Source organism: Lissotriton helveticus, chromosome 9 (genome assembly GCF_964261635.1).
Source record: "Lissotriton helveticus chromosome 9, aLisHel1.1, whole genome shotgun sequence".
NCBI classification, from domain to species: Eukaryota; Metazoa; Chordata; class Amphibia; order Caudata; family Salamandridae; genus Lissotriton; species Lissotriton helveticus.
The window spans coordinates 1,146,122,961-1,146,195,049 of record NC_136070.1 but is presented as its reverse complement, the minus strand read 5'-3'; positions in this window follow the sequence as shown (position 1 = coordinate 1,146,195,049).

Here is a 72,089-nt window from a genome sequence, read left to right as displayed (position 1 = left end):
GGCTCTGTTGCAGGTGTGCCGTGCTGGTGACATGAAAGGTTATTTGAAGACCCCTCACAGGCCCCATTCAGGTCAATACCTTGACACAGAAGTATACCGCTTAGTGATCGTTTACAATTTTTACCACTAAGAAATACATTCTGTTTCTGTTCACTGTAACATGTGTGTGTATAAGGTAATTTCCATGATGACTTAATGTACCCTTTACCCAACCTTTCATACTGGCCCGCTGGTATATACTCTTGGCAGTAAGTAAATTGGAAAGTTGTTATCAGAATAGTGATTATTCCGTGTATTATCCATTCAATGACAGGTCTTTCTGACATTGTCAATGGTAATCTCTCAAGTTTTTCAATGCTCAGAATCGTATAGTCTGCTCCTTTTTGTGCCAAACTGATTTGTGTATCAGTAAGGTTAAAGATAGAGAATAATGACGTTGTGTTGATTAAACGCCAGGGCACGTTGCCTGAACGCAGATTTTGCAACGTCCAGCCAAGCCTTACAATAGAACGTAATTGGGACTGACCGTGTTGTAACATTAGTAAGTCCTGCTCTATGATATCAATAGCAGAGGATACAATACTGGACAGTGAATATATTCTGGAGGACAGAGTCATTAACCGATTGTCCACAACAGAAAATGCTTTTTCCAAATTAATACGATCAATTTCTCGTATTTTTTCTGCTGTTTTAATTTGCATCACTTTCCAAGCTTCGTTGTAAGTAGCGTATATACCGGCCGCTATGAAACGTTTTTGACGCTGTTTGCGTGGTCCCAATACGAAATCACGCAAGTCAGCACCGTCTTTAAGTAAAGTCAAGTGTTGCTTAATTTCAGCCAGTGTGGATGTCTGTAGCCATTCGAGGCAGAGTTTCCCTACACTGTATGTTGTGACTATCCCTGGATGTTGTCTCTGGGAGTATCTTGGGTCTGGCCTGGTCATTTTGAACCCCTCTATTTTGTTCAGGAATCTATCTTGACAGTTATTTGTGTCTGTGGGCCAGATCAACCATTTTTTCCAATCAGGATGTGTTCTGTTTTGGTTAAAAATATGGGATACGTCTATCTCAACATCTGTAGTGCTATTACTGTCAGGTGTTGGCTTTGGAATAGACGGTTTGTTTAAGTCTTTTATCTTGGCTAGGCCAAGACAGGTTGTCTGTTGAATGGTATCATTCAAGAATATAATTTGTTCTGGGATCATGCAGGCTCTAAATAATGCTTCTAGATCTTTGACCTGCCAATCTTTGGTACCCCAGATGGTTTTTGTTTCAATGTTATTTTTCCAGAAATCAAAACCAAATGTATTCATTTTTTCATAAAATGTTTCAGAATAGATCAATTTAGTATTAGTCAGCATTGTTTTCATTCCTGTCTTATTTAACATTTTGAAATAAAACGTTTCTGCATCACTTGTGTTAAATCCTGATAAATATGGGAATTTCCCGTAAAATGTTTTTGAACTACTTTTCGGTGGAGTTGCACAATGTTCCCATTGATTATAATTAAAAACATTTCTAGGTTGAGCAGATTTATTCAAATAGTGATGTGCAAAGTGGTTGTAGCAATACATTTCTTCATAATTTGATGAACCCTGTAAATAATCATGTTCTGTAAATTTTTCTGACATTACTAAATCTGACATCATATCATTAATACTTTCAAAGTCTCAATCATCAGAGAATGTACTCGGTTTTACAAAGTCACTTAATGAAACCTTGAACTGATGTGGATATTTCAAGAGCTCGACCGGGCCATGGATTTCATAATCCGTTGTGTCCCATGTTACCCCACCGGGTATTGGATTGGCTGTGACATTCACTGATGATAGTTCTCTTTTCTCGATGTGAGATGACTTGTGTGGTTTTAGGACCAAGTTGATGTTCTGACTTGCTGTGTCCATTGTACTGTATTTTCCCTCAATGAATTTTCCCAAACAAAGAACCATGATGAGCCAAAGCAGGAGAAAAAGTACACCTAACACAATCCAAAATTCAATCCATGGAGAAATCAGGTTTCTTTGAGTTGATGAAAGAGTTCTGTTACTTTGTCTTTAAAAGATTTTGTTGTTGGCTGTTCTTCAGGCTTGCTTGGATCCTCAGAAAAGTCATCAAAATTGATGAAGTAGCCAGATGCAGTTCTGTCAATTGTTGGAATTGCTTCTGAATTTTCATTTGCTTTTGGATTTTTCTTTGTTTCATTAGCATAGTCTGAGGCTACATCGTTGTAGACTGGTGTTTCTTGACGAACTGTTGCAATTTTTGTTTCAAGAGGCACAAGTTCCATGGCATTGTTGCATAGTCCTTTTTTATTCACTGCAGGTTTATCAAATGTGATTAGTCTCTCAGTTTGAACCTCTTGTATTGTAGCAAGTTTTGGTACTCTGCTACTTCTTGGGAGTCCACCGGGCCTACTACTTATTATTGGCCACATGATTGTGGTTTTACCAGGTCGATGGATACAACTCGGTTCTCCTTTTTACCAGCAAGGGGCGGTAGTACAACTGATCTTGTTCCGCTGATAGCTAAGACAGGTACTGCTTTTCTGTAAGAAGGCCCAAATTCCTTCTTCACCGCGATCTTCTCTCTAACCAGATCCCCAATCTTTGGAATCCAGACAGGCCTTGCTGGGACAGGTGGTTTATCTTCAGTGGCTGTTGGCTGCTGTTTTAACTTTACGTTGCTCAGGTCTTTTCTTGTTTCATTTAAGTCCTGTAAAATAGCCAAACGATCTTTGATATCAAAGCATTTTTCTTCTACCACTGAAGTCTGACTATCGAGGTCCTGAATATACATTCTAGTCCCGAACAATAGTTCGTACGGACTGAAACCTTTTAGAGAATTTCTTGGCAGATTATTAAGAATAAGTTGGACACTTGTTAATTGTTGGACCCACCCATCACCCGAACCTAATACCCTTGCCGTTATAGATTGCTTTATGTCCCGGTTTTTTCTTTCCACAATCCCATTTCCCTCAGGATGGAAGGGACAAGAGTACCGCAATGCAATGCCCATGCTGGTCATGGCCTCCTTATAAGCTCGAGAGCTAAAAGCAGGACCCTGGTCAGAATGTAGCATGCCAATTGCGTATGTGCAGATATGGACTCGCAAATCTTTTATAACAGTTCTGGCGTTAGCCGAGCGCTGGTGTCCACATTTTAAGTGAATCTAGTCTTAAAAATAAATGGGACGCATTTCTCCTATTGGATTTCTGCGTATAGATAGCCTAATGCTTTCTAAAAGAAGGGTCCTGGCATTACTCCAGCTGGTTCGCCACTGCGATCTCTGTTGCAGTTTTGACAGCCCTTTGCAAATTTGTAGTTATGCAGGCTCATCCCCGGCCACCAGTATTCTGATTGTAATTCTTTCAGAGATGTCATGATCTCCTGGTGCCTTAGACCTAATCCCATATGTGCTTCTTCAATCAAGAAGATTCTCCTGTTCGTGTTTGGAATCACTCTATCCCCCACTCCAGGGATTCGAGCAAAAGGAACGGAGTTTGCATCTATTACGTATGTATAATTGAGTGGATAGTTCAGAGGTAGTGCTGCACAGTTGCCTTGTAAAGACGTTTTTACCGCCAGCATTGTTTCCCGGTCTATGTATTTTTCTGAACGCTTTTTTGTGGCTACGGAAGCCGGATTAGTTGCTTCCGCTGTGGCTGTGTCAGCCAATGAATTCCCTGCAACGTGAACGCCATCACACTGATGACTCAGTGTATGTATCACGTGAGTCTTTTGTAGTTCCTTCTGCAAAAGAACTACCTGTTCCCAAAGCTTTTTATGCTTTATTGTGGCACCTGTGTCATCTTTGTAATCGTTTTGAACCCAGTTCTGCAAGTCATTGTTGTAAGATTTGACGCAGTAATGCGAATCGCACACTATTAGTGTGGGGAATTCGCGATCGGCATTTTCAAGCGCCATCTTTAAAGATCTTATTTCAGCTCGCTGAGTTGAACAGTTTCTGAGTGATTCAGTTTTGGTAACGGTCTGAATTTACCCAAGCGCCAGCGACCTTTAACAATCGTGCATGCTGCGTTGTAGAATTTTTTCTCTACATCGTAGTGTTGTGCAAATCTATCCATGTAGATTACACATTTATATTGTTTGAGAGGTAGAATGTCGATTGGCAGAGGATATTCTTCTTTATATTCTAGATTTTCTAGTTTTTTCATGTTCGGGTCAAAATAGTATTTTACGTCTTCTGCAGCAAGAGAATTTTCCCATTCTATCCATTTTGGATCTAATGCCACGTTAGTCAAATTGCGTGGGCTTGTTAATGCCTCAACGGCTGATTCTGCTGTTAAAACAGTTATTCTTTTGCCTTGTGCTTGGGCTCTTTCTTTTGCTACAGCAGTTTGAACCGCATGTACAATGTTTTCCGTAAGACGGAATGTTTTTTCAGCTTGTGTGTACAAGTGTGATTTGTAATTTTGTTTTAGCTAACAGGCCTTCTTGCAATGACTTCAAAATTTCTGTGTGTTTTTGAGTCCAATTGATTGGTTTGAAATCAGGTTTTATTAATTCATAGAGAGGTTTAACCCTCTCTGCATAATTTAGAATATATGTTCTTCCGAAATTCTGAAAATCTAGTATTGATTGTAAGTTCTTCAGCGTTTTTGGTGCTTGGAGGACAGCGCATTTCTCTAAGAAATTGTCCGCTAGGCTTTTGCCTTCACTTGATAATTCATATCCTAAAAACAGGACTGTTAGATGGGCAATTCGTGACTTTTTAAAGTTGAATTTGTAACCCTCAGCTGCGAACCCAAGTATTATGGTGTTCACTCTTTTCAAGTGAGTGTCCAAGTCATCATCTGTGAGATAGATGTCATCGACATACGATAATGCCTCATCATCATACATTTGTAGTAACTCTGTTACCCTTGCTGAGAATAATCCTGGGTTATTCTTGAATCCCTGTGGGAGTCGACAGAAATTGGCTGTGACCCCATTATTGAGAAAGCGGTCAAATACCTGCTTTCAGGTGCAATGTTTTGACAAAAAAATCCATTAGCGATGTCTAATGTCGTTTTGTATTGTAGCAGGGTTTCTGTTCTCCCACAGAACTGTGCACAGAGGATTGGAACCTCAGCGAATTAGGGTGACCCAAAACTCACCTTAGTACCCAACAAACCCCTTACCGAGCTAGCTACAGTGTCTCATTGGTCATAATAAACTCCCAATGTTTAGACAAACCAGAATATGAGCTTACAATACCTCAGGTTACGTGGAACACATGAGCACTCTTTCGTTATACAATCATTTCAAACCAGAACGTGGAGTAAATGAGGACACGTGCACATTTGAAATATTTATTTACTAATGCCGTCTTCTCAGGCGCAGTATCTTAGATAATACAAGGAAACATATTATCAGAAGCAAAGTTATCAGCATAGTTACTAGTCCATAGAAAGCAAATAGTGACAGCATGTTAACATGCTGTAATGAATAAGGGTTAACAACACTTATTTCTCACCCTCCCTAACACACATATTATATTAATAGCTAAGAAGGTCTCTTTGGGTTTTAGCAGGGCGGGCCCATACCTCAGGATCCTAGAATGAAGAGATCACATCAGCATACACCAGCTCTCTCTGCATGCGAACAGCATCAAGTGTGTTTGTGTGCTTCAAGCAAAGCAATATAAAACCCGCCTAAAGCCCAAAGTTGGCAGAAGCTGCACTTATGTTATGTCTATGAAGGCGCGAAGATCAGACCTCATAACAATTCTGTATCGTGTTATTCCTGAAGCTTCAGCACTCTCTGTACAAACATAGTTTATTAAGCAAAGCTGATATCAGAGTAATAACATATTATTCTCATGTAAACCACAACGAACTACTAGGTTGAAAGCTAAATCAACAATTAAGTGTCGTGTGCAGAAGCAGCAAAAGGAAAAATGGCGTTTAAACATGCAATGAGCCCATGCTAACTTAACGCATTCTAAAGATATACAGTAGCTATATGACACCCCCCCATGATCCGAGGACGGATAAGATAAGATAAGATAAGGGCAACTTCAGGAAAGCAGAGTTCAAGAACTATGAACAACCTTATAATTATAAAAAACTACAGTAATCAAATCAAAATTCAAAGAATGTCAATTTCAGAATTCAACAACACTCAAGCCAATGGACTGGGAGGTGAAAAAATGCAAAAAAACTGGGGCATCATCATAAACCAATAAGGGTCATCAAGGCAAGACCGAATATGCAAAATATGCAGCAACAGCCTCCAACAGGAAATCACCGTCTTCATCCGAAAACAGTTCAGCCATCCAATTCAAAAGAGGAAAAGAACAAACGTGTTCTCCCAGTATCGGAGCCTCTATTACCATCAGAGGACAACTCGGTGGGTTTTCAAGAAAGCTCAGTGCCAAGAAATCTTGCGCTGCTGTAAAAATGTTCCATGGACCCATTAGTCCATGCATCGCTGCTAAGGCCATAATCCTGTCGCCAGTACAAACCAACTCGTGAGTAACGATGGGACTCATCAGCTGATTAAAGTCGACTTCAGGAGAAACCGGTCCGCAGAGACACAAATCAAGGGCCCAGTCAAAATCACAGCTAAGGCAATGAAACACAGGCTGGGCACAGGTGAAGTAGGAAAATCGAAACGATAATCCATATGCCGTGCTTAAAATCGCAAGCGGCAGGAGGGGCTGGGAGGCTCCTTCCACATGTGGGGCATCCATATTTAAGGAAGCAAACAACCACTAGAACGGCTGCCGCTAGTGCCAGTATAACCGGGAATCCACCAAACAAACTTGAAAAAATGGAATGGAAGAAAGCAGGGATGACTCCAAAGATTTTTTCAAATGAAGTTACAAGACCACTGCTAACAGATTTGAAAAAATGCGCCAGCCCAGTTGTGGAGGACGCGTTAAAGATAGAATGTACCATCTCGCTGAAATGCAACGGTAAATCAGTATTTAAAAGGGCCTGAACCTCAGTACGGGTATTAGCTATGTGAAGAACGAAAGTTTCCCTAGCCGAACTCAAGGCCACTTCCTTCTGGGACAATAGAGCCCTTATTCTGCTCATGCCGCTGAACTCTGCTTTCAAAGTTGGGATGCGTGGCCAGATGGAAACATCCCTATTTTCATGCGTGGGTGGGTACAGAACATTTCTGCAGCAAACTACACGTTCAGTTACGGTGACCACATAAGCTACACCTCTAAGTAACCCGCAACAATCTTCATTATTTAAAAGTAAATAACTTCCGTTTCCCAGCAAGGTAAAAGTCGGGCTGATTGCAGGAACTGGAGTCCCTTTTAAAACACAGGCTAAGTTTGGCCGGTCTTGGTTACAAGAACCGTGCAATTGTATATGCCTACACATTAGCGAATGGTCCGGTGTTTCTGTACACTCCTCCCCATTCAGATAAACCTCCTGTCCGTCTTTCAAACATCTATAAGTGAAAGGGAGGGACCAGACTTCATGGAGAAACGCACTACCTAAGGGCTCATAGCGACCTATGGCAACATATCTCATAAAATTTGTAAATTTATACAAAGCAAAAGGTAATGTTATCAAACCGTGGATAAGCCACGTTGCAGCGTTGGCTTCTGCCACAGAAAAAGGCAAGGACTCTAGTCTCTCAATATGTAACATAGAAAATGAAGCATCTCACATGGAAAGCAAGCGCTGCTTGTCAGTCAAATTAAAGGGGGGAAAGAGAGAAGAAACATTCATGTAGGTCCATGGCACCTTGCCAGATTTCAACGTTTGAAGGGTCCATGCAAATTGCATGATAGAACGCAATTGATTCTGACCATGGTACAACACAGACACTTCATCATGCACAACATCCACTACAGAAGACACAATATTATCTAAAGTGTAAATGCGGGAAGAAAGCATGTTAATACTATTATCTACCACAGCAAGCACTTTTTCTAGATTGTCTTGATCAATAGCTCTAAGGCGTGTCGCAGCCTCAATCTGTGATGTCTTCCAGATTTCATTGTAAACAGCATATATCCATCTTTTTGATCTACCACTAGCCGGGCCCTTTATGAAATCATTTAAATCTACATCATCATTCAGCTTTGCAAGATGTAATTTAACTGCAGACAATTTAGAATGTTTCAACCAATTTTGACATAATTTGCCCACAGAGTAAGTTGTGACAGAATGCTCGGTTTCAAAACGTGGATCATGTCTGACCTGTGTAAAGCCATCAGATAAACCTAGAAAACGGTGCTGGCATGAATCAGCACTTCTGTGCCACATCAGCCAACCTTTCGGATCCATACTGGATATGTTAAAGGATGAATTCAACAATAGGGTTTGCAAGTCCCTAATCGAAAACTGAGTATAATTACTCCAGCCAGAATATTCTTCTAACTCTAGGATGGTCGTAGAATTTAATTTTTTAGAAGTAGCCAATCCAAAGCACGTCGTTTTTGAAATAGAGGAATTAAAAAACAACAATTGATTCGGGATGAGACAAGCACGGTGCAAAGCCTCAGTGCCTTGTACCTGCCAGCTTTTAGAACCCCAAACTGATTTTAAGTCAATAGTTTCCTTCCATAATTCATAGCCGCCAACAGCCAGCTGATCAAGAAAGGACTTCGAATACAATAATTTGGTATCGGTAAGTCTAACCTTGGACATAGGCTTCTGTGTCATTTTTAAATAAAAGGACTCGGGATTAGACTTATTGAAGTCAGTAAAATAAGTGTACTTTTTCAAAAAAGTACTCGAACTGCCTTGTTTAGGAGCTGGGCAATGCTCCCATTGTGTATAATTTACAGTATTCCTTCTGGATGCTGTTTTATGTAAGAAGTGATTGCCAAAATGTTGAAAGCAAAACAAATCACCATAGCAGATTCTAAGTACAAATCCTCAGCATCAAAGGCAGCATAGTATTTCAAATCAGAAAACAAAGACTCTACGGCCTGAACATCCCAATCATCAGAACATATGTTTTGTTTCACTACATCCCCCATGTTAACCCTAAGCACATTGGGGACATTAACAACCTCGGTAGGGCCATGAATTTGAAACCTGACGGCATCCCACACTATCCCATCAAGGACAGGCCAAGCAGTGATGCTAACAAATGTCAAGTCTCTTCGCAACCTGTGTGCAGCATGCGATGAGGAAAGGGGGGCCAAAGTTCCATTCAGATGTCGAATGCATGTTCTTTCTTCGACATAGTGTCCATTCATAAGTCGGAAAAAATAAAACACAAACCCAATTGACATAAAGAGGTAAATTGAAAAAAGCACCAGCCAAATATATGTCCAAGGGGGAATTAAAACATGTTTTTTAAACAAGCTGGCATAAACTGCAAAACGTGAGGGTTTCTTCGAGGCATTGGAAACAGTGTCAAATGAAAATCTGGATTCTGTGGCCAAACGGGCTTGCAGGTCAGGCATGGACAAGTCAGTGGGGTAAGTATAGTCTATTTCATCAAGGTCTGTACCGGGCAAAGTACTTAATAAAGGACTGGAAATAGCAGGCAACTCGTCCACTTCAGTTTCATGATTAGAAGCAGTGGGCAAAACTGAACTTCTCACAATGGAAGGACAGGAAACCGCCGGTGTCATGCTAAGAAGAATCCGCCACTCTGTGTATCTTTACATTGTCAATTGAGATAAACCTGTTTTCCTTACGACCAGGAAATGGTGGTAAAATGACTGTTCTTGTGCCCTTCACTCCAAGTACTGGAACCGGAGCTCGATAGGAAGGACCAAATTCTTTCTTGTTATCGATCTTCTCTCGAACCAGTTCTCCAACTTTGGGTAGCCAGCCGACTACCGGGATCTGCAACGCAACATCCGACGTGGAGGGCAAATGTTCCTTTGCAAGACTGTCTCTGGTCTTTTGTAGATCCTGTAAAACATTACAATGTTCATCTACGTCAAAGGTAGCGGCGCGAGCCACGCAGTCTAGACCGTCAAGGTCAGGGACGTACATCTTGATGCCAAAGAGCATTTCGTATGGGGTCCGCCCACCCAGAGACCTTCTAGGGAGATTATTAAGAGCACGCTGCACACCATAGAGGTGGGCTAGCCAGTTTCTGCCAGTGCCTATAACTCGAGCTGTCAAAGATTGCTTGAAATCACGGTTCATTCGCTCCACTACACTATTACCCTCAGGTCTGTAGGGAGACGAAAACTTGACTTGGACCCCCATCGAAGTCATGGCATCCTTATACGCCTTAGAGGCGAAAGCCGGACCCTGATCCGAATGGAAGGTACCACAGGCAAAAATCCCTACAAAGATGCGCAAATCTCTAATGACAGTCCGTGAATCAGCGCTGCGATGGGGCCAGAACCACACAAAGCGTGTGCATGAATCAACTGCTACTAAGATGTACTTATACGCAGTATCAGAGGAAAAAGGACCGCAGTGATCTAAATAAACACAACCTAGCGGTTTATTAGAAATGTACAACTGTGTCTGTGGCGGACGCGCAGCAGTCGAAGGTTTAATCTGCTGACAAATGTCACAAAGAAGGACATAATCACGCGTCTGTTTGTACAGTCCCCGCCACCAGAAACGTTGTTGTAATTGAGTTACAGTGGCCGAGACGCCCGCATGCGCAAACGCCACACCTTCATGAGCCGCTGTAATCAAGTAAGCCCTGCGATACGAGTTGGGAATCAAACGTTCCCCAACATCAGGAATTTTCACAAAAGGAACCTTTTCGGGACTTAAGTGGTATGTGTACTTCGAAGGGAACCCCGTAGGATGTTTACCTCCCTTCTCAGTGGCAGCAACAGCCGCCAAGATGTCACTATCAATCGTATTTTTGGACCGAGTAACTGCTGCAACCAAGTATGTAGACACCGCTGATTTCGCTGCTTCATCAGCAAGCGAGTTACCGACAGCGTGGACTCCAACACGCTGGTGGCCAAGAGTATGAATTACAAAAACGAGCGGCAACGTAGCCTTAAGCTCCGCCACTCGAACCCAGATCATCTTATGTTTTATTGTGCTACCCTTGGAATCACGAAAGTCGTTCTGAATCCAAAAGAACAAGTTTTCATTGTAAGACTGGACACAGTAGAAAGAATCACTTACAATAAGAGTAGTAACACTAGGATCAGCGTACTCCAACGCTGGTAAGAGAGCACAAAGCTCTGCCAATTGTGCGGTGCAATCTCCCAGTGGCAGCGTGTGCACTTCCCTGGATATGAACTCATCGTTCAACATAGCACCGACCACAATGGCGCATGCGGAAACGTAGGCATGTTTAGAGCCATGCGCAACCTGTGCTGAACCATCAGTGTAAATGATGCAATGGAAGTCCTCCAAAGGTCGCATAGCTAGAGGAGCAGGATGAACAAACTCATACTGCAAGTACTCTTGCGACCGCAACGAGGCGTCAAAAATAAACGTGACATCCGTGGACGTCAAGGACGCAGCCCACTGAATCCACCGAGGGTGCAAAGCTTTTGAATTTGGTACGCTGGCTTTCGTGACTGCCTCCAAATGAGGACAGGGTGTAACAACCAACATGCGTTTCCCCTGTGACAGAGCCCGTTCTTTAAGAATCGCCATCTGCACAGCTGTTAAAACCTTTTCCACAGTGGGAAATCGCATCTCAGCCGAAGTGTACAAGTGTGACTTGTAAGCAATAGGTACTGTGTCTCCTTCATTAAAAGTGAGGTACGTGAAACCCACTGTCCCCGGTATTATTCTTATCACCAGGTTGGTATGGTTATCACGAGTCAGTAAGAACTTAGAAGCGAGCAGATCAGCCTGCAAGGACTGCAAGTTGGCTGAGTGCTCAGGCAGCCAGCATGATTTGGAAAAAGTTGGTTGTATCAAAGCATACAAAGGCTTGATACGCTGGGCATATTCCGGAATGTATGTCCTCCCGAAATTCAGAAAGCCCAGTAAAGACTGTAATTTTCTCAGTGTTGTAGGAGCGCGCAACTGTGCGCATTTCTCCAAGAAGTGAGGTGCCAAACCTCTACCTTCATTGTTGAGCTCATAGCCCAGGCACAACACTGTGTACTCAGCAATGTGCGATTTTGCAAAGTGAAATTTGTAACCCATGTCTGCAAAGTTACAAATGATTGAATTTACACGACACAGATGCTCCCAAATCTCGTCGTCTGTGAGATATATGTCATCCACATACGAACAAGCATCTGGGTCGATCCTCTCCAAAAGAGAGACTATGCGAGCAGTAAATATACCAGGACTATTCTTATAGCCCATTGGGAGACGCCGGAATTGTTTTTGGACCCCAGCGCATGTAAAACTGGTCCATTGGGAGCTAAAGCTGTCCAATCTGTGGGCATAGAAACCGTTGGATATGTCAAGCGTTGTTTTAAAACGCTTACGCACTAGACTATCCACTAGGGCAGAGCCGTGAGTATTCTGTACTGCACAATTACAGCAATGCTAGTTCAAATGCCGGTAATCCAATACCAAACGATATGATCCGTCAGGCTTGGTCACAGTAAAAAGAGGATTATTCATCGGTGACACACACGTTTCAATAACTCCCTGATATTCTAATTGTTCAAGGATTTCCGCAACGGAAGCTTTTGCCTCACGCCGAATGGGATATTGAGGTTGAGGCTGCGGCTGAGACCGCAAGGGAATTTCGTGGCAAGGGGACAATTTATCCCAACCACATTGGTTACGGTACAGAGCCGGTGCGAGAGCCCGAGCCCACTCTTCTGCAAAATGCTGCGCATGCTCTTTCGAGACAGTGTTCGCGAAACTGGGGAGGATTACCTCCTCCCCTCGCGGCGCCGCGAGCACAAAAGGTGGGGGCCAGTCAGCCTCCGAAAGCAAAATATCATATGTAGAAGAAAGATTTTCCCAAAATACCCCTTTGACGGTACGCTGTATGTCACCTTCAATTAACAGGACAATTTCATAAAGTCTTTCAGGGGGAGCAAGTCTCATATAGGCTGTTTCTATTACAACGTAGACATCAGTCGCTGTCACCCTCAGTAGAGGACGCAGCGCCTCTCTCACTATGGTAATCTCCGCCGCGCTGTCCAGCAAGGTCAGAGCCCACATCAGATTCCGAAGCCGCGTTCTCACTATCTGTGGCATATCGATGCGCTGTTAAGGCTGCGACTTTCTTTTTCGCAAACTGCGGTCTCTTTGGTGTAGAATCCTCCTGCTTTCCTGCGCCTTCTGTCTGGCGGGGCTGGCCACGTCCTTGTTGGCCACCACGTCCCCTTCCGCCTCCTCCTCCACCGGTCTTTGGAACCGATGAGTCCTGAAAGGAACGAGGAGAGCGTTGATCAGAAACCTGAAATCGATCAGGTGATTTAATCATCGCGCGATCGCGCAAATCATAAACTCTCTCTGTCGGCGCAGGAACTTGTGGCGCAGGATTAGAATCCTGAGTCTGCTGTTGTTGCTTCCCCTGTTTCTGATTTTTAGGCCAATTTTGTTTTTTGGACTTGGGCTGGACATCTGCCGTAGCAGACTGCCCTTGTGGTTGTTTTTTCTCCTTGATAGCAAAATATTTCAGACCTTTACTTGTGCGACCTATAGTTTTATATGCGGCCACAACAATCTTCGCTAACTGTCGGGGTTTTTCGGCATCGGGTAGAGCAGCCAAAGCATTCGACACCTGAAAGTTCACCGCATCTCCCTTTATATTGGAGAGGATGAGATCGCTAACAATCTCAAAAGAACCACACAGGCGCATACCCAATTCAACCGCTGCTTCCGGTCCGTGATCATCCTGAACACGTTTAACGATCGTAGGCAGTACGGACATAGACGGGGTGCCGAAACACCTCGTATAAACGGCCGCAAAAGTTTTTCCCCAACTTTCACAGTCAACGAGTTCAGGAGTTAAATTCTTAGGCAAAGTAATTGTCAACATTCTATGTTTATCAGCAGGAGTAGAATTCGGAAACACAGCCTCCAGTTGGTCAAATTTCTCGGCAAGCCAGAAAGGGAAATCATCTTTATCATCAGGTCGCTTACCAAAAACCGAATTGACCATAACCGGATTGAGTCTTAAACCGCCATGTTCCGTTTGAACGTCCGGACCCCCCGGGGGACCTCCCAGGCGATGACGACCTATGTATTGCACTAATGCACGAATCACGGCAATCGAGACAACATGTAGTCTGCGAATATCCGCTAAGGGACAAGCGCCGTGATTCGGGTGCGGGGTGAATCCACCCAATGCAGGCCAATTTGTGCCTGGAATGGACAATGGACCCAACCTCGCAGCGGACAAAGAGTGGGATAGGGCGCCATCAAACCAAACGCGATGCTGCCAATGATCAATAGGTATTTCCAGTGCCCGGTACGGTGTATATTCAGCCGGTACAGGTGAGGGTGTGTAGGTGTGGAACACACCAGAATTTGCGTCCACTCCCGGAAACGTTACCCACGAATAAAACAGTTCAAAAGGGTACGCCGGATCTGCACACACGACCAAAATCACAGCCAAGCCATCTAACGGGACTTGGAAAGCCTGTAAATGGTTGCGCACCGCAATGCGACTATGCTGCGGGATGGCCACAGCCTGCGCCATGATTACACCGGAATAACTAAAAATCAAAAGAAACTTTGTAGCACAACTGGGTAGTAAATCAAAGAAACCGTTTTAGATAGATTCAAGCTTGAAAAGACCTATTTCAAAAAATAGGTAGGTTTCACCGACACCACCGTTTTCCGGAAACGACAGTGAAGGGGTTAAGGTTTGAACGATATACTACTCAAGTGTCATGATATAAGTCCACCAACGTATGGGCGCCATGTAGCAGGGTTTCTGTTCTCCCACAGAACTGTACACAGAGGATTGGAACCTCAGCGAATTAGGGTGACCCAAAACTCACCTTAGTACCCAACAAACCCCTTACCGAGCTAGCTACAGTGTCTCATTGGTCATAACAAACTCCCAATGTTTAGACAAACCAGAACATGAGCTTACAATACCTCAGGTTACGTGGAACACATGAGCACTCTTTCGTTATACAATCATTTCAAACCAGAACGTGGAGTAAATTAGGACATGTGCACATTTGAAATATTTATTTACTAATGCCGTCTTCTCAGGCGCAGTATCTTAGATAATACAAGGAAACATATTATTAGAAGCAAAGTTATCAGCATAGTTACTAGTCCATAGAAAGCAAATGGTGACAGCATGTTAACATGCTGTAATGAATAAGGGTTAACAACACTTATTTCTCACCCTCCCTAACACACATATTATATTAATAGCTAAGAAGGTCTCTTTGGGTTTTAGCAGGGCGGGCCCATACCTCAGGATCCTAGAATGAAGAGATCACATCAGCATACACCAGCTCTCTCTGCATGCGAACAGCATCAAGTGTGTTTGTGTGCTTCAAGCAAAGCAATATAAAACCCGCCTAAAGCCCAAAGTTGGCAGAAGCTGCACTTATGTTATGTCTATGAAGGTGCGAAGATCAGACCTCATAACAATTCTGTATCGTGTTATTCCTGAAGCTTCAGCACTCTCTGTACAGACATAGTTTATTAAGCAAAGCTGATATCAGAGTAATAACATATTATTCTCATGTAAACCACAACGAACTACTAGGTTGAAAGCTAAATCAACAATTAAGTGTCGTGTGCAGAAGCAGCAAAAGGAAAAATGGCGTTTAAACATGCAATGAGCCCATGCTAACTTAACGCATTCTAAAGATATACAGTAGTTATATGACAGTATTTTTTGCGCACGATGTTATTCATTAGTGCCGCACTGTGTGAGTTTTGTACTGCAAATGTTTTGCAACATGAGTTAAGGTGTCTGTAGTCGAAAACTAGACGATATGAATCATCTGGCTTGGAGACAGGAAACAAAGAATTGTTCATTTGAGAGGTGCATGTTTCAATCACCCCTTGGTATTCAAGTTGATCTAAGATCTCTCTGACTTGCTTTTTAGCTTCTCGCTTAATTGGGTACTGCCTTTGTGCAGTGGGTTGACATTTTAACTGGATTTTGTGAGGAGGAGAGTCCTCATCCCATCCTACATGATTTTTGTATAATGCAGGAGCTTGGGCTACTGCCCATTTTCTTGCATGTGTATATTTTCTATGAATTGGAATATGATTTGAGAAGGCAGGCATAATCATTTCTTCGCCATGAGGGCACTCCCTGACAAATTCTGGTGGCCAGTCTTTCTCAGCTAAAAGGATGTCATAGCCTTTTGAAAGGTTATCCAAAAATAGACCCCTTACTTTTCTAGTCTTATCTCCCTCTATACGTCAAGTTATCTCGTATATTTTATGAGGTTTGCTAACTCTGGTATCTGCAGTTTCCACCTGAATGTATTCATTCGTGTCCACTGTCTCTAGATGATTCATCAGGATCTTGCGAGCTATTGTCACTTCTGCTGCGCTGTCTAGCATTGTCTGGGCCCACTCTCCGTTTTTCAGTTGTGTCCTCAGTATTCTCGGCATGTTTAATTATTTTAATACTGGCTACCTTCTTTCTTGGAAATTGTAATTTTTTATTTAGATGAGCAGGTTCCTTGTCTTTGGACTTGACGTGCTCTTCCCTGTGTTCTGACCATCCTCTTCTTTCCGATTTCTGCAAGGAAGTCTGAAAAGATCGAGAGGGATGTGTATCAATATCTTGATATCTATCAGGTTTTTTCAGATTATCCCTATTTCTAAGGTTGTATCTTTTCCCAGAGGGCTCCCTCTGGGGAGACTAGTGGAGTGGTGTGGCTCACTGGTTAGAGGCGGCAGGCCCGAGAGCAGAAGTCGGCCCGGGACCAGGGTTCAATTCCCGACGCGGCAGGGTCGTGGATCTTGGTCAGCGGACTCGATAATTCTCGCTCCGGTGCTTACTCTAATCAGGGGTTCCACTCGGCAACTCTGGGCATTAGCTTGCCTAATCTCCACAACGGCCCCCACCAATTCCGGGGATGCCTGGCTCCACCTTGGGGACTCCCAGCAAGGGACCATCCCACAGGGAAAGCCAGGACGGGTTCCCCAGAGTTATACTGCGCCGGGACGCCCCGTTGCTGGGGCAGCTGTGCGCTTTACAAGTATACTACATTTACATTTACATTTACATTTACATTTACATTTACATTTACTTGTGTCCTTGGTCCGGAGATCTTTCTCTCCGCCGAGGAGACCTTCCTCTGGGCTGGAATCTTTTTTCTTTGGGAGAGGATTGTTTATTTCCATCCCAGTTCTTTTTTGGAGTATTTAGATTATTTGTAATAAATATTTTTTCAGGATTTTCAGTTAGTTGGGGTTTCACTGGTTTCCCACCCAAACTATCTCTTCCTAGTTCTTCATAGGATTTTTCTATGATTCTGGCAAGTTCAAATGGTTGTTCTGCTATATCTGTTTCTTTCAATTTCTGGCGGACCGCCACAGATGCTGCTTCTCCTTTTATGTTGGCTAATAATATAGCCGAGACCTGCTTGAAATATTTCAGTAATTTCATACCCAGAGTTAAAGCAGGTTCTGGACCGTATTCATTTTGAATCTGTCTTAGTACATCTGGTATCACCGCCATGGACGGAACACCATGTGTTTTAGTGTATGTGGAAGCAAAGACTGTGCCCCAAGTGTCACAGTCCTCCACATGTGGTGCGATCCCCATTGGAAGACAGATAGTCTGAATTCTGTGTTTCTCAGTAGGGGTAGTATCCGAAAATACTGCCTCTATTTGAGTTATTTTTTGTGCTAACCAGAATGGAATTTGTTCCCGTTTTGCAGGTGTTTTACCAAGACATGATTGTATGTTCTGTGGTGTTATTTTGTTTGTGTTCCCCTGATGAGGGGTCAGCTGTGGAATGTTAATTGCTGGTTGGACTGTTGTAGTCCGCATTACATATTGGACTAATTGTCTATGTATTTTAATCAGTTGTTTTAGCTGTGCTAAAAGTTCTGGTACTAACATTTTTTCGATGTCTGGATGTGGTGTGTAGCTGGCTAGAACCGGCCACGTTGCTCCTGGTCTACCTAGTGGACCGAGCCTTGTGATGTGATTATTATCTTTTAGGGCGCCATTAAACCAGAGCAGGTGCTCTTGGTAATTTAGTGGGATTTTAATCTCCTCGAAAGGAGTGTATTCATCCGGAGGTTCCTCTATTTTGTAATAGTGGAAGTCGTGTGTTACAGCGTTTGCTGCTGGAAAGTTTATCCATGAATAGAATACCTCTGTCTGCGGATATTCATGGGCCTCTACCACGAATATGACTGTACCACCTCGCGATGTCAGTCCATTTTCTATAAGTTTAATAGTTATAGTTCTTCTTATGTTGACCGGAATGAGTATAGCATTCGGGTCATTCTGTTGGAGAGTTGTGTCTTCCAACAACAGTTGAGACGCTGTAGCATCTCTTTATTCGTCTCCGCCAGGCATTTTACTGACAGAAGGTTTTTTGGTTGCAGATCAGGTTTCAAGGAAACAAAGATTAGGTGCACAATATTTTGGAACACTGGATCCTTCAACGTTGACTAAACCCAAAACTTTACATAGGAACCTCTTCCTACTAAGTTCCGGCGGATTTTAACCTTTCACCCACTCCAGACGTCTTTTGGAGTATTTACGGGAAAAGGGTCTGTGTGAAAAAGCACGACTGAGTTACTCTAACGTCTTGCGTTAGATTTATCGCCTTACCAAACGTTGGGCGCCATGTAGTGTAGTTCCTATTTTCCCATTAGGCTCTGCGCATTGGAATAATATATTCAGCAGTGTAGACGTAGGACTGAGGTCGACTAGGTCTCTACTGACTATATTAGGCTTAAGTTTTTGCCAGCTAGCTCAGAGGTCACTAGAAACTTTCTCGAATAAACGAGGAGGAGTTTAACCTCCCTGGATAGACAAGAAGGGATTAGCTTCTGACAACCATATAACATGACAACTTTGCTCCCTCAGAATAAGAGTGTATCTCTAGAGTCGTGTGAAAACAATAGACAGCTATTTCACTCAGTCAAGTGTGCATACTTAGTTTCACCAGAGTGCAGAGAAAAGAGAGACGGGCGTTTTCAATAAAAGATGTTATTTATTGAGCAGTCTTCTTTCTCATGCAAGAGAAATGAATTGCCACAATTGCAATACTCATAGTAAAGTAAAGTGCGTACAGTAAAAGGAGGATTAAGAAATAATACTGTAAAAGCATTGATATGGTTTCTTAGCCATAAGATACTTTAAAATAGATAAAATATATACATACTAAATACGCCTACCCCGGTGTACCTGACCTAAGCCTAATACATGGGAAGGAGTAAGTAAGCAGCAGTTTAAGTTAAGTTGGTTTTGCCAAGAATCTGACTCAAGAATTCTCTCTAAGGTTTTAGTCAGCTCTGTACCTGGGTATTAGAAAGCAGGAGGTCTTGTATCTCTCTCTCAGGACTCGATATCCCAGTAACCCGTGAAGGTATCTGGAAACACAGGAGCTGTATTTCTCGGCAGGAGAAAAGACAGCGTCTCTCTCAGTGCGTCAAAGAGGAGGGGCAGCGTCCGTGGGCTCTCGCATCAGCTGGGCTCTCGGGCAGGTAGATAGCTGCTCTGCTCCAAAACCACCACCGTGTGTTTGCTTAAGGCAACGTTGGTATATTTATACCTGAAAGGTGCCGGGTTTGACGTAAGGTGGGACATAAGACATCAATAAAGATGTCACTAAGAACTGGCCGTTCTTAGAGTGCTCACAGGAGTTCTAGGACGAAATCAAAACAAAAGCAGTGGGGAATTCCCAGGTTGCTGGAGGTTTGGTTTGTTTACAGAACTCGTTGTACTTGCTAGGAGCCTGGGGAAGTAGCCTTGCTTAATTTGGACAGCATGGGCTATGACTAAATATGGATATGATTCTTATGCCTTTATAAGGATATTATTGATTATAACCACATAAGGGCATAAATCAGGACTATCGAATTTGGGGTCCTAGATAGAACCACAACAATTGTTTTACTGAGCAAAATGTCCTAGATCCATTGCAGTGAGCTGTTGAGGGCAATTCTTGGCAGCTATTTCCTATGGGACTGAAGCGGTCTTTAAACTGCCACCATGCAATGTATATAGGCGATGTATATTGAAATGTTCACACTTAAGCATCTTCTACATTCCTGGCCCACATTGTTTAGAATTTGCCTGGCTAAACAAGCCTTGTCACACGAAGCAGAATTTCTTAACATTTTAAAAGAATGATAAACAAATTTACCAAGTATCGAAAACACCTGCAAAATAAAACAGCAGTCTGCAACCAGTTGCATGCTTGCACCGTCATAAATTATTATGGCCAAATGCAACATTACCTAGTTTTCCAGTTCATTTTAAGTTCAAATTAATTAAATATTTATTCATTCTGTTACCATCTAAGGATTTCACACTTTATTAGTTTGTATCTTGTGTGACTCAAAACTGTCACCTCTATGGTTTAAGGAAAAGGACTGCCCTACATATTTTATATTTATGACCAGTACTAGTTTGCACGAAATGGTGTTGTGATCCATGAACTCAACTGGGAATGTGACCTTGATAACAAGCATTGATTCGGTGCCTCAAAGGAAACAACCCACAGCAGCCTTCCAGATTTAATAAGAACATGGAGTATGCTGAGAAACTACTTTTTTGTAACCAATGGTCTACAACATTAAGGCTACGCTTTTTCAGTATATACATAACTAGCAGCCTGCCCGACGTTGTCCGGGTATGAAAAAGAATGTCTGCAATGCTTACATCCGCTGATGAATGCGCCGACGTTCTGCCTGTGTGGCCGCTCTGAAGTCCTCTTCTGTTTGCGCTGACAGTGAGCGTGTGCTTTGCGGTTTGGTTTCCTTGCCGCAGAAGGTGAATGTGTGTGTCCACTCCCGCCGACGCCCCTGATCGGTCCTGGCATGCACAATGAGGCCATGTGCCTTCGTAGGTTTACGCACTCCACAAACACGGAGTGGTGCACTTGGCGCCACACACCGCGTCAACGACAAAGGACACACCCACCTCACGACGTGATAGAACGCTATTCCGACGCCGAACGCTTGTCTCACAATGCACTATGTTGCAGGCGTGAGTATCAGACAGCACACGCCCACAACAATGCTGAACAACACACCCACTTCAAGACGTGATAGAATGCTATTCTGACACAGGACGCTATTCGCACGCTGTTTCTTAGACAGGACGCTATTCACACGCTATATAATAACAATCCTGAACGCACACGTCCATCGCTTTACAGCAGACCGCACATGCCCACCTCTGAGTTGGTGCTACTTCCAAGGTACTACTTTGTCCAAAACGTTCTTTTTCCCTCCTAAAGTATATGTTGGGCTGGTGTATAGCCTATGCCCATCTGCTTATACTCACCTTTCCAATGGTGTATGCGGTGTTCCGGTTGGCGCTGTGGTTCCGGAGCTTACCCTCCTCAACGGTTTGGCTCTCTCTTTATAATATTAGTATGGATCGTGCTTTATTATCTTAAGCTATTTTATCCCTTCACACACTGTGGCTAATATAATTTTACTTGCTGTAAATGCTTAGGAACAGTGTGATATTGTAATTATGTATTTCTGTGACAATTATTGTATGGCCATATTTGAAAGTATGAAATATGTTTTTCATATTGTATTTTAATGAATTAAGTTCTTCAAGATTTTAAGCTTTTTAAATAATTAAATTTTTCATGTCTTGTGAAAATTATTTTATAAACATGATAAGTTCTGGAATCTGTTTTTTCACATTGTATTTTAATGTATGGTATTTCATTCATGATTTTATTCTTTTGTAAAGGTTTTAATTAATTAATCAACACAAAGCATTTACTCATTCATCAACCTTCTTTAAGCCCACATCAGCATTTATCCAGAAATGGCTCACCTGAATCAATAACTTGCAAAGAGACTTAGAACAACCTCTGACCACACACCTGTATATTTATGCAGTGGACCCTCAAAAACAATTTGTAGGTCCCACACTCTTGAATATTTAAGCGGTCACTGTTGAATCTGAGTCAGTTCTCAAATAGTTTACTTTCAGATTAACAAAGTAACAGAAGGACTTTCAGCTGTATGAGGCACTATGAAAGCCTACTATCACTGCCTGATCCGGTGATTTGTTATTAAACAGAATAGGGATGAGACTTTCTACATGTTATCTGCCTGCATCTGCCATGCTTCACGTGTCAGAGAAAAACAGTGGTGGTTACTACTCTACATAGGACGGGGCAACCACAACTATGACCGGAATGGTTGTGGCAGGCGGACTGCAGGGTCAGATTACCTTCGGCAGAGCAAGCTGAGGTTCCATCAGCAGTAACTCAGTGATTCACTTACAAGTAAATGGGGTGCTATAACAGCAGGTTTGGCAGGATGAGAGACCTGCCCATTTGCAGCAGTATTTCCACTCTGTCAAAGCCTAAATGAGACCTTGAATATCTATTATGACTGGATAAAGGCTTACTGCACTTTCAAGACAAGTGTTGGAGGACTTATGATATGATTGTCATTCCATGGCTCACATGTGTTAAAAATGTTAAAAACACTTTTGATAGCTTGGGATATAGTCACTTTCTTGACTTGTCTGAAAGTATTGGTCCACAAACGAAACAAATGGGTAAATAAAGTTTTGAATCACATTGATTCATCATGGCCTCGCAATGCCAGTTCGAAAGCACCACAGAAACAATTGCAATCAATTAACTTGGATAGAATCTGTCTGTTCCTATAAACGGCTTCATTGTGTTTCTGTATTGTTTTGCGGTATGCATCGTTTATCTGCTGCTCAATTGGTGCGTCTTCCCCCAACATTCCCAGTCTCGTCAGGTTTTCCATATGCTTTCTTGTGTATGCATGCTTCTTTATTTTTTCCGACAAATACTTCAAGTCTGTGATTCCTTGATTTGTCCAAGAAAACTCACCACCAAACAGCAAGCAGGGGAAGCAGAACAGAGAATTTCTTAAAGGGCATCCTGTAAGCCAATCAACTTTTGGGTACTAGGAGTTTGAGAATGTACGTTTGGACATTTTTATTTTGTCCTGGGAAGTTTTCTGTAGGTTTATGTCAGGCTGATGAGGTCCTAATTGCTTTAAATATAGTTTCTCTTCAAGTGGCCGTGCATGTTATGTTAAAATTATTTGTACAGAGCACGGACACCAGGCGGTTTCATGGCGCTAGGAGCGGAAGGAAAATGTCTAAAAGATTTGTGGGGCCTTCTTTATAGGCTTGCAGGAACAGAAAAGTTTTAAGGAGAGTTCTGAAAAGGGTGTAGCTGGTTACTAGTCTTAGCTCATTCGGAAGGGAGTTCCAAAAGCGGGGGGCCAGAAAGGAAAACCTGAGACCACCATGTTTTTTACGTTTGAAGACAGGGATGATGAGCAGAGTATGGTAAGAGGAGCGAAGATCACGGTAGGGGACATACCGTTGGATCCTAGAAGAGATGAAAACAGGGCCCTGACCAGCAAGTGTTTTGAAGATGGTACAGCTAAGTTTAAAAATGCAACGTTTTGCTACCGGGAGCCAATCGAGGTTCTTCAGCAGGGGGTGACATGTTGGTGCTTAGGTTGGCGGAAAATGAGCCTAGCTGCCTGATTTTGCACAAGTTGTAGGAGGTGAAGCTGGAATGACCTTGCAACCAGCTCTTGTACTGTATTCATGATGCAGATGCTGGCCTTACCAATATATATATTAAAGAACTTGTCAATAATCAAAGTACAAAGAATAAGGTGTGATGCAATAATATCAAATTTCAGTATAAATAAATATATCTTGCGCAGTATCACAATAAATCTCCAACAGCTCCCCTTTGCACAAAATGACTTCTAAAAATACAGCCTTACTGCCTGCTGCCTCTCTGTGCCATAGTGGTTGCTGGAGGCACTAAAACAGACACTGCTTGAGGGCATTGAGAGTGACCACATACATAGCCCTAACACCCATGTAAAATAATATAGCATCAGTTTCCTTACCTTTAACACTGGTGTTTGTTGGGTCGTAGCCGGGGTGAAAGAGCAGCAAAGGAGGTTGGGGCCTCTTGTTCTTCGCCGAAAAATTGCCCCAAAATTTGGTCATGTTTCAGGTTGTCAGGCTTTACCAGGTGCTGAAAATAAAAAGATAACAATTTATTTTTGAAACATTAGGGTAATCAAACAAAGACTGTGGGAAAAAAACATAACGCACCAATTTGTTCCTTGCAGTTTGCATGCAGTTCTTAGATGACAGTTAATAGCTCACTGTTGTATGTTAGGATTTTAACTTACAAACTGCAAGTAACAAAAGGATCTCTCTGACAAAAGCAGTGACTCACTGACCTATTTACATCATGTGCATTTTATGAAGTGCATCAGGTGCATGTTCTTTGCAGCAGGCACATTAACCTTCTGCACTACCTTTCCATGAGTTAAAACTTCCACTAGACAAAACTCTGATCTCTCTCTAGGAAGAACATTAACCATCAGCGTTATCATAACATGTTTATTGTCTCTCGTTACAGCGCCTGTCAGTGGGGCCTTTGGGCCTTTATGTCCCGGTGCCACTGCTATGTCGGTGGACGTGGTCGGAACGGCGCCTCTGCCTCAGTAATGGAGGGCCTCGTGCTCAGAATGTGGTGCCTGACCTTAGACGCAACTCAAGTTGTCTGCAAAAGTGTAGGTCCTGTAGTTTCTGCAGTTCTAGTGGACAATGGATAACAGAGGTGAGTGTTATGTGGAAGGTAGTGCTTAATTTGTGCTGGGTTTGCAGGTGCAGGGCACAATGCTCATTTTTGGAGACAGGGACTTTATTTTTATCATCAGGTTTCAACCCAGAATAAGAGACAGAATAGAAGAAAAGGTTGAAAGAAGGATAAAAAGAAATATATTAAAGCAGTGACAAGGAGAGAAGGCATGGAAGAAAAATAATCTACAAGACTGAAATAAAGAGACAAAAAACGCAGTGTGATGGTCGAACAAGATGTGAGGCAAATCAAGTTTAGGCATCGTTTGTATTCAATAACCTTAGCAGAAGGCAGCATCACAGAAGGCTCCTAGTAAAATCCTTCGGCCCTAACCCTTCACGCCTCAAGGTCAGAAGCTGGATGCCACATTCTCACTGGTAATCCAAGGGAACAAAAAAACGCAGTTTATATCCCACCAGGCTTTATGTGTTATTAATTACTAGGCCATTTGAGATTTGATTTTTAAGGCTTGTATGATACACTCATTAATGAACTTCCCAATTTCCTGCATTTGATTAGGCTAGTAAACTTACAGATGAGAGTATTGATTTTTGGTAATTTTATGCCACAAATAGTCCATTAATGCTTGGCATCCCTGATTTGTGTGGAAGTCGGGGTGATAATCAATAATGCAAAAGGCTAAATGTTGAACACATTCAAAGCTGTAGCGCCCGATGTGCTGATGTGGTAAACTCTCGGGTGAGGGGTGAGGGGCAAGTAAAGCATTAACAACAGCAGCCACAGAGGAAATAAATTAAAGACCGTTTAGATCTTTAAATCTTGAAAAGTTCTTTAGATTGCTAAAAATGTGTAAGATCATTGCATAATGTGAAAGTTCTTGAGTGAAATAAGAGCTTACAGTTCGCATTGCTTGAAGATGCGATCAGCAGTATGTGTGTATATATATATATATATATATATTCACTGAAAAAAACATAGGTTTCATACATGTTATAGTTAGCTGGACATTTCACTCATACAAAACCAATGAAATTCCCCCGTTATAGTTAGTTCAGCTAACTATAACTTGCGCGCCCGCAATGCAATGCTGATGACGTCACATATTACATCACTCATGACATGGTCAGTGACATCACTCATGACATCACTGATGACATCTCAAATGACATCACTGATGACATCATCCAGTGAATGTGTGTCTTTCTGAAAAATACATATTTTTTATATATGTATATCTAAAGGTCGATGGAAGAATAAATGGGTAAGTAAGTGTCTAAATTGATGTTTTTTTTGTAAAATTGATTGTATAACTGACTTATTAAGTGTATCTTAGTGAATACATGTATTAACGAGTAATGTTTAAATATTTAAATGTCTCTATCAGTGTCTCACTTTGTGTATAAGTGGCTGCATGGGTTGGTGAGTAGCTACATGAGTGTGTATATGGGTTATTAGTTTCGGTGGGGGATATTACTTAGCGTATAGATGCATGAATGAGTGACTCACTGTTTGTATGTGTTTTGAAGACAGCATGTGTGCAGGACTGTATGCGTGGATGAGTGTGTGTATGGGTGTGTTAGTGAGTGAACAACTGTCTCAGTAGTGTCTTTATGAGTAACTACATATGTTTTAAACTAGTATATGTGAGTATTGATGTATATAAGTGAGTATATGTGAGAGTGAGAGTTTGGAAGAGTTCCTGTATAAATAAGTATGTGTTTATATAAGTGATTGTTTAAGAGAGTAAGTATGTGTATGTTTCTGTAGGAGTAAGTGTAGTGGTGTGTGTATAGCTGTAAATGCAAGTAAATGGATGTTTGATAGTTTATTTGCATTTGTGAGTAGGTGTGTGAGTAACTCTATGGATGAGTATCGGTGTGTAACAGGATGTATAGGTGTATGAGTACATAGGATGAGTGAGTACATGTATGAGTGACTATATAGAACTGTTGTTGAATGAGTGGATGTGGATGTAGATGTTGGAATTACTGAATAGGTTGTTGTAACTAGTATTGGTATCTCCTTTTTAAAAAAATGTTTAGTTTCTATATTTGAATGTGTATATCAAAGGTTATATTACAGTGAAAAGAGGTCTGCCACAAGAATAATGTCATCAGTGATGTCATCAGTGATGTCATTTGAGTTGTCCTCAGTGATGTCATGAGTGATGTCACTACCATGTCATGAGTGATGTAATATGTGACGTCATCAGCAGTGCATTGCGGGCGCACGAGTTATAGTTAGCTGAACTAATTATAACAGGGGAATTTCAATGGTTTTATATGAGTGAAATGTCCAGCTAACTATATCATGTGTGAAACCTATGGTTTTTTTCAGTGAATTTCTAAGGATTTTTTAAATGCTAATTCCTAACTATAACATGTGTGAAACCTATGGTTTTTTCAGTGAATTTGCAAGGTTTTTTAAATGCTAATTCCTAACTATATAACGTGGCTGAAACCTATGGTTTTTTCAGTGAATTTGCAAGGTTTTTTAAATGCTAATTCCTAACTATAACGTGGCTGAAAGCTATGGTTTTTCAGTGAATTTCAAAGGTTTTGTAAATGATAATTTTTAAATGTATTAATTATTATATTTCTTTCTCTTTATACTAATTTCCTACATTTTTATAATAATTAATTTTAGTTATTTTATTTTTTAAGTTACATTTTATATTTTAGTGTAAAATAATGAAAAAACAAAATTCAAAAATAATTTTTTTATTACTTTTATTTTTTTCCAATATATTAAAATTAAATTCTATATATTTTCGTTTTCCATTTTTTGGGGGGGTAATTGTACGGTACGCGTACGGTGATCGCACCATCCTTTGTACGGTTAATTGTACTCTGCGCGTACCCGCGCATAGGTTCCAAATACGTTTTGACGTTACGCATCGCATCGGTGCTTCGTCATGTACGTTTGTATGGCGCCCCGTATGCGTATGGCGCAAAAGTTTCTAATTGTTTAAAAAGATATATTTATGTATTTAATGTAAATATTAAGAGAAGACATTATCTGGGATAATCATGAAAATAGTTTTTTTTTAACTTTTAATAAGCGTATATTACTTTTAAAAGCAATTATGCAAATCGCGGCGGTACGTCGTCCGTACGTGCACCGTAAGCGCACCCTACGCGTACGCAAAGCCATGTGACTTTAAAAGAACAGATTTGATTGGTTCGTAACACTTCCTATTTAAACTGTTGAAAGACCCCACCCATTTTAATAATTCTTCTCTGTTCTTCACTGAAGAAACATCTTTTTGAGAAGGAGCTGTTTATTCTAAGATTGTTCATTATGGCTGCACAGCAACCTGAAGACATCTCTGAACATTCTTCAGATGAAGAATTTCCGGTGGAGGATCCAGCCCCCAAGAGAAAGGAGGCATTTATCTGGAAATTTTTATCTTTACCAGAAGGAGAAAAGAAAGTCAATGCTGCAAAAGTGACGTGTACAATTTGTTCAGCAGTGCTCTCCAGAGGAAATCCTGCTAAGCACTATTCATTTGGAACAGCGAGTATGGTGAGGCATGTAAAAAATATACATCCTAACAACTATGCTCATGCTGCATGCAGCACATTGCGTAAGGAGACTCCAACATCTCAAGCAACTACATCATCTGCTGGAGAATCAAGTCCGCACCCAGATATTCGCCCTGATTTTGCTGGCCTTATTGTTTTGTGTAAATTCTGCAAAGAAACTCTTTGTTATGGTAAGCAATCAATAGACTTAATTTGCGGACGGAAACAGAATCACCATTGCTCCCACCATTAATTACTTTTTTATTTATTTGTTCGTTTTTGACTGTTTTGTTTCTCCAATTCCCTTTTTTTCCTGTTGAAAATGAAATTGTTCAAAAAATCCAAAAAAGATACAAAACTTTAAAAAAACAGTTCTTTTCAGAACTACCTTCACTGGTCAAAAAAAAGAGCTATATTTCTATGATAGTGTGTAAAACTGTGTTTGAATGAATGTATATTGCATAAATGAATGAATTAATACATTAGTAGTGTATGGTGAAAGTGAAAGTGCAGAAATATAAGGAAGTGCTACAGCATAAATCTATAAGGTGTTTACTTATAGTATACTGTAGTACTTCCGAAGCACTTGAATGTAACATATGTGCATAAATATGTTACAAGTCTATGCTTCCCTTTGCGCTGCTGGTGAAACTGCCTCGGTGAATTTGTAAGTGTTAGGGGCAGATTTACAACCCCCTTGTGCCTCTTTTACACAACCGTTGCATCACTTTTGTGATGCAGCGGTGGTGCAAAAGATGCGCCATGGTGTGTGGTATTTACAATGTGAAGCATCTGGGAGGTGCGTCACATTTTAAATTCCTATACCAGAAGGAGGCATTCCTACGCAGGAGGGGGGCGTTCCAGCGCAGGAACACCTCCTAAAAGTGGCTGAATGAAATCTACAAGATTTCACTTTGTCATTTTTGGGCTCATGCTGTGTCAAAACCGTCCTGTCTTCAACAAGAACGGTCGCTCCACCCACCTCCTCTCCTCCGGTATCGTGCTTATTGCGATTGTGTGCCACATTACTGCTTTGCATTTATTTGTATTTGTGTAGCGCTTCGAAGCGCTCGCCACTGCTGGGCATTACTTTGCATTTTTGTTGACGTTTTTCATTGTGTGAGTTAATCTGCCTGCCTGCCGCATAGCGCTTTTCCACTGCTGCATTTAGAATCCTTGCAACTTAACGCTTTATTGGCAATATAGCTCCTTGACCCTCGCAGCATTTGTTTGTTATTGCCAGTGCCATTTTGTTTAGCTTCTTGTTGGCCCGTCCCAGACCCTCCCTCCACCTCGCTCCCGCCTCCCAGCTGCCCCTCCCACCCACAGAGACTAGGAGCTGCCCTCGCCCTCGTGCAAGCTGTGACCGTCCTGTCTTCAACAAGAACGGTCGCTCCCCCCACCTCCTCTCCTCCGGTATCGTGCTTATTGCGATTGTGTGCCACATTACTGCTTTGCATTTATTTGTATTTGTGTAGCGCTTCGAAGCGCTCGCCACTGCTGGGCATTACTTTGCATTTTTGTTGACGTTTTTCATTGTGTGAGTTAATCTGCCTGCCTGCCGCATAGCGCTTTTCCACTGCTGCATTTAGAATCCTTGCAACTTAACGCTTTATTGGCAATATAGCTCCTCGACCCTCGCAGCATTTGTTTGTTATTGCCAGTGCCATTTTGTTTAGCTTCTTGTTGGCCCGTCCCAGACCCTCCCTCCACCTCGCTCCCGCCTCCCAGCTGCCCCTCCCACGCTCTGCCCCTCCACTTTCCATTTATGACAGATGTCCCAACGCGCAGCGTCCACGTGCAGCGGTCTCGCCGAAGGTGCGCCAAAGGTAAGCCCGTCTACGCCCGTCCGCGCCTGGACCGCGCCCAGTGCCAGACCCCCTGGCCCCCGCAAAATCCACTCCTCCATCATCACGTATGACGCCGCCACCATCCTAGCCCTCAACCCCGGACGCTCACCCCAATGCTACGAAGCTGCCCCGAAACGTACCCACGGCCCTTTCGCCTGCCGCTCCTGCAAATTTACCAGCATCAAGACCCTCACCACTACCACTAACCCCAAAATCAGCACCGACTACAACCACCTGAAGTGCATCCTGCTCAACACCCGCTCGGTCCACAGACACACCACCGAACTTTGGGATCTACTCGATACCACATCACCGGACGTCGCCTTCCTTACTGAAACATGGATGAACGCCTCATCAACACCCGACATCGCCACAGCCATCCCGGACAATTACAAGATCATCCGAAAAGACCGCACCATCCAAACAGGAGGAGGCATCGCCATCGTCCATAAGAACACCATCAAAATCACGACCAGCTCCGAAGATAACCTTTCAACCGCAGAACACCTCCACTTCCAGATCCACACCGACCCCAGGACCACACTCAGAGGCACCCTCATCTACAGGCCTCCAGGAACCCGTAAACAATTCAGCGAAGACATCACTGACTTCATCAGCCCACATGCCCTCGCCTCCGAAAACTACATTCTACTAGGAGACCTCAACTTCCACCTGGAAAAGAATAACGACTGCAACACCACCACCCTTCTTGACAACCTGGCCAATCTCGGTCTTAAACAACTTGTTGACACCCCCACTCATGTTGCCGGACACACGCTCGACCCAATCTTCACCTCCAGCAAACACATCTCCTTCGATCACACCACAGCTCTCCATTGGACGGACCACAGCTGTGTTCACTTCAGCTACAAAACCACTTTGAACCACAACACCCCACAACCTATCCCCCGAAGAAAATGGAACAAAATCACCACCGACCAACTCCTCACATCGCTCAACCAAAACCCACCCGCCCTCTCATCTGACCCAAACCAAGCTGCCATCAAATTCAAACAATGGATCACTCACAGCGCTGACGAATTAGCACCCTTGAAAAACCACCACACCAAACAAGACAGCAAAAAGGCCCCCTGGTTCAACGATGACCTTAAGAAATCCAAGAAGATCTGCCGTACTCTCGAGAAAACATGGAGAAAAAACCCAACCTCCGACAACATGACCACCTTAAAGACAGCCACCCGCAAACACCACCAACTGATTCGATCCACTAAGAAATCAGCATTCAAGAATCGTCTCGACAACAACGCCCACAACAGCAAGGAACTATTCAACATCGTCAAAGAATTCACCAACCCCACCGCAGCCTCTAACGACATCACTCCCTCCCAAGACCTCTGCGATTCGTTATCCTCCTTCTTCTACAACAAAATTGCAGACATACATAACAGCTTCGAAAACAGTTCCAACGAACAATCCTCTCCACCCCCCTCTGAACCCAAACCGCCCTCTAACACCCTCAGCGCCTGGAACCCAATCACCACTGAAGACTTCATCCGCCTAATGAATTCCATCCACTCTGGCTCGCCAACCGACCCATGTCCCCACCACATCTTCAACAAAGCAGACTCCATCATCGCACCCCATCTCCGTGATGTCATCAACTGCTCCTTCAACTCTGCTACCTTCCCAGAAAGCTGGAAACATGCCGAAGTCAGCGCCCTCCTGAAGAAACCCACAGCAGACCCCTCGGAACTTAAAAACTACCGCCCCATATCCCTCCTCCCATTCCCGGCCAAAGTCATCGAGAAAGCCGTCAATAGACAACTCACCGCCTTTCTCGAATCCAACAACTCCCTCGATCCATCACAGTCCGGCTTTCTAGCCAAACACAGCACCGAAACCGCCCTCATCGCAGCAACAGACGACATTCGAACTCTACTGGACAACGGAGAAACAGTGGCCCTCATCCTACTCGACCTCTCTGCCGCCTTCGACACAGTATGTCATAGTACCCTCATACAACGCCTCAGCAACATCGGCATACAAGGAAAAGCCTTGGATTGGATCATCTCGTTCCTCGCCGGAAGAACCCAGAGAGTCCGCCTCCCCCTTTCAAATCGGAAGCCACTGAAGTCATCTGTGGTGTACCACAAGGATCTTCACTCAGCCCCACCCTCTTCAACGTATACATGAGTCCCCTCGCATCCATCGCGCGCCAACACAACCTCAACATCATCTCCTACGCAGACGACACCCAGCTGATCCTCTCCCTCACCAAAGACCCAAACACCGCCAAAACCAATCTACACGAAGGAATGAAAGAAGTAGCCGAATGGATCAAGAACAGCCGTTTAAAACTTAACTCGGACAAAACGGAAGTCCTCATCTTAGGATCATCCCCCTCTGCCTGGGACGACTCATGGTGGCCACCGGCCCTGGGTACAGCACCCATACCTACAGATCATGCACGTAACCTGGGCTTCATCCTAGACTCCTCCCTCTCGATGACCAGACAAGTCAACGCCGTCTCATCTTCATGCTTCAACATTCTACGCATGCTCAAAAAAATTGTCCGCTGGATCCCCACCGAAACAAGAAAGACTGTCACCCACGCACTGGTCACCAGCCGATTGGATTATGGAAATACCCTTTACGCCGGGACCACAGCCAAAATACAGAAAAAACTCCAACGCATCCAAAACGCCTTAGCCAGACTCATACTGGACATTCCCCGTCATGCTCACATTTCCGGTCACCTGAAGGATCTCCACTGGCTCCCCATCAACAAGAGAATAACATTCCGTCTCCTCACCCACGCACACAAGGCAATCTACGACCTAGGACCCGAATGCCTCAACACACGACTGTCCTTCTACACACCCACCCGCCAACTACGATCATCCAATCTAGCCCTCGCCGCAATTCCGCGCATCCACAGGTCCACCATGGGAGGAAGATCCTTCTCCTACTTAGCGGCCAAAACCTGGAATTCTCTCCCCACTCACCTCTGTCTTACACAGAACCACCTCTCCTTCAGAAAGCAACTAAAAACCTGCCTATTCGATAAGTAATGCACCCACCCTCCCTCAAGCACCTTGAGACCCTCTGGGTGAGTAGTGCGCTATACAAATTCCTGAACTTGAACTTGAAAACCCTGCACTTGCTTGAAGCAGGCATAAAGATTGACACAGCATTCTGAGGATAGGGCCCCCAGAGCATTGCTGGAGATGCGTTGCACTTGCAACGCAACTCAAGCAATGCGCCGTCTTTACGGCACAGATGCATCACATATCTGTGCTGTTTTTGCCCCATGATGCACCGCATTGTAAATACGGCGCATCCATGGTGGTGGAGTCACGGTGCACAATAACTGGCATATCCCTGGGGATGTGCCAGTTATTGTATATGTGCCCATTAGTGTTTTAATGTAGTGAATGGATTACTACACACTGATGAATCAGTCACATTGCATAGATAAGCACATACTGCTGAATGGCTCACTACAATACTCAAACAGCAGTGACAGAGTGTTTGCTGGAAGTGTATGGAAACAGACTGGGGAATTGAAGGTATAAAAGACAAGTTTGCAGGTGCATGGAAGACTGCATGGATAGTCTATAGGGGTTTGAAGCAGTCCATGCCCTAAGGTCTACTTTGCTGCATGAGTACTTAGGGCCTGACTGGATAATTACAGTTCTGCAAGGAGAGTGCCTAACTGAATTTATAACAGCTTCAGTATTAGCACAGTGGATAGATAAGGACATACTGCTGAATAGCTCAGTGGAATACTGAATCGGCAGTGACAGAGTGTGTGCTGGATGTGTAAAGATACAGATTGGGCAATTGGAGGTATAAAAGACAAGTTTGCAGGTGCATAGAAGACTGCATGCATAGTCTATAGGGGTTTGAAGCATTCCATGGCCTAAGGCTTTCTTTGCTCCATGACTAGTAGGGTACTGGCTGGATGACTGGATGATTACAGTTCTGCAAGGAGAGTGCCTCACTGAATTGATAAGATCTTCAGTTTTAACACAATGCATAGACAAGGACATACTGCTGAATGGCTAACTACAATAATGAAACAGCAGTGACAGAGTGTTTGCTGGAAGTGTAAGGATACAAACTAGGGAATTGAAGGTATAAAAGACAAGTTTGCAGGTGCATAGAAGACTCCATGCATAGTCAATAGGGGTTTCAAGCAGTCCATGGCCTAAGACCTACTTTGCTCCATGAGTACTTGGGTACTGACTCGATGATTACAGTTCTGCGAGGAGAATGCCTGACTGAATTTATAACACCTTATGTTTTAGCACAGTACATAGATAAGCACATACTGCTGTAACCAGGCGAGGTAGCCCCCACACACCCCTGCTACTGCCTCCATCAGCCCTCTGGTGCCCTTGGTGCCCCTGCTGCCTTCGTTTTACTGCCTTAGTCATTATTTTTTACTCGTTTTTTTCCCGTTTTTTCTCGTTTTTTCATCGTTTTTTCACTCCACGTTTTGCCTCCTCCTTCTCTCCTGTCATCTGCCATCTGGTGCCCTTGGTGCCCTCTGCTGCCTTCATTTCTGCTGCCTTAGTTTGTTTTTCTCGTTCTCACTTGCATTTGTCCCACAGGGCGACCCAGCCGCCGCTGAGCCGCCCTGTGCCCTCCTTTCCCGCCGCTGCCTCCCTGCGGCCCCGCCCCCCTCCTGTCCATTCACTGCCCCGCTCCCGCCACCCAGCTGCTCCTCCCTCCCGGCTCCTTCTTATGTCGCTCCCACGAACGCGCAGCGTTGACGCGCAATGGGCGGGCCGATTGTGCCCCGAAGGCGCGCCAAAGGCAAGCCCGTCTGCGCCCGTCTGCGCCTGGCCCGCGCCCAGCGCCAGAACCCCTGGCCCCCGCAGAGGCAAGATGACCCGACGGACCTACGATGCTGCCAGCCTCAACGCACTCAATGCCGGACGGAACCCCGCCTGCTACCAAGCCACCCGAAACGCACCCACGGACCCTTCACCTGCAAAAGCTGCAAGTTCACCTGCCTCCGAACCTGCACTGCACCCGCCAAGCCAAACACCAGCAGCAACCACCTGAAGTGCATCCTGCTCAACACCCGCTCCGTCCACAGACACACCGTGGAACTCTGGGACCTCCTCGACGCAACATCACCCGACATCGCCTTCCTCACGGAAACCTGGATGAACGTCTCCTCAGCCCCCGACATCGCCATCGCCATCCTGGATGGGTACAAGATCATCAGGAGGGACCGCGTCAACCAGACCGGAGGAGGCATCGCCATCGTCCACAAGAACACCATCCGCATCACGACCGACTCCGACAACACCTTCACCACCGCGGAACACCTCCACTTCCAGATACACACCGACCCCAAGACCACCCTCAGAGGCACTCTCATCTACAGACCCCCGGACCACGCATACAATTCAGCGAAGACATCGCCGACTTCATCAGCCTGCACGCCCTCCCCTCAGCCGACTACATCCTCCTAGGAGACCTCAACTTCCACCTGGAGAACAACAAGAACCGCAACACCACCGCCCTGCTGGAAAACCTCGCCAACCTCGGACTCAAGCAACTGGTGAACACCCCCACCCACTACGCCGGCCACACGCTTGATCCCGTCTTCTCTTCCAGCAAGCACATCCCCTTCAGCCACGCCACCGGACTCCACTGGACCGACCACAGCTGCGTCCACTTCAGCTTCAAAAGAACCACAACCCACCACCACCCGCAACAGGTACCTCACAGGAGCTGGAGCAAGATCACCGCCGACCAGCTCACCACCTCCCTCAGCCAGAGCCCACCCGCCAGCACAACGGACCCCAATGAAGCAGCCCGCAACTTCACACAGTGGCTGACCGCCTGCGCCGACGACCTCGCACCACTGAAGACCCCCCAGCAGACCGAGAAGCAAGAAGGCCTCCTGGTTCACCGACGAACTCAAGGACTCCAAGAAGAACTGCCGCACCCTCGAGAAAGCCTGGCTCCTCGACCAGACCACAGACAACATGACCGCCCTCAAACAAGCCACCCGCAAACACCACCAGCTCATCCGCACCACCAAGAAGAAATCACTAAAGGATCGACTGGACAACAACGCCCACGACAGCAAGGAACTCTTCAGCATCGTCAAGGAGTTCTCCAACCCCAGCACCGGCAACAACGACATCACTCCCTCACAAGATCTCTGCGACTCTCTCGCCTCGTTCTTCCACCGCAAGATTGCCAACATCCACAACAGTTTCGGCGCACCACCCATGCACCCAACCATCAAACCAACGCCCCCCACCACCACCCTCCGCACCTGGACCACAGTGACCACCGAAGACACAGCCCGCACGATGAACACCATCCACTCCGGATCACCCACCGACCCGTGCCCCCACCATGTCTTCAATAAGGCCGACTCCACCATCGCACCCCAACTCCGGAACATCATCAACTCCTCCTTCAACACCGCCACCTTCCCGGAGTGCTGGAAGCATGCCGAGCTCACCGCCCTACTGAAGAAACCAACAGCGGACCCCACCGACCTCAAGAACTTCCGCCCCATCTCTCTCCTCCCTTTTCCTGCTAAAGTCATCGAGAAGATCGTCAACAGACAGCTGGCCTCCTTCCTCGAGACGAACGGATCCCTCGACCCCTCGCAGTCCGGTTTCAGAGCCAATCACAGCACCGAAACCGCCCTCATCGCAGCCACTGATGACATCCGAGCCCTGCTCGACAACGGGGAAACATCGGCACTCATCCTCCTGGACCAATCTGCTGCGTTCAACACTGTCTGTCACCGCACCCTAGTTCAACGCCTCAGCAACATCGGCATCCAGGAGAAGGCACTGGAGTGGATCGTCTTGTTCCTCGCCAGAAGAACACAGAAAGTTTGCCTCCCCCCGTTTCGATCCGAGGCCACTGAAGTCATCTGCGGCGTACCACAAGGATCATCACTCAGCCCACCCTCTTCAACGTCTACATGAGACCTCTTGCAGCCATCGCACGCCAACACAACCTTAACATCATCTCCTACGCTGACGACACCCAGCTGATCCTCTCCCTCACCAGGGACCCCGACACCGCCAGAACCAGCCTACACGAAGGGATGAAAGACGTCACCGAATGGATGAAGACCAGCCGCCTGAAACTGAACTCAGACAAGACGGAAGTCCTCATCCTGGGACCATCACCCTCCGCCTGGGACGACTCCTGGTGGCCCCTCGCCCTGGGCACCGCTCCCAAACCAACAGACCACGCACGCAACCTGGGCTTCATCCTGGACTCCTCCCTCTCGATGACCAGACAAGTCAACGCCGTCTCATCATCTTGCTTCCACACCCTACGCATGCTCCGCAAGATCTTCCGATGGATCCCGACCGAAACCAGGAAGACGGTCACCCAGGCACTCGTCACCAGCTGACTGGACTACTGAAACACCCTCTACGCCAGAACCACAGCCAAGCTACAGAGAAGACTCCAACGCATCCAGAACGCATCCGCCCGACTCATCCTGGACATCCCCCGACGCTGCCACATCTCCAGCCACCTCAGGGACGTGCACTGGCTCCCCGTCAACAAGAGGATCACGTTCAGGCTCCTCACCCACGCACACAAGTCTCTCCACGACCTGGGCCCCAAGTACCTCAATGACCGCCTGACCTTCTACACACCCACCCGCCAGCTACGATCGACCAGCCACGCCCTCGCCGCCGTTCCACGCATCCGAAGAGCCACCGCCGGAAGAAGATCCTTCTCCTACCTGGCGGCCAAAACATGGAACTCCCTCCCCATCCACCTTCGACTGACCCAGGACCATCTCGCCTTCAGAAGACAACTCAAGACCTGGCTGTTCGAACAGTAGCGGACCCCTTCCCCCAAGCGCCTTGAGACCCTCCCGGGTGAGTAGCGCGCTATACAAGTGTTATGATTGATCGATTGATTGAATGCCTCACTGCAATACTGAAACAGCAGTGGCAGAGTGTTTGGAGGAAGTGTAAGAATACAGACTGGGCAATTGAGAGTTTAAAAGACAAATTTACAGGTGCATAGAAGACCGCATGGATAGTCTATAGGGGTTTGAGGCAGTCCATGCCCTAAGGTCTACTTTGCTGCATGAGTACTTAGGTCCTGACTGGATAATTACAGTTCTGCAAGGAGAGTGCCTAACTGAATTTATAACAGCTTCAGTATTAGCACAGTGGATAGATAAGGACATACTGCTGAATAGCTCAGTTAAATACTGAATCGGCAGTGACAGAGTGTGTGCTGGATGTGTAAAGATACAGATTGGGCAATTGAAGGTATAAAAGACAAGTTTGCAGGTGCATAGTCTATAGGGGTTTGAAGCATTCCATGGCCTAAGGCTTGCTTTGCTCCATGACTAGTAGGGTACTGACTGGATGATTACAGTTCAGCAAGGAGAGTGCCTCACTGAATTGATAAGATCTTCAGTTTTAACACAATGCATAGACAAGGACATACTGCTGAATGGCTCACTACAATAATGAAACAGCAGTGACAGAGTGTTTGCTGGAAGTGTAAGGATACAAACTAGGGAATTGAAGGTATAAACGACAAGTTTGCAGGTGCATAGAAGACTGCATGCATAGTCAAAAGGGGTTTCAAGCACTCCATGGCCTAAGACCTACTTTGCTCCATGAGTACTTGGGTACTGACTCGATGATTACAGTTCTGCGAGGAGAATGCCTGACTGAATTTATAACACCTTTTGTTTTAGCACTGTGCATAGATAAGCATATACTGCTGAATGGCTCAGTACAATACGGAATCAGCAGTGACAAAATGTTTGCTGGAAGTGTAAGGATACAGACTGGGGAATGGAAGGTATAAAAAACAAGTTTGCAGGTGCATAGAAGACTGCAAGCATAGTCTGTAGGGGTTTTAAGAAGTCCATGGCCTAAGGCCTACTTTGCTCCATGAGTACTTGGGTACTGACTGGATGATTACAATTCTACAAAGAGAGTGCCTGACTGAATTAATAACAGCTTCAGTTTTAGCACAGTGCATAGATAAGCACATACTGCTGAATGCCTCACTGCAATACTGAAACAGCAGTGGCAGAGTGTTTGGAGGAAGTGTAAGGATACAGACTGGGCAATTGAAAGTTTAAAAGACAAGTTTACAGGTGCATCGAAGAGTGCATGCATACTATATAGGGATTTGAAGAAGTCCATGCCCTAAGATCTACTTTACTGCATGAGTACTTGGGTCATGATTGAATGATTACAGTTCTGCAAGGAGAGTGTCGAGCTAAATGTATAACTGTTTCACTTTTAGTACAGTGTATAGATAAGCACATACTGCTGTATGGCTCACTACAATACTGAAACAGCAGTGGCAGAATGTTTGCTGGAAGTGTAAGGATACAGACTGGGGAATGGAAGGTATAAAAAACAAGTTTGCAGGTGCATAGAAGACTGCAAGCATAGTCTGTAGGGGTTTTAAGAAGTCTATGGCTTAAGGCCTACTTTGCTCCATGAGTACTTGGGTACTGACTAAATGATTACACCTCTGCAAGGAGAGTGTCTAGCTGAATGTATAACTGCTTCACTTTTAGCACAGTGCATAGATAAACACATACTGCTGAATGCCTCACCACAATGCTGAAACAGCAGTGTCAGAGTGTTTAGTGGAACTGTAAGGATGCGATTGGGCAATTGAAGGTTTAAAACACAAGTTTGCAGGTGCATAGAAGACTGCATGCATAGTCTATAGGGGTTTGAAGCAGTCCATGGCCTAAGGCGTACTTTGCTCCATGACTACTAGGGTACTGACTGGATGTTTACAGTTCTGCAAGGAGAGTGCCTCACTGAATTTATAAGAGCTTCAGTTTTAACGCAATGCATAGATAAGGACATACTGCTGAATGGCTAACTACAATACTGAAACAGCAGTGAAAGAGTGCATGCATACTGTATAGGGATTTGAAGAAGTCCATGTTTTAAGACCTACTTTGATGCATGAGTACTTAGGTACTGATTGAATGATTGCAGTTCTGCAAGGAGAGTGTCAAGCTGAATGTATAAGTACTTGACTTTTAGAACTGTGTATATATAAGCACATACTGCTGTATGGCTCACTACAATACTGAAACAGCAGTGGCAGAGTGTTTGAAGGGAGTGTAAGGATACAGACTGGGTAATTAAAGCTTTAAAAGACAGGTTTTCAAGTGCATAGAAGAGGACATGCATAGTCTATAGGGATTTGAAGCAGTGCATGCCCTCAGGCCTACTTTACTGCATGACTACTTGGGTACTGGCTGAATGATTACAGTTCTGCAAGGACAGTGTTGAGCTGAATGTATAACTGCTTTACCTTTAGCACAGTGTATAGATAAGCACATACTGCTGTATGGCTCACTACAATACTGAAACAGCAGTGGCAAAGTGTTTGGAGGAAGTGTAAGGATACAGACTGGGCAATTGAAGGTTTAAAATATAAGTTTTCAGGTGCATAGAAGAGTACATGCATACTGTATAGGAGTTTGAAGCAGTCCATGCCCTGAGACATACTTTGAATCAATAGAATAATGTAAAGAATGTATAAGTGAATCTATAAGTGCTTCACTTTTAGTACAGTGAATGCATTTGTAGATAGTACTCAAACCATTATTATTATAAAGCAATACATTTATTCTTCTAACATCTCATAATTTAACAGAGCTTCTAAAATAATTTCATCAGGTATTTCATTGACATCAATTTCCTGGTTAGCAATTTCGGAATTTATGTGTTCAAAAATTTCGATATCATCTAATGCTTCCACAAAATCAGCATCAAAGCTTTCATTTTGGAAATCACAGCTCATATCTGCAGCACTAATTTCTTCTTCTTCACTCTTGCTGCCTCTGAAAGGTTTGTTTAGTTCTTCTATGAGACTGTTGCTAATTTCCAAACTGTCCTCGATATTGTTCTGTTCTCTTTCCATAATCAATTTCTTATGTTGTAGGTCCTTAATACATAGCACAAAACTAGCTTTATCAACTATTTTGGCCTTGAAAAAATATTATATATATATATACTATTGTCTAATAAAATTCCAACATTAGAGTTTTAGTACTTTATAAGGTTATATAAATATAATTATTTATATGGATATCCTGTTCTTAAGTTTTCTTAAATTTCCAAACCAGTCACTCCTTATGACTAAAGGAAAAGACTCAGGCTGTTATAGTAAAATGCAGTACTAAAAAATGTAGAATATGTCTATTCACCTTACCCGTTCCAAACTAGTAAATGTGTTTTAGTAAAATGCAAGGAATACTGTTGGTTGTCCAGAATAACACTGTGTATCTGTGTATATTTAGGTACCATTATCACACTAGTTTGTGAATACTTCATGTGTTTTCACACACAATAATTCTTAAAGACCTAACCAGTACTCACCTTTTAACATAATAAGAAAGTAGTGATTCCTTATATAAGTTGAAAATACTCACAGCAACAGGTATAGAACAACACTTCAACACATAGTATTGTGTATGATGAGGACATATTTACATAGAGAAGACAAACTACACACACAAACTTATCCTGTCCTTCTAAACATAAAAGAGTATTTGAAAACACTCTCTGTGACATATTTTATGGAGAATAATATGATCTCTTTTAATCCTAAAACTCTCTGGTCTCTACTAGTCAAGCATGTCTTTCTATTCAATACCATACTGGTACATTGCAGAAAGATGTTCTGAAGTCATGTTTCATTTTAAAAATCTCTATAATAAAAGTCTCTGGCATTTTTTAAATATATGTTCAAAGATAGTAGGTCCTCAGGTACACTCAGTATATATGTTAACTTTCTCAAATGTCTTTAAAAGATACAAACCATCTTTGCACACATATGAACTCCATCCATCTCTTGTTCCTTCAGCTCTATAGAAGCACATCCCATTGACCATTTTTAATAGTTACTTATACTTACCTTAAACATAATAAATAATAAAAAAAGTATATATTATAAAATTAGCATCTGTGGAAGACAAGAAAAAATACAGTTGTATATTTTACAACACAAAATAATCTGTAAAGCATTTCATTTGCCTTTTTTGCTGTTCTCAGAATATATTGAATTTCACTTTAAACAGTGAGTTCAATAGTACTCATCACATAACAGCGGGCAAATAAAAAGACAATCAATAAGATTATCTAAAAACAAATTCAACATTCTCAATAACAATCTAAAAAATAGAAACATATGTTAAATGTTTTTTTCTAAGTGCAATTTCTTACGTAAATATGAGACATCTCAAACAATCTTAAAATAACAAAACATTATCATTAATTTTCATACACTGTCAATAATGTTACTTACAAATATATGCTGACAAAATATACAACAAAACGTCCTTAATGGTTTTACATACTTTTCCTCATGACCAAATAGTATATGTCAAATCCTTAGTTTGGAAGTTGTTCAATAGTAATCCTCAGAATCCGCCTCCCAGCCTTCGGATCCAAAACCCCCGACATCATTTGCGGCGTCCCCCAGGGCTCATCCCTCAACCTGACGCTATTCAACACCTACATGGCCACCCTCACACAAGTGGCCCGTCATCACAACCTCAACATTATCTCCTAAGCCGACGACACCCAGCTCATCCTCTCCCTCACCAAGGAGCCACATACCACCAAAAGCAACCTCCACGAGGGAATGAAAGCCATCGCCAACTGCATAAGGATCAGCTCACTAAACCTCAACTCGGACAAGACGGAAATACTCATTCTCTGACCCACCCCCTCAGGCTGGGATGACTCCTGGTGGCCTACTACACTGTGAACAGTACCAGCACCTACCAACCATGTACACAACCTAAGATTCATCCTCAACTCCTTCCTCTCCATGTGTAAGCAAGTCTACACCGTCTCATCATATTGCTACAAAACACTGTACGCATGCACCGCAACATTTACAAGTGGATCCTAACCAAAAGAAGAAGAACAATGACACAGCATCTCATCAGCAGCAGACTACACTATGGCAACACACTCTACACAGGAATTCCAGCCAAACACCTACAACGACTACAACAAATCCAAAACACCTCCGCCCGACTGATTATCAATGTCCCCTGCTGCAGCCACATCACCCACCACCTGATACACCTACACTGCCTCAACGTCAACAAGAGGATCATTTTCAAGCTCCTCACCCTCACTCACAAAGTACTCTACAACACCAGAGTAGCCTACTTTAACAACAGTAATCCTGAAATGCCAAAATTTGTTCCTAAAATTGTGGCTTTAAAAATATTAGGTAAGAATTTGGTAACTCTTTAGGCAAACGTTGTTTAAAAAACAATTTACTATCATTACAATATATACAACCTTTCCGATATTTTAAATAAACAGTGTAATGTCCAGATGTTGTAGAAGGACCATCATGAAAATAATTGCTACAGCTACAAAAGTTCATCCTGATATTGATACTTGAGTAGCTACAAAATGTTTTATTAAAGTTTCCAATTTTCTTCCATCAGCTCTACAACGTTGCAGCATTAAAATTACATACTGTCCATATCTTTGTATAACTAATCTTGATGACATTTGTGATTTACATTGGCTACATTCCATGTTTTGACTTGCTCCTCTAACTAGATTGTTAAAAGACACTGATTCACAGTCTGGTAAAGTCAAATATATAAATCTTTCAGTGTCTATGTTAGTACTGCATGTAAACAAACAATTTTCACAGTCATGTTGCCATTTATAAGAAAGGCCAAAAAGATTTTCAATATCTATACCTTCATCTTCCAATGCAACAAGCATATACATTAGAAATTCCTGACAATCTTGCTGAATATTCTGCGTAAATTGAGTAGAACCAGAACATATGTCCAAAACATTTCGAATATCAGAAACACTTTGTATTTTACTTTTATCACTACTACATTTCTCATAAACAGAATACAACAGCGAACAAAATCTTTTTTCCAGATTTTCAACAATTTGCTTTTGCAAACTTTCAAGAAAAAAACAACATTAACAACTACATTAGCATAGCAGTTGACACCAGAATTATTTTCAAACTGATAACCAATAATCTTTTCAACTGTGTCCTTTTTCTTTTTTGCTTGCAATCACAACTTCATCTTGTTTTTTTTCTTTCTCTACAGCTTCACTACAGATATTCTAATATCTTCTTTTTCTACCTACCACACGTTTTTCAAATACTGGATATTGACCTAAATTGGGAGCAAATTATCTTCTTAACCTATTATACTCTTTCACACAATTTGCATCCGCACTAATCTTTCTCTCATCAAAATCAATCAAGTAGAATCCAGAAAAAGTTCTGACTGGAGACAAAGCAACATATGCCATACCCTCTTTAAACACAGTACTTCCAATATTCACTAAAGCACTATTTACACTTAAATCTTGAGATTTATGAATGGTCACAGCATACGCCAAAGAAACAGGAAACTGTTTTCTGCGAACATACAAATCTTTTACAAGCAAAAACCGAGCTGAACAACAACTAAATTGTTGTACTTCTTCAATTTTATCAAATTTGATTTTCAAAAATTCAATACCATCTCTATTTACGCAATTAACGAAATCAACAACTTTACCCATTGCTCCATTTACTAAACCTTTTTCCACATTCAATTTACGTCGTATAATTACCCTACAGTTTACACATGCATATAAATTCTTTTCTAAACCAGCAGTTTTACTTATCAATTTCTCTAAAGAATCCAATTTCCTCTTCAACTTTTCTGTCAAAATAATAGTGATTCCATCATGCTCTATTTTATCAATAGCTTCCAATTTTATAATTTCTTAATTTTCCAACTTTAAAATGTCTTTATTGAATATAGCACATTCACGCAGTGTTGGCATTAAGAAGATTACAGATTTGTTTTCTGCCATTCTCATATATATTTTCTCAGGAACAATATTGTCATTCGGAAACAAATTGGAAAGTAACCTTCTCTGTAACGCTTGTTTGCCATGTTCAGTCACTTTTCCAATTCTTATATCTTGAAAAATAGTTCCATAATCAGCATAATTTGCCTGTTGCATATTTGTAATAGGTTCCTTATACTTAAAATATGACCAAATATTAGCATTTCCAATGCTCCCCAAAGACTTTCTGGTATCTTCATGCGTCAGTGTTTTAAACACTGGTTGTCCTTTTACAGGACTAAGTTGTAGTAGATCTCCAAAAACTATGACGTGTTTCCTCCAAATAATACTTCATACTCTGTTTTAAGAGGCAAGCATTAAGTTTGATACCATGCTTACCTCATCAATACTGAGAAGTTTAATTTTCTTCAAGACTCTTGAAACTTCACAACAAGCTTCTCCAGATAGCTTGTAGTATTCCAATTTGTTTTCATGCTCTACTGGTAACATTAATAAATGCTGTAAAGTAATTCCTTTAATATTGTGTGCTGCCAACCCGTCCATTATCCCCTTTTGTATCGCTTTGTTCGCCCTAAGTGTGCCAGGGTATGCTCAGACGTGAGTCCCTTGCTCACTTGGCCACTGGATTCAAGATAGCCTGGCTGATGAGGATTATGAATCCGAAACCGGTCCCAGAATGCTTGTTTCCGGTCCAGGGAAGACATGGCTTGGCAGTTCGGGCTGGACTGTTCCCATGAGGCACAGGGTCGGACTGATTTGCATAATGGCCATGTCTGAACTGGGGTGGCTAAGTGGGCTAAAGAATGGTGATCGATTAAACCCAGATCAGTTGACTGGGGGTGAGTGTTTGATTTGCTCAAACGCTCCGTCCATCATCCCCTTTTGTATCGCTTTGTTCGCCCTAAGTGTGGCAGGATATGCTCAGACGTGAGTCCCTTGCTCACTTGGCCACTGGATTCAAGATAGCCTGGCTGATGAGGATTATGAATCCGAAACCGGTCCCAGGATGCTTGTTTCCGGTCCAGGGAAGACATGGCTTGGCAGTTCGGGCTGGACTGTTCCCATGAGGCACAGGGTCAGACTGATTTGCATAATGGCCATGTCTGAACTGGGGTGGCTGAGTGGGCTAAAGAATGGTGATGGATTAAACCCAGATCAGTTGACTGGGGGTGAGTGTTTGATTTGCTCAAACGCTCCGTCCATCATCCCCTTTTGTATCGCTTTGTTCGCCCTAAGTGTGGCAGGGTATGCTCAGACGTGAGTCCCTTGCTCACTTGGCCACTGGATTCAAGATAGCCTGGCTGATGAGGATTATGAATCCGAAACCGGTCCCAGGATGCTTGTTTCCGGTCCAGGGAAGACATGGCTTGGTCTGATTTGCATAATGGCCATGTCTGAACTGGAGTGGCTGAGTGGGCTAAAGAATGGTGATGGATTAAACCCAGATCAGTTGACTGGGGGTGAGTGTTTGATTTGCTCAAACGCTCCGTCCATCATGCCCTTTTGTATCGCTTTGTTCGCCCTAGGTGTGGCAGGGTATGCTCAGACGTGAGTCACTTGGTCACTTGGCCACTGGATTCAAGATAGCCTGGCTGATGAGGATTATGAATCCGAAACCGGTCCCAGGATGCTTGTTTCCGGTCCAGGGAAGACATGGCTTGGCAGTTCGAGCTGGACTGTTCCCATGAGGCACAGGGTCAGACTGATTTGCATAATGGCCATGTCTGAACTGGGGTGGCTGAGTGGGCTAAAGAATGGTGATGGATTAAACCCAGATCAGTTGACTGGGGGTGAGTGTTTGATTTGCTCAAACGCTCCGTCCATCATCCCCTTTTGTATCGCTTTGTTCGCCCTAAGTGTGGCAGGGTATGCTCAGACGTGAGTCCCTTGCTCACTTGGCCACTGGATTCAAGATAGCCTGGCTGATGAGGATTATGAATCCGAAACCGGTCCCAGGATGCTTGTTTCCGGTCCAGGGAAGACATGGCTTGGCAGTTCGGGCTGGACTGTTCCCATGAGGCACAGGGTCGGACTGATTTGCATAATGGCCATGTCTGAACTGGGGTGGCTAAGTGGGCTAAAGAATGGTGATCGATTAAACCCAGATCAGTTGACTGGGGGTGAGTGTTTGATTTGCTCAAACGCTCCGTCCATCATCCCCTTTTGTATCGCTTTGTTCGCCCTAAGTGTGGCAGGATATGCTCAGACGTGAGTCCCTTGCTCACTTGGCCACTGGATTCAAGATAGCCTGGCTGATGAGGATTATGAATCCGAAACCGGTCCCAGGATGCTTGTTTCCGGTCCAGGGAAGACATGGCTTGGCAGTTCGGGCTGGACTGTTCCCATGAGGCACAGGGTCAGACTGATTTGCATAATGGCCATGTCTGAACTGGGGTGGCTGAGTGGGCTAAAGAATGGTGATGGATTAAACCCAGATCAGTTGACTGGGGGTGAGTGTTTGATTTGCTCAAACGCTCCGTCCATCATGCCCTTTTGTATCGCTTTGTTCGCCCTAGGTGTGGCAGGGTATGCTCAGACGTGAGTCACTTGGTCACTTGGCCACTGGATTCAAGATAGCCTGGCTGATGAGGATTATGAATCCGAAACCGGTCCCAGGATGCTTGTTTCCGGTCCAGGGAAGACATGGCTTGGCAGTTCGAGCTGGACTGTTCCCATGAGGCACAGGGTCAGACTGATTTGCATAATGGCCATGTCTGAACTGGAGTGGCTGAGTGGGCTAAAGAATGGTGATGGATTAAACCCAGATCAGTTGACTGGGGGTGAGTGTTTGATTTGCTCAAACGCTCCGTCCATCATCCCCTTTTGTATCGCTTTGTTCGCCTGTCATGTATTCCTATAGGTTCTGAATCGATCCCCCTATTCCTGACCCTATTCTGGTTAAACTAACTATCAAGTTAACTAACAGTCAGCCCATGAGGCAAGAACAGCCCCCATGATGCAGATACCGTTATCTGACGCAGTCACACTACGGCACAGGAACGTGTTATCTGATTAGGTCATAATGCTTGAGATCTAATTAGACAAGCGACATTCCTCCAGCCCCTGATAAGGCATACGACGTTCTCATAACAAATCAAACCTATGACAACCTGGAAAATCCGTGCGGCCATTGTTTTGATTTCACAGAGAACTTCAGTAAAAGAATGTGCTAACGAGCAAGTCGTATGACATCTTTATTGACGTATCTATGTCCATCCTTACGTGAATCTCGGCACCTTTAAGGTATAAATATTGCCGATCTTGCCCTATGCAAACACACGCGTGGTGACAAGACGGAGCAGCCATACTTGCCGAAGCCGAGAGCAGAAGCAGACCCCGCTGGCGCAGCCCCGCCTTCCTGACGCGCTGAGAGACGCGCTGCTATCTCAAGCCGAGAGACCCAGCACCGGCGTTTCTGGGCAGCCCTCGCAGGCAGCCTGGAATATCGAGAGCAGAGAAAGAGATACCATTCCTCATTCATCCTAACTTCCAGGTACAGAACTGAATAACCCCTCACAGAGAATTCTTTAGTTATTCACTTGGCAAAAACAAACTTAACTTAAACTGTAACTTTCTATTCCCGCCCACGCATTAGACTTAGGTCAGGTACACGGGGTAGGCGTATTTAGAAACACCAGTTGAGTACGTTTAGTCAAATGTATATGTGTATGTAAATATATTTTAATCATTTTAAACATCATATGGCTCAGAAACCATATCAATGTTTTTACAGTATTATTTTATACTATTGCTTTTAATGTATGCACTTTACTTAACTATAAGTATTGCAATAATATCGATCCATTTCTCTTGTACGAGAAAAGAGACTGATCAATAAATAACATCTTTTTATTGAACACGCCCGTCTCTTCCTTTTCTCTACAATCTGATGAGACTAAGAATGCACGTACTGACTGAGTAAAATAATTGCCTTGTGCTCACACGACTCTCGAGATTGACTCTTGATTAGGGGAGAGCAAAGTTGTCATGTTCTATGGTTGTCAGAAACTAAATCCCTTCTTGTCTAATCAGGGGAGTTAATTCTTTCCTGAACATTCGAGAAAGTTTCTAGCGAACTCTGAGCTACGCTGGCAAACCCAAAAATTAAGTCTAGTATCGACAGTAGTAGACCTAGTTAACGTCTGGTCTAGGCCTTTACTGCTGTAGGTATTATTCCAATGCGCAGAGCCTATTGGGAAAATAGGAGCTACACTACATGGCGCCCAACGCGTTTGGAAAGGGCGATAAAACTAACGTAAGACATTTAGAGTAACTCAGTCGTGCTTTCTCACTCAGACCCCTTTTTCCATTATACTCCAAAGACGTCTGGAGTGGGTGAAAGGTAATATCCTCCAAAACCTCGCAGGAGGGAACTCCTATGTATGGTTCTTGGTATAGTCAACGTTGAAGGATAAAAACAGTCCCAAAATATTGTGCATCTAATCTCTGTTTCCATAAAGAAACCTGATCTGCAAACAAACATAATACCATCCTGCCTGTAAAATGGCAGAGAGTGATGATGAAAGAGAGGCAGTTAGATTAGCAACTGAACTCGCAGATGCTGATGCTACCATGCAAGCAGCAGACCCGAATATAACACTCATTCCGGTCATTAAAAGGAGATCTATAACCTTAAAACTTATAGAAGATGGACTGACACCTAGAGGTGGCACAGTCATATTCGTAATCGAGGCACACGAATATCGGCAGACAGAGGTATACTATTCATGGATACATTTTCCAGCAGCAAATGCTGTAACAAAGTACTTCCACTATTACAAAGTAGAGGAACCTCCTGAAACGTACACTCCTTTCGAGGAGGTGGAAGTACCACTCAAATTCCAAGAGCATTTGCTCTTATTTGATGGCCCCTAATACATAACAATCACATTACAAGGCTCGGTCCTTTAGGTAGACCAGGAGCAACGTGGCCGGTCTTAGCCGGATACACACCACATCCAGACATCGATAGGATGCCTGCAGCTGAACTGTTAATACAGCTAAAACAATTACTAAAAATTCATAGACAATTAGTCCAGTATGTAATGCGGACTTCAACAATTCAGCCAGCGATTAAACTTCCACAGCTGACCCCTCACCAGGGGAACACAAATAAAATTACACCACAAAACATCCAATCCTGCCTAGGTAAAGTTCCAGCTAAACGGGAACAGATACCATTCTGGTTGGCACAGAAAATCACCCAAATAGAGGCGGTGTTTCCTGACACCACCCCGCTGGAAAAACACAGGATTCTGACTATATGTCTCCCAATGGGAATCGCACCACACATTGAGGACTGTGACACTTGGGGTACAGTCTTTGCTTCAATCTACACAAAAACGCACGGTGTTCCATCCATTTCGGTAATACCAGATGTGCTAAAACAAATTCAAGATGAATACGGTCCAGAACCTGCTTTAACTCTTGGTATGAAATTACTAAAAGACTTCAAGCAGGTCTCGGCTATATTATTAGCCAACATAAAAGGTGAGGCAGCAAACGTGGCGATCCGCCAGAGGTTAAAAGAGACAGATATAGCAGACCAACCAGCTGAAATTGCCAGAATCATAGAAAAATCCTATGAAGAACTAGGCAGAGATAGTCTAGGTGGAATACCAGTAAAACCGCAACTGACTACAAGTCCAGAAAAAATATTTTTTAATAATAATTCACCAAAAAAGAACTGGGATGGAAACAAACAATCCAATCCTAAAGAAAAGAAATTCCAGTCCCGAGGGAGGTCTCCCAGGCGAAGAGAGAAATCTCCAAACCAAAGACAGAGGTCACCGCAGAGTGACCCCTCTGGGAATAGATATAACCTTAGGAATAGGGATAATATTAAAAAACCTGATAGATATCAAGACATTGATACACGTCCCTCTCAATCTTTTCAGACTTCCTCGCAGAAATCGGAAAGAAGAGGACGATCAGAAGAGCACGCCAAGTCCAAAGACAAGGAACCTGCTCAGCTAAAAAAGAAATTACAATTTCCAAAAAAGAAGGTAGCCAGTATCAAGGTAGTTAAAAATGCCGAGAATACTGAGGACACAACTGAAAAACGGAGAATGGGCTCAGACAATGCTAGACAGCGCAGCAGAGGTGAGCATAGCTCGCAAAGTCCTTATGAATCATCTGGAGACAGTGGACACGAATGAATACCTTCAAGTGGAAACTGCAGACACCAGAGTTAGCAAGCCCCACAAGATATACGAGATAACATTACGTATAGAGGGAGATAAGACTAGGAAAATAAGGGGACTATTTTGGGATAATCTCTCCAAGGGCTATGATATCCTTCTAGCTGAAAAAGACTGGCCACCAGAGTTTGTCAGGGAGTGCCCTCATGGCGAAGAAGTAATTATGCCTGCCTTCTCGAATCATATCCCGATTCATAAAAAATATACACTTGCTAGAAAGTGGGCAGTGGCTCTAGCACCTGCTTTATATAAAAATCATGTAGGATGGGATGAGGATTCTCCTCCTCACAAAATCCAGTTAAAATCACAACCTACTGCACAAAGGCAGTACCCAATTAAGCAAGAAGCTAAAAAACAAGTAAATGAAATACTAGATCAGCTAGAATACCAGGGGGTGATTGAAACTTGCACCTCACAAATGAACAACCCTTTGTTTCCGGTCTCCAAACCAGACAATTCATATCGTCTAGTTTTGGATTACCGACACCTTAACACATGTTGCAAAACCTTTGCAGTGCAAAACTCACACAGTGCTGCACTAATGAATAACATAGTGCGCAAAAAATACAAAACAACCTTGGACATCTCCAATGGATTCTTTTGTCAAAACATAGCACCAGAGAGCAGATATTTAACTGCATTCTCAGTAAATGGCACTCAAAAACAATTCTGTCGGTTAGCCCAGGGGTACAAGAACAGCCCGGGGGTATTCTCAGCGAGAGTAACAGAATTACTACAACTATATGATGATGAAGCATTATCTTATGTCGATGACATTTACTTAACAGATGATGACTTGGAGACTCACTTGAAAAGGGTGAACACCATAATACTTGGGTTCGCTGCAGAGGGTTACAAATTCAACTTTAAAAAGTCCAGAATTGCCCATCTGACGGTCCTATTCTTAGGATATGAGTTATCAAGTGAAGGCAAAAGCCTGGCAAACAATTTCCTAGAGAAATGTGCCGTAATCCAAGCTCCTAAAACACTAAAAAACCTACAGTCAATTCTAGGTTTCCTAAATTTCGGAAGAACATACATTGCAAATTACGCAGAAAGGGTCAAACCCCTTTATGATCTAATTAAACCAGACTTTAAAAGATCCAATTGGACTCAAACACACACAGAAATTTTGAGATCCTTACAAACAGACATGCTAATTAAAACAAAATTAGAAACACGTGATAACACACGCAATCTTGTGATTCGAGTCATCCCAGGGAGATGCGGATTCACATACCTGACTTCTAATGAAGGAGAAAAGGTACCAATTGCATTCAAATCACACTTGTACACAGAAGCTGAACAGAAATTCAGTAATACAGAAAAAATCATTCGTGCAGTTCAAACCGCAATAGCTAGAGAAAAAGACATAGCTGACGGTAGACATATCACAGTCAGAACAGCAGAATCAGCCTTTGAGGCACTAACAACACCTTGTAATTTACCAGCAACAACATTGAATCCGGAATGGATACAATGGGTGAATTCAATCACAACGGACAAAGTATACTACTACTTTGATCCAGAACTAGAAGAATTAAAAAATCTAAAATATGAAAAGACGTATCCTCTGCCAATCGACATTCTGCCTCTACGACATTACGCCTGTGTAATCTATACAGACAGACATGCTCAACCCTCCGTTTGGGGAGAACATGCATACAACCCCACATGTGAGATTACAAAAGAAGTGTGGCGCGGAGGTAAACTAAGACCTCTATTAACAAAATCACACTCAGTAGAAACTAATTCAGAACTACAAACTGAAATAATAGCTTTGAAAATGGCGCTAGATAATGCGGATCGCGAATTCCCGACACTTATAGTGTCAGATTCATATTACTGCGTCAAAGCATATAACAAGGATTTGCAGACATGGATTCAGAACGGTTACAAAGATGACACAGATGCACCGATAAAGCAGAAACTGCTCTGGGAACAAATAGCTCTTTTACGAAAAGAACTACCAAAGACTCACGTGACACACTCACTGAGTCATCAGCGTGATGGCGTTCACGTTGTGGGGAATTCATTGGCTGAAGCAGCCGCAGCGGCAGCCACTAAACCGGCTCCCGTAGATCGAAAAAAGCGTACATTAAAATACATTGACGGTGAAACAATGCTGGCGGTGAAAACGTCATCAAAAGGCGACTGCTCAGCGTTAGTGATCAACTATCCACTCAATTATACATACATAATCGATGCGAACTCCGTCCCTTTTGCTCGAATCCCTGGAGTGGGGGATAGAGTGATTCCAAACATGGACAGGAGAAGCTTGTTAATCGCAGACGCACACATGGGCGAGGGTCTCAGACACCTTAAATTAAAAGATTCTCTGGAAGAATTACAATCACGGTACTGGTGGCCAGGCATGAGCCTGCACTACACCATGTTTGTAAAAAACTGCCCAAACTGCAACAGAGATCGCAGTGGGGAGAGAAACAGTTTAATACCTCGTCGTATCAAGGCAGATAATATTACCAGCAAAAAGAATGGCTTGCGATTAACATATACAGGCTAGTTTCCACTTATAATGTAGATCACCAGCACTCGGCTGACGTCCGGACTATTATACAAGATTTGCGAGTCTAAATGGCATATACGCTAAGAGCATGTTACGTTTGACCATTGTTTTCATTCAGGCATACCAGCCTGGGGGGAAACATGGCCAAATGAGCACAGTCCAGCGGGAATCTTCTCACTTCCTTCCTGCAATCTATAATGGAAAGGATATTAGGTTCGGGAGCTGGGTGGGTCAAACATCTAATAAGTGTCCAACGTAGTCTAAATAACTTGCCAAGAAATTCTCTGAAGGGATTCAGTCCGTACAAATTATTATTTGGAACTAGGATGATTATCTCTGACCTTGATAGTCAGACTTCAGTGGTGAAAGAAAAAACCTTTGATGTCAAAGACCGTTTGGCTATTTTACAGGACTTAAACAAAACAAGAAAAGACCTGAGCAACATACAGTTGAAACAACAGCCAACGACCACTGAAGAATCACCACCTGTCCCAGCAAGACCTGTCTGGATTCCAAAAGTCGGGGATCTAGTCAGAGAGAAGATCGCGGTAAAGAAGGAATTTGGGCCTTCTTACAGAAAAGCAGTTCCTGTCTTGTCTGTCAACGGGACAAGATCAGTTGTACTACCGCCACTTGCTGGTAAAAAGGAGAACCGAGTTGTATCCATCGACCTGGTAAAACCACAACATGTGGCCGATAACAAACAGTAGGCCAAGTGGACTCCCAATAAGTAGCAGAACACCAAGGTTTGCTACCAGCACAGAGGTCCTATCAAAAAGGCTCATCACATTCGAAACGCCTGCAGAAGAACAAGAAGGACTATGCAACAATGCAATAGAACTCAGACCTCTGAAAACCCAAATAAAGACATTTAGCAGAGACACACCAATCTACAATGAAGTACCAAGTGAAAATGCAAAAAACAAAAATCCTGAACCAATTGGAACAATTGACAGAACTGCATCCGGTTACTTCATCAACTTCGATGATTCCTCTGACGGCTTCAGTGAATCAAAGACACAGCCATCATCAAAATCCTTTAAAGACAAAGCGAAGGAACTTTTGAAACAACTGAAAGAAACATATCTGGTTTCTCCATGGATTGAATTTTGGGTGGGTTTTGGTGCATTTATCCTCATACTTTGGCTCATCATGGTATTTACTTTGGGACGCTTCATTGAGGGAAAATGTGCTAAAATGGACACAGCAAGTCAGAACATCAACTTGATCCTCAAACCACACACATCTTCACACGTCGAGAAAAGAGAACTTTCTTCAGAACTTTCTTCAGCCAACTTCACAGCCAATCCGATACCTGGTGGGGTAGCCTGGGACAACACTGACTATGAAATGTATGGTCCGGTCGAGATCCTGAAATATCCACACCAAATCAAGATCTCCTTGAGTGACTTTGCAAAACCAAACTCATTTGCTGATGATTGGGACTTCGAAAGTATTAACAACATGATGTCTGATCTAGTAATGTCTGCTAAATTTACAAAACATGATTATTTGCAAGGTTCTACAAATTATGATAGTATGTATTGCTATAACCATTATGGTAACCATTTTTTACATAAATCTGCACAACCCAGAAATGTTTTAAATTATAATCAATGGGAACATTGTGCTACACCTCCAAAAGGAAGCTCTAGAACCGTATATGACAAATATTCATATTTTTCAGGTTTTAACATAAGTAATGCTGAAACATTTTATTTTAAATTGTCAAACAAGACAGGGATGAAAACCATGATAACCAACACAAAATTGATATATTCAGATTCATTCTTTGAAAAAATGAATACTTTTGGATTTGATTATTGGGACAAAAATGTTGATTTGAAAAGTGTTTGGGGTACAAAAGATTGGCAAGTATAGGGTATAGAAGCTTTGTTTAGAGCCTGCATGATCCCAGAACAAATGATATTTTTAAATGACACTGTTCAACAAACCACCTGTCTTGGCTTAGCCAAAATCAAAGATTTAAATAAACCGTCTATTCCAAAGCCAACAATGTTTAGCAATAACTCTGATACAGATGAAGAAATAGACGTAAACCATATATTAAACCAAAACAGAACACATCCTGATTGGAAACAATGGTTGATCTGGCCCACAGATACAAATAACTGTCAAGATAGATTCCTGAATAAAACACAGGGTTTCAAAATGACCAGGCCAGACCCTAGATATCCCCAAAGACATCACCCAGGGATAATAACAACCTACAGTGTGGGCAAATTATGCCTTCAATGGCTACAAACTTCCACACTGCCTGAAATTAAGCAACACCTAACTTTACTTACTGATGGTGCTGACTTGCGTGATTTCATAATGGGACCACGCAAACAGCGTCAAAAGCGTTTCATAGCAGCCTCTGTATATGCAGCATACAATGAGGCCTGGAAGGTTACTCAAATTGAGACAGCAGAAAGAATACGGGAAATTGACCGTATTAATTTGGAAAAATCACTTTCTGTAGTGGACAATGGGTTAATGACTCTGTCCTCCAGAATTTTTTCATTGGACAGCATTGTGTCTTCAGCAATCGATATATTATCGCAAGACTTACTGTTATTACAACATGGTCAGTCACAATTGCGTTCTATTGTACAGCTTGGCTGGACGTTACAAAATCTGCGTTCAGGCTATGTGCCTTGGCGTTTAATCAACACAACGTCACTATTCCAAATCTTTAACCTTACTGATAGACAAATCGGTATGGCGCAAAAGGGTGCTGATTATACAATCTTGAGCATTGAAAAACTAGAAAGATTACCAATGACAATGTCAGAACGACCTGTCAGTGAATGGATAATACACGGAATCATAAATATTCCAATCTCAACCTTCAGGTTTCAATACTGCCAAAAATATATACAGGCTGGCATCTACGAGAAATTGGGAAAGGGGTACCTTAAAACAACTTGGAACCTGCCCTATTCACATGCATGTGTCAGTAATAAAGGACAGAAAGTGTTTCTTAGTGGCAACAATTGTGCTATGTCACTAAGCGGCACGCTTCTGTGTAACGGTATTAGTTTGCACGGAGCCTGTGAAGGGAATTCATACAACCTTTCATGTCACCAGCAAGGCGCACCTGCAACTGAAATAGAACCATTCTTTCAAAGACTCTATAATGGGAGTTACATTCTTATTGTAGACCGCAGATGTTGTAGTCTTATGCCCGGGACTCCTTATCTAGTCACTACGACGGCGAAGGTCAAGTGCTGTGGACGCTCTTTATTCCCCAGCTCCTTTCCAGACAGGGAGGCAAGGGCATGGCCCAATTTGAAAATTACTTCTATTCGAATAGATACTTTAAGCAGAATGAAAACAGTGCTTCTTCAGACGCCTACAAGGCTCACGTCATCAAAAGAAACGTATGATCTACAAGTCGCAAGGACGACTGCAGAGATACATACATTATTATCAACTAATTCCCCCGTACATTTCGCGGAAATCCTGAGCGAAATCTTAAATATTTCTGATACCAATGGGATCTCAGGGGTATTTAAGACAGTATTTTCGATGGCATTAACACCATTCAAAGCCATACTGGGTATTTTTCCAGATTTCGTCCATTCGATTTTTGGCGGACTTCCCCTGATCCTGGGACTAATTGCAGGAATCCTATTCTTAGTCCTTATTTTTCGTTATGGCAACCCATGTCACAGATCAAACTCTCGCGACAATGGAAGAAACGATCCTAGCCATTGGATACCGGGACCGAATATCAAAAATCCTGGGACTATCCCGGCTTAGAGACCTGAACATGACTTGGTTTCTATCATTTCGACCAATGTGGCAAAGATGTGTTTTACCTGTATTGAGATGTCTGCTATGCGGAGAAGAATGCGTGTTAGACACCTGTCTGACGCTACAATCGGATGCGCCAGTGGATGCAGATACACTGTTGGTTCCTACCAAGGTTCACGCTTTGTGCTGCCCTCAAAGGCTGCCAATCCTGATGACGGCATTCCTGGAATCTTCACCACTGCGATTGAAGAGTAGTGAAGTTCAAGATGAAAGCAGCATTGAACAGGTACGACCTTCTGTCAGCAATGCGAATCAGAATGTCAATGCAGACAATCATGCGCACGAATGCATGGTTACCCCTATTTCCGACTTAGTGGAACTTTCCCATGAAGCTGTTGACAGTTTTTTCGAAAGCCTTAATGATATGATGTTCTCTCCGGAACAGAAATAGAGACTTTTGAGTAAACTCGCACACGGCGTTCCCTGAATTCGGCCTTCAACTTTAAAAATAAAGTCACATGAACAATTCTTCCCACCAGTTCACGGACAACAATTTTTTAGCAGCCCCAAATTATTTTTCACAAATTTTTCGGGACACTTATCTTCCGCTTAAAGTAAGAAACTATTCCTAGAGAACTAAGATTTCTATTTTTAGATACTTTATAAACTTTAGTTGCCCGTTGGGATGTTCACAAATATTTTATTATGTGATGAAATGGTCTCGAACTTCCTTTCTGTATAGCCATATTAAGAGCCATTTCATGTGTATTTCTCATATACCAAATAAGCAATAATGCATACAAATGCGTGTTTACTTTTGCATTTAATTCATAGCTTAAGTGCATACAATATATATGACTGCAATTTTTCAGTATATTTGAAAATTTCAAAATGCATTTATGTATTTTGGGGTGGTAAGGTATACACTATACTCTATAGTATGTTGTACTATGTTATACTATGCATAGATTAGTAAATATGACCATAGTTAGCGTGGAGTGGGTGTCATGTATTCCTATAGGTTCTGAATCGATCCCCCTATTCCTGACCCTATTCTGGTTAAACTAACTATCAGGTTAACTAACAGTCAGCCCATGAGGCAAGAACAGCCCCCATGATGCAGATACCGTTATCTGACGCAGTCACACTACGGCACAGGAACGTGTTATCTGATTAGGTCATAACGCTTGAGATCTAATTAGACAAGCGACATTCCTCCAGCCCCTGATAAGGCATACAACGTTCTCATAACAAACCAAACCTATGACAACCTGGAAAATCCGTGCGGCCATTGTTTTGATTTCATAGAGAACTTCAGTAAAAGAATGTGCTAACGAGCAAGTCGTATGACATCTTTATTGACGTATCTATGTCCATCCTTACGTCAATCTCGGCACCTTTAAGGTATAAATATTGCCGATCTTGCCCTATGCAAACACACGCGTGGTGACAAGACGGAGCAGCCATACTTGCCGAAGCCGAGAGCAGAAGCAGACCCCGCTGGCGCAGCCCCGCCTTCCTGACGCGCTGAGAGACGCGCTGCTATCTCAAGCCGAGAGACCCAGCACCGGCGTTTCTGGGCAGCCCTCGCAGGCAGCCTGGAATATCGAGAGCATAGAAAGAGATACCATTCCTCATTCATCCTAACTTCCAGGTACAGAACTGAATAACCCCTCACAGAGAATTCTTTAGTTATTCACTTGGCAAAAACAAACTTAACTTAAACTGTAACTTTCTATTCCCGCCCACGCATTAGACTTAGGTCAGGTACACGGGGTAGGCGTATTTAGAAACACCAGTTGAGTACGTTTAGTCAAATGTATATGTGTATGTAAATATATTTTAATCATTTTAAACATCATATGGCTCAGAAACCATATCAATGTTTTTACAGTATTATTTTATACTATTGCTTTTAATGTATGCACTTTACTTAACTATAAGTATTGCAATAATATCGATCCATTTCTCTTGTACGAGAAAAGAGACTGATCAATAAATAACATCTTTTTATTGAACACGCCCGTCTCTTCCTTTTCTCTACAATCTGATGAGACTAAGAATGCACGTACTGACTGAGTAAAATAATTGCCTTGTGCTCACACGACTCTCGAGATTGACTCTTGATTAGGGGAGAGCAAAGTTGTCATGTTCTATGGTTGTCAGAAACTAAATCCCTTCTTGTCTAATCAGGGGAGTTAATTCTTTCCTGAACATTCGAGAAAGTTTCTAGCGAACTCTGAGCTACGCTGGCAAACCCAAAAATTAAGTCTAGTATCGACAGTAGTAGACCTAGTTAACGTCTGGTCTAGGCCTTTACTGCTGTAGGTATTATTCCAATGCGCAGAGCCTATTGGGAAAATAGGAGCTACACTACACGCCCTAAGTGTGGCAGGGTATGCTCAGACGTGAGTCCCTTGCTCACTTGGCCACTGGATTCAAGATAGCCTGGCTGATGAGGATTATGAATCCGAAACCGGTCCCAGGATGCTTGTTTCCGGTCCAGGGAAGACATGGTTTGGCAGTTCGGGCTGGACTGTTCCCATGAGGCACAGGGTCAGACTGATTTGCATAATGGCCATGTCTGAACTGGGGTGGCTGAGTGGGCTAAAGAATGGTGATGGATTAAACCCAGATCAGTTGACTGGGGTGAGTGTATGATTTGCTCAAACACTCCGTCCATCATCCCCTTTTGTATCGCTTTGTTCGCCCTAAGTGTGGCAGGGTATGCTCAGACGTGAGTCCCTGGCTCACTTGGCCACTGGATTCAAGATAGCCTGGCTGATGAAGATTATGAATCCGAAACCGGTCCCAGGATGCTTGCTTCCGGTCCAGGGAAGACATGGCTTGGCAGTTCGGGCTGGACTGTTCCCATGAGGCACAGGGTCAGACTGATTTGCATAATGGCCATGTCTGAACTGGGGTGGCTGAGTGGGCTAAAGAATGGTGATGGATTAAACCCAGATCAGTTGACTGGGGGTGTTTGATTTGCTAAAACGCTCCGTCCATCATCCCCTTTTGTATCGCTTTGTTAGCCCTAAGTGTGGCAGGGTATGCTCAGACGTGAGTCCCTTGCTCACTTGGCAACTGGATTCAAGATAGCATGGCTGATGAGGATTATGAATCCGAAACCAGTCCCAGGATGCTTGTTTCCGGTCCAGGGAAGACATGGCTTGGCAGTTCGGGCTGGACTGTTCCCATGAGGCACAGGGTCAGACTGATTTGCATAATGGCCATGTCTGAACTGGGGTGGCTGAGTGGGCTAAAGAATGGTGATGGATTAAACCCAGATCAGTTGACTGGGGGTGAGTGTTTGATTTGCTCAAACGCTCCGTCCATCATCCCCTTTTGTACCCCCCTTTTGTATCGCCAACCCAGTTGGAGCAGTGACAACACAAGACAAATGTGACTCAGTTGTTTTCTGTAGATAAGTTGTAATTACTTTAATTAAAAAACGTTTTCCTGTTCCAGCTTGCCCACTCACGTACATTCGGATAGGTTGAAATGATGAGCAACAGCACTCTTTCTTTTCATTAAGTAATCCATGGTCAATCTGTTCTCTCACTTGGTCATATATTTGTTTCTGCTCAACATTTAGTTGTTCTTTCAAGTTTCAAGCCGTACCCCATGTTCGATGGGTGTACGAGCCGTACCCCCATCGTACAATGGGCGTACGGCTCGTACACCCATCGTACATGGGGTACGGCTCGTACACCCATCGTACAATGGGGGTACGGCTCGTACACCGATCGTACAATGGGGGCACGGCTCGTACACCGATCGTACAATGGGGGTACGGCTCGTACACCCCATGATCACAGGGGTACGGTGTGTACCCCTGCGATCATGGGGGGTATGCACCGTACCCGGGGGGGCAGTTCCGTACCTGTTTCGGCGCGAACTCTGTTTTTACGGCTGTTTTCAGCTCCCGTAGAAAAAGGGTCGTACGGTGCATACCCGACACGTATCGTACTTGCTGGGTCGTAAAAACCAGCCACGAACCGTACAGATGTCGCATACAGCGGGTTCCGAGGGAGAATCATACGGAGATTAGAGTCGTACGGGGTCTTGTACGATTCGTACGGAGTACGGCTCCTGGTACGAATCGTACTTCATCGTACGTACGGGGGACGTTGCAGGGTACGATTCGTACAGGAAAAATGCTCCGAACGGCTATTCGGAGCGTTTTTTCCCGAATCGGAATCGAACCCTAGGTGTCGAATTTATGCTTGGATTTGTACTATCGACGACAGTATTTCCCACAACGATGGCTTTGGAATCGTAAGACTTGTTGTCTTAAGCCCTTTTCCTCTGTGCTTTTGGGTATAGCACATGTAGCATATTCTTCAATAAAAGACAACACAGTATCATACGAATCTGTTCCAAATTTGGGGGCATCTTTGATCCATATTAGCATATGTATGTGAGGAGCAGCTCTTGTTTGATACGCCTTTCTCCAAAAGAAATCTAGAACCTCTCCAAGAGGAGGATTTTTTTTATTGGTGATAAAAGACATCATAGCTTCAAAGCTATGATTAAAATACCTGCATACATTAACTGGATCCATAGAGCACAATTCTCCAGGTGTCTTGTATTCAATATTTACTATATTTGGATTTCCCTCTCAAAGAAATTGAAGTTAATCATCCCAAGCATATTCAGCACAGCTTACAGTAAGGAACCATGTAGGAGTTCCTAAGGGGCATATTACCAACCAATAGAGATAATTTTTGTCTCTAACTTGTTTAGAGACAAATATTATCGCCGCAAATCAGCGATTTTTATCGCAGATAAACCTTGCTATTAGCAAGGTTTATCACAAATGCGACAAAAAACGGCCGCAATGCATGAATATCGCTGAAAAGTCAGCGATATTCATGCATTATCGAGCAAATGCTCTTAGCCATGTTATCCACCTCCCATTGGATAACATGCCTAAGAACTGCTCAGGGCAGGTGTTAGCTTTTGGAGATATTCGCGCTTAGCGCGAATATCTCCAAAAGTTGGTAATAGGAGATAGCGATGTTAGCGACTGTTTCCAGTTGCTAACATCTTGGCACGCACACTTTGCATGTCATTAGTGATAAATATCACTGACATGCAAAGCGGGGCCCAAGATGGTCGCTATCTCCTATTAGCTGTCGCTAACTGGTGTTAGCGACAGCTTGGTAATAGGGAGATCATTTTATCTCCGCTTTCTTGGCTTTTAAAGCCAAAAAAGCGGAGATAAACCCCCTTGATAATATGCCCCTAAGTTCCTTAGCATACATTTAAGTTCTCCATGACGACGGTACCAGTACTCATTAGTACCACGCTGACATGCCATGAGATTAATCCGCTGAAATTCCAAAACATTATCTTTCTGCTGTACTTTATCCATAAATTCCTTTGCCCAAACATTTTGCAGATGTACACCTGTTTTCAATATATGGTTGACTGCATAAGAAAGTCCAGACAAATCACTCTCAAACAAAAGATGAAACAAATATGAAATACATTGTCAAAATCTTGGATCTTCTGCATACAATCTTGATGTCTGGCATTCAGATGCAGGAATCTGCACAGGTCGGTCATCATATCGTCCTCCTTTTCCTGTTGGAAACAACTGAGGAAAACAACGAGCTTCCAAGCTTTCTTCCCATACACTAATATGACTTTCCTTTGCTTCCTTCATTTGGAATAACTCAATAGTATTCCCCATCACTACTTTGGAATGAAGTGGATGAACACTGTAATGTTCGTAGATTTCTTCAGTTCTGGACACAACCACTTTTTCAAATTGTCCAGTTGACGAGTCACTATCTTCTTCTACAGTTATTTCTTCTTCTCACACATAAACATTTTTATAGTATTGATTATTTTTTACCAGAAATAACGTTGCCTTTTTCACTTTCCTAACATCCACTAATTCTTGCCAGATTTTCTTACTCTTAGTAGGAACACCATTAACAAAAATAACTAGAGGTTCATCTTCTACATTTTCTACACCAATTGTTTCAATATTTTTCTTTAAATCTAGAGGCAAAGATACAACTCTTCCCTTTAATCCTCTCTGTAAATCTGAAGGAGGCAATTTCCCTGTCTTAGGCTCCATACGAACAATAGCCTGAAATGGATGCACACATTGAATAAGAATTGACTCATAGGTATTTAAATCCATCAGTTCAGAAGGAATATTTACCAACTCAAGTTTATTATGCACAGCTCTAGCAGGCATTTTATTCTCGTCTAATTTGTTATAACAATATTTACAAATACGCTGATCAGAACCCAAATCAAAACAATTCTCTACCAACAAATAAGTTGCAAAATCCTTCCACTCATTATTATTTTCCTTTTCACTTTATAACCCCTTCGATGCTCATGACGAGCTCAGCTCATCATGAGGTACACCTCTCGTGTGCTCATGACGAGCTGAGCTCGTCATGACCACACCCATTTACATTAGGGCCCAGCACAGCAGAAGAAAGTCTACAGCAGCCATGGTGTTAAATACAAATCAACAGTCCTGGTCTGATTTTTATAATGAGTTTGTCGACAACAAATACAAGAATAATTTGGCCTTTCACCTGAAATCAACTTAACCCCTTGCGTGCTGCCGTCGGCTGTTGGCCGACGGCAGCACTACCTCGCTAGTGCTGCCGTCGGCCAACGGCCAACGTGTCCTCGCCCATTTTGCGGAAGTGCTGCAGTGCCGCGAAATCGCGGCCGTGGCAAAGGGGTTAAACTTCGTAATTTCTTGCTCAAAATTTTCCGTACTACAATGTTGTAAATTCTCTTCCACATTTCCTTCTATTAATGTATCAGTTTCTGCACTGTCTTCCTTAGGATCAAAGTAACTAACCTGAATTTCATCACAAACGTTCAATACATCAGATACAGATCCACGCAAAAGAGCACTGTCCAACCTTTTTAATATTAGTGCTGGGCTTTTTGCATAATACAATGTTCTGACTAATTTCCTCATTTGAGTATGATGTACTGCTAACATCCTGAAATGGTGAAAAACACTTCAACATACTTTTTTAGGAAGATAAGCAAGAGAATGCCCTTGCAAACCAGCATTTTCTCTCCCTCTGCAAGGGTCTAGTCCTCGCAACATCTTAATCTTTTGTTTAACACTTTTCTTAGTAAACTCACATAAGAAATTGCGTAAAAAATCAATAGATTCTTGCGGTACACTACAAATACTACTGCAATTCCAAGTGTACATTGGAGCTTTAGGACGACTCCCTAAAACCTTATCAGCTAACACCTCTTCTGCATTTCTAGGAACAATTTTCTCTTTCTCAATAGGACAACCATTTCTAACCTCATAAGCACGGCCACTAGTGTCAAGTGCATGCAACAAATCATTACTCTGAAAATAACTCTTTTCATTAAAAAAACGCTCTTGAACTATGTTTCCATTCACCCCAAAAACCATCAGAAAAATTACTTCTGTTAATTATTCTTCTCCACTTACTTTTGGCCTTCATTAAATGGATCGGCTTATCTAGTGATCGAATTCTACTGATTATTAAAATAAACAACTTGTTTTTCAATTCGAAAGCCTTCTCAACTATATTTTCTATACGTTTCTTCTTCTTATAAAATGCTGTTTTTCTTTTACATTTCTTCATTTCCTTCATCAAATTCGACACAACTCTATTATAAAACATTCTTTTTCTAATTTCCTGAAATTGATTCTTCCTCCTTTTACTATACAGTGTTTGTTTAAAAGATAATTTCCCATTGTTTTTCTCTTTTCTCTTGATTTTCTTTTTAGTTGCAGATACACCATTTGTATTTTTGACATTGTCCACGCTACTCCTAGTGTTAGATAAGTTCTTCAAAAAAATCTTCGTTGTCTTACCAGGAGTTTTTTTCTTTTTCTTCACACATTGTTGTTCAGGTAAATCTTGTGGATGACTTCTGTTAAAATAATAAGCTTTATTATGTTGTTTCCTCTTTTCACTTTTTGAAGGTATGATGAATTTCTTTTAGTGTTGATAAATAGAATCTGTTATAAAAAATACTTATACCATTATAAAAATAAATATATGAAATATACTATTGTATTACTAAATAAATACAATGGTAAATGACTAAGTATAAAAAACAACTGTGTAACTGATAACAGAAGTGCATACATATTGCATAAACTTTCAAGAACTACATCTGGAAGAAGAGTACCTTAATCAATTTATCAGTAGTTGAACTTTTGAGCAGATAATGAATTAGTACATGCTACTAAATGCATCACTACAATAGTACAAGGGGAAATAGAGGAAGGAGTATGAGAAGAGAGCTGGCAGTATGAGGAGATGAGGGGGAATATGTGGAGAGAGTGGCAAGTATGAGGAGAGAGGAGGGAGTATGGGGAGAGAGGCAGGACTATGAGGAGATGGGCAGAGTATGAGGAGAGATGGGGTTATGAGGAGAAAGGGGGGAGTATGAGGAGAGGGCGGAGTAAGAGGAGAGGGGGACGTATGAGGAGAGAGGGGGAGTATAAGGAGAGAGAGGGAGAGTGTGAGGAGAGAGGGGGAGTACGAGGAGAGAGAGATGAGTATGAGGAGAGAAGGGGGAGTTTGTGGAAAAGAGGGAATATGAAGAGAGGGAGGAGTATGAAAGGATGGGGGAATTATGAGGAGTGAGGGAGGTATGAGGAGAGAGGGAGGAGTAAGAGGAGAGAGGGGATAATGTGGAGAAAAGAGAAATATAAGGAGAGAGGGGGTGTATGAGGAGAAAATGGAATATGAGGAGAAAAGGAATTTGAGGAGAGAGGGAACAGTAAGAGGAGAGAGGGGGAAATATGAGAAGGGGGAGTATGAGAAGAGAGAGGGGAATATCAGGTGACAGGAAGGAGTATAAGGAGAGAGAAGACAAACATGAGGAGAGAGTGGGGAGTATGAGGAGAGAGAGGAGGGAGTATGAAAAAGAGGGGCAAGTTTGAGGAGAAAAGAGGAGCATAAACAGAGATGGGTATGTATGAGAAGAGAAGGGAGAGTATAAACAGAAAAGGTGAGCATGTGGAGAAAAAGGGAAGTATAAGAAGAGAGGGGATGTATTAGAAGAGAAGGGGTACTATGGGGAGAGAGTGAGGAGTATGAGAAGATGGAGGAGTATGAGGAGTGAAGGGGGTATGAGGAGAGAGTTGGAAGTATGAGGAGAGAAGGGAGAGTATGAGGAGAGAGAGGAGGAGTGTGAGGAGAGAGGGGTAGTATAAGGAGAGAGGAGTGTGTATGATGAGAGAGGGGGGAGTATGAGGAGAGAGGGGGGAAAATGTGAAAAAAGGGGCCAGTATAATTCCTAAATGTACACAGACGCACAGTCTGATTCTAGACAAAGACCTTACATTTTACCAAAACACATTTACAAGTCTAAAACAGTTAAGTGACGGCACACATTTCATGTATATAACTACTACATTTCAGTGGACAACCCTGACTCATTTTGCAAATACATATGGACTTTGCTGCATTATTTTGCAAACATTACATCAAGAAAGTGACACAATAGAACAACAAAGAGGCGCAAGGGGCTTGTAAATCTGCCCCAGAGTGTATGCAGCAGTGTATGTATAGTAACTGCGGAATTGTTAAGTGGAAGGTATGAAGAGAGAGGGAGGAGTAAGAGGAGAGAGGGCGGAGTATGAGGACAGGAGGGAGTATGATGACGGGGGAGTATGAGGAGAGAGAGGTGAGAATGAGGAAAGAGGGGAAATATCAGGAGAGACGAGGGACTATAAGAAGAGAGAGGGAGAGTGTAAGGAAAGAGGGGGAGTATGAGGAGAAAGAAAGGAGTATGAGGAGAGAAGGGGGAGTACATGGAAAGAGGGGCGAGTATGAGGAGAAAGGGGGAGTATAAGGAGAGGAGAGTGTGTATGAGGAGAGAGGATAGAATATGAACAGATAGGGGGAAGAATGTGAAGAAAAGAGGAATATAAGGAGATAGGGGCTGTATAAGGAGAGAGGGGTACTATAAGAAGACAGTTGGAAGTATGAGGAGAGGGGGAATATGAGGAGAAGGGGGAGTATGAGGAGAGAGGAAGGAGTGTGAAGAGATAGGGGGGAGTATGAGGACAGAGGGGAGTATGAGGACAGGGGGAAGTATGAGGAGAGAGAGGTAAAAATGAGGAAAGGGGAAATATCAGGAGAGAGGGGGGAGTATAAGGAGAGAGGGAGAGTGTGAGGAGAGAGGGGGGAGTATAAGGAGAGAGAGGAAAATGAGGAGAGAGGGGGGAGTTTGTGGAAAAGAGGGAATATGGAGAGAGGGAGGAGTATGAAAGGATAGGGTAAATATGAGGAGTGAGGGAGGTATGAGGAGAGAGGGAGGATTAAGAGGAGAGAGGGGGAGAATGTGGAGAAAAGAGGAATATAAGGAGAGAGGGGGTGTATGAGGAGAAAAGGGAATATGAGGAGAAAGGGAGTATGAGGAGAGAGGGAACAGTAACAGGAGAGAGGGAGAGTGTGAGGAGAGGAGGGAGTATGAGGAGAGAGAGAGGAGTATGAGGAGAGAGGGGGGAGTTTGTGGAAAAGAAGGAATATGGAGAGAGGGAGGAGTATGAAAGGATGGGGAAGTATGAGGAGTGAGGGAGGTATGAGGAGAGAGGGAGGAGTAAGAGGAGAGAGGGGGGAGAATGTGGAGAAAAGAGAAATATCAAGAGAGAGGTGGTGCATGAGGAGAGAGGGAAATATGAGAAGAAATGGAGTATGATGAGAGAGGGAACAGTAAGAGGAGAGAGGAGAAAATATGAAAAGAGAGGGGAGTATGAGGAGAGAGAGGGGAATATCAGGTGACAGGAGGAAGTATAAGGAGAGAGAAAACGAATATGAGGAGAGAAGGGGGAAGTATGAGGAGAGAGAGGAGGAGTATGAGGAGAGAAGGGGGAGTATAAAAGAGGGCAAGTATAAGGAGAAAAGAGGACTATAAGCAGAGAGGGTATGTATGAGGAGAGAAGGGAGAGTATAAGAAGAGAAGGTGAGAATGTGGAAAAAAGGGAAGTATAGGAAGAGAGGGGGTGTATTAGAAAAGAAGGGGTACTATGAGGAGAGAGTGAGGAGTAAGAGAAGGTGAAGGAGTATGAGGAGTGAAGGTGGTATGAGGAGAGAGGTAGAAGTATGAGGAGAGAAGGGAGAGTATGAGGAGAGAGAGGAGGAGTGTAAGGAGAGAGGGGGAGTATAAGGAGAGAGGGGTGTGTATGAGGAGAAGGGGGGAGTAAGAGGAGAGAGGGAAGAATGAGAAGAGAGGAGGAATATGAGGAGAGAGGGGGGAGTATGAGCACAGAGAGTTATAGTATAAGGAGAGAGGGGTGGTATGTGAAAAGAGGGGCAAGTATGAGGAAAAAAGAGGAGTATAAGGAGAGAGGAGTGTGTATGAGAAGAGAAGGGAGAGTATGAGAGGAGAACGGGGAGAATGTGGACAAAAGAAGAGTATAACAAGAGAGAGGGTATATGAGGAGACCGGAGGTACTATGAGGAGAGAGGGAGGAGTATGAGGAGATGGGAGAGTATGAGGAGTGAAGGGGGTATGAAGAGAGAGGGGGGTATAAGGAAAGGAGAAATATGAGTAGAGAGGGGAGTATGAGGAGACAGGGGACTATGAGGGGAGAGGGGGGGTATGAGGAGAGTGGAGAGTATGAGGAAAGAGGAGGGAGTTTAAGGAGAGAGGTAACAGTATGAGGAGAGAAGGGGAGACAATAAGGAGAGTGAGGGGGAGTGTGAGGAGAGAGGGAGTATAAGGAGAGAGGGGTGTGTATGAGGAAAGAGGAGGGCGTATAAGGAGAAAGAGGGTATAATGTGGAAAAAGGGGCGAATATAATTGCTGAATGCACACAAACGCACAGTGTGATTCTAGACAAAAAATATAAGACCTTACATTTTACCAAAACACATTTACTAGTCTAGAAACGGTTAACTGACTGCACACATTCCATGTATATAACTACTACATTTCAGTGGACAACCCTGACTCATTTTGCAAATACATAAGCAATTTGCTGCAACAAAAAGGCACAAGGGGCTTGTAAATCTGCCCCAGGGTGTATGGAGCAGTGTATGTATACTTACTGGGAAATTGTACATTTAGAACACAAGTCTGATTCTAGACAAAAAACACAATTAATTACTCTTAAAGGGTTAATATGGGTGCACACATTACAGAAATATAATTACTGTTTTTTACTGTACAACCATGAGTCATTTTGCAAATACATAAACAATTTGCTGCATTATTTGTGCGAACATTGCATCAAAAAAGTAACGCAATGGCAGCACAAAGACGCACAAGAGGCTTGTAAATATATCCAAGAGAATTTACAATAGTGTATGTATAGTGACTGGAAAATTGTAGATTTAAAACACAAGCCTAATTCTAAACAAGCAACACTATTAAGTACTCTACAACTGAAAAAGTGACTGCACACATTCTACATTTTGTAGTACTGCACTTTATTGCACAGACCTTACTCACTAAACACATTAACTTACCAAATGGTTTTATCACAATAGTTATCCAAATGCAGACAAACTCAGGATGTGATTCTATACACTTTAGAAGGATAAACACATTACTCTTACTAAAAACAAAATGCACCACATACATTCCCTTACAAGTTATCAGCTCACCTTTCAAATTGATTTGTAGATTAAGAAGAATGCTAGTCACACAGTAGATATTCTTATACAGAATCTCTCTACTTCAGTGTTCACAGCAATAACGAAAAATTGCACATTTTACCTCTCAATGTACACATATATACATATTAATAACAAATCCAATTGCTTCACACATTAATTCAAAACCAAACACACATATCTATTGGTTGAACATTTGAACCCTTTCCAACTGACATAACTTTGAACCCTACCCCCAACAGATCATGCAAAAGTCAACTGTCCACAGAGGTCAAAAGTTTAGCACACTGTAAAACACTCCTCCTCAACAAGTTTAAACTCTGCAAAAGGTACTTACTTATAAGTACCAATAAAGAGAAAAGTTCTTCTAAGAACCAACAAATATCTAAACAAATAAGCTTGATAGATATCTGTAAAACATATTTTTTTAATTCCTTTTTTCTTGCTTAGGTACGCGTATGGGACAACTTAGGAACCTCGCACCGTACATCGTCTGGCCGCGCTTGGTACGCGTACTTTAAATTTACCATAGAAAAAATAGCCCCTATCACTAATTTTTATTATCCCTGGGGACCCCATCCCCCGGGGCTCAAATAAAATGTTGGGGACCGTGGGGGGAGGCCCAACGCACCCACGGTCCCAGCCGGCTACCCGCGTCCTTCGGGAGCCACCATTGCTTTTCGTCAGAGAGAGCAGCTTACATGCTGCTCTCCCTGACGAAAAGCAATCTGCTTTCCTACTTGAAAGAGAGAGCAGGTTAACCTGCTCTCTCTTTCAAATAGGAAAGCAGTTTGCTATGGTACCCCTACCATGGCTACCATGCTATGGTACGCCCTACCATAGCAAACAGCAGTGTCCCGGGGTAGGCAACCTGGGACACTGCAGGAGGCGGCCCTGGGGGGGTGGAGGTCCCCAGGGCCATCAAAGGCTCCAGGAGGGGGGCAGCGCGGCCTCTCCCTGATGAAAAGCAATATGCTTTCCTATTTGGAAGAGAGAGCAGGTTTCCTGCTCTCTCTTCCAAATAAGAAGGCAGTTTGCTATGGTAGGGCAGGAACCGCGAGGCTCCCGTCCTACCATAGCAAACAGCAGTATCCCGAGTGTAGGCACCCCGGGACACTGCAGGAGCCGGCCCTGTGGGGTCGCGGTCCCCAGGGCCATCAAATGCTCCAGGACATCACTGGTAAAGCCCCGGAGGGTGGGGGGTCCATCACGGACCCCTCAATCTAAATATTAGAGCCCCGGGGAGGTGGTGGTCCCCGGGGCGTGTGGGAGGGCTTAATACCCCCACCCAACTTTTTTTTTTTTAAAGAAGCACCGGGGGTGGCGGTCCCCGGGGCTGCGGGGGGGCCGTGAGCCCCCCCGCATACATATCGTTAAAGCCCCGGGAGGTGGAGGTCCCCGGGGCTGGGGGGCCCCTCTGGGCCCCCCATTTTAAATGAAAACATTGCCCCTGGGATTTGGCCCTCCCGGGGGCTAAAAACAATAAAGCGGGCTTCTGTTTTTTTTTTCTTCTTCACGGCGTACGCGTACCGTACGTGTATCCTGTGATTAAAAAAAAAGATTTTGACCTAGGGGATCATTGTGAAACCCCCTGAGCAGCCCTAGGGGATCAGGAAGACCTATAGCAAATAACAAACGTTTCCTGTCAATCTACACACTCAATCTACATACATATACAAATAAATAACAAATCACATTTATTCCCACATTAAATCAAAATGAAACACACTTTTCTATTCCTTGAACTTTTGAACCCTTTCCAACTGACTAAACTTTCAACCCTACCCCCATTCTGCTTTCTGCCTGTTACCATAGAAACACTTCAGGGAACAGTTAACTAAGCACACAGGTGAAAAGTTCATCAAACAATGTTGCAAATCAAAACAGCAAGTGTGCTTGACTTGTCAATATACCAGCTTATCTTAAGTAACGTTCTTTTCTATCACTTTTTTTAACCAATAAATATCAAGCTTTTAAAAAACAGAAAATTGCACCCTAGTTTTCTGTGTAAAATGTTTCCAAACAACCAATCATTTCTTTGCTTTTTTCAAAACTCCACTTATCCACCATTTTAGAAAAATCTTACTTTTCAAACTACCATTTCATTTACAGAGACCATCTGAGTGCATCCAGACCTCTCGTCAACATGCTTACGGACACAGCTATATTTTCTGGAGTCAAAGGTACACAGAACAGAAAGGATTTCACAAATAC